The sequence below is a fragment of the Erinaceus europaeus genome, chromosome 2 (genome assembly GCF_950295315.1).
Source record: "Erinaceus europaeus chromosome 2, mEriEur2.1, whole genome shotgun sequence".
NCBI classification, from domain to species: domain Eukaryota; kingdom Metazoa; phylum Chordata; class Mammalia; order Eulipotyphla; family Erinaceidae; genus Erinaceus; species Erinaceus europaeus.
The window spans coordinates 9925865-9995613 of record NC_080163.1 but is presented as its reverse complement, the minus strand read 5'-3'; the positions used below and the strand labels follow the sequence as shown (position 1 = coordinate 9995613).

The following is a 69749-nucleotide window of genomic DNA, read 5'->3' as shown; positions in this document are numbered from 1 at the left end:
TGGGGAGCCAAGGAAGGCTTCAGAGCTGGAGAGGGGTAGGGACTTTAGGTACACCCTCATCTGGAGGGTGGATTCCAGGGTGGTGAGATGCCTGGGGACCCGGGAGCAAAGGAGGAGCCTGGATCTGGCCTGGACCCTGGGGGGGTTAGGGAGTACTGGTTGGAGTGCGATTTGAGAGGCCCGAATGGAACATTCAGAGGGGGAAGCTGCCAGCTTGGGGGCGGGGCAGGAAGCCGGGCTGGCAGTAAGGCTAGGGAGTTTGGGGTGGAGGAGCCCGAGGTGTTGGTTTAAGCTGCGGGAGAGGGGGTGAGTCAGAGCACCCCCACCCCAGGAATCCTAGGGAGGGAGCACCCTGCGTGCACTAGGGCAGCTGCTCCCCAAACCCCAGAAGCCACCTTTTTATCCTCTCATGCCCAGGCTGTGGTCAGTCAGTCTGTCTGTCTCCCAGGCCTGGTCCTTGTTCCCTTCAGGGACACTTCCCCCAGGGATACTACCCCACCCCACCCCACCCCACCCCCAAGTCCACTAGGACTCCAGGAGCGAAGGGTGGGGACGGACACCTGGAGCCCCCGCCAGGCAGGAGGCGACTCAGGAAACCCGGACAAACCCCGGAGTCCTGGCCCAGAGCCCCGGCCCAGCCCGGCCTCCCACCTTATCTCTTCCTGACACCTTCTCCCGCTTCCTTTCTGGAAAAGCCATCAGGCTCTGCCCTCCACTTGGTACCCTGCGGGTCGCCCCGGCCACACCCCTTTACCCTATTGGTCTTCTAACCCATTATATGGTCACGCCCCGATCCTTATTGGCTCCTTCAAAGCCGCAGACCACACCTTCTCCCCATCCATCCATCCCCATTGGTCTGCTCCCCAGGCCCCACCCACCGATATGGTCACGCCCTTGTCCCGATTGGCCTCTCCTCTCCTAGCATCCTTTCCAGGCTCCCCAGTGCCCCTCAAGACTCAGGGAGCCCTAGTGATCCCCCATCTTGCCCTCCCGGCCACGTATCTCTCCCCATCCTATTCCACACACGATCTAGTCATCAAACAACAGTTCACACCTCTGTCCCCCCCACCCCATGCTCTTCCCCCAATGGTACAAAGCCCATCTGGATTCTTTCTCTTTTCCATCTTTCTTTCTTTCTTTCTTTCTTTCTTTCTTTCTTTCTTTCTTTCTTTCTTTCTTTCTTTTAAATTTTTATTATCTTTATTTATTGGATAGAGACAGCCAAAAATTGAGATCAGGAAGATAGCGAGGGAAAGAGGCAGAAAGACGCCTGTAGACCTGCTTCACCACTTGCAAAGCTTTCCCCCCTGCAGGTGGGGAGGCTGGGGGCTCAAACCTGGGTCCTTGGGCACTATAACATGTGCACTCAATCAGGTGCGCCACCACTCGGTCCCCCATCTGGGTTCTTGATAATCAGTCTCTGCCTCAGTTTCTCTACCTGGACAAGTTAGGGTGTGGATACTCAGTGCCTCAGTTTCCCTGTCTGGCACAAGCAGGGAATGGGCAAGTCTTCTGGCTATGCCCTTTGGTTGAAGTGAGCACCCTTGGAACTACTCAGCTCAGGTTTTTGATAGAGTCAGGGATTGAACCTTCGGCCTCTGGGGCCTCAAGGATGCAAATGGTTGCTCTGAGAGACAGAGCTCTGTCTCCAGTCCAGGTCTCCTTTCTTGCAGAATTATTTTATTATTTATCTGTTTATTATTTATTTATTTTTGGTTGCTGTTGCTCTAGGCTGACTTTTTTTCAGATAGAAAGAGACAGAGATAAGAGGGAAAGACACCACAGCACCACCAAAGGTTCCTCCAGTGTAACGGGGGCTGGACTTGAACCTGGGCCACACACAAGGCAAAGCAGGCACACTATCTAGATGAGCTATTTTGCAGATTTTTTTTTTCTTTGCAGCCAGGGTTTTCTCTGGGGCTCCATGCCTATACAATTCCACTGCTCCTGATGGATTTTTAAAATTTATTTTGCCTCCAGTCACTGGGACTTCGTGCCTGCACTATGAATCCACTGCGCCTGGTGGCCATTCCCCCCCCCCATTTTTTATTCAATAAGACTGAGAGAAATTGAGAAGGGGGATGGGAGACAGAAAGGGAGAGAGAACTATAGACACCTGCACACCTGCTTCACCGCTCGTGAAGCATACCCTCTGCAGGTGGGGAGTGGGGGCTTCAACCCGGGCCCTTGCTCAGGTCCTTGAGCTTAGTACTGTGTGTGCTTAACTGGGTGTGCCACCATCTGGCTTTACTTATTCACTTATTTATTTATTTACTTACTTACTTACTTACCAGAGCTCAGCTCAGCTCAGCTCAGCTCTGGCTTATGGTGGTGCTGGGGATTGAACCTGGGACCTGGGAGCCTCAGGCATGAGTATCTCTTTGCATAACCATTATGCTATCTCCCTCCCCACCCGGATTTTATTTTATTTTATTTTTATGATAGGTCATCAGGGAGATGGAGACAGAGAAAGACACTCCCTCCCAGCACAACACCACCACTTATGAAGCTTTCTGGTCCTCCTGTGTGATGGTGGGGGGTACTGGAATCTGGGTCCTTGTATTTGGTAAAGTGTGTGCCCTACTCTACTGTAGTCCACTATCTAACCTCATAGAATGACTCAAAATACTTACTTTTATGAGAGAGGGGCGGGGATGGGGTGGGTGGGAAGCACATGAGCAGAGCTTGGCCCCAGCAAAGGCAGTGCCACGGAAGGAAGTCAGGCCCTTGTACAAGTACATCCTGCATCCAACACTCAACCACATCCCTAGCAGCTAGGATAAGTCTTTTCTTTCTTTTTCTTTTTCTTTCCTTTCCTTTCCTTTTTTTTTTTTTTTTTTTTTGCCAGAGACAAATAGAGAAGAGGGAGATAGAGAAAGAGACAGAAAGACTTCACCACTCCTGAAGCTCCACCCTTGCAGGTGGGGACCCAGGTCTTCACACAAGGTTATATGTATGCTCTACTGGGTGCACCACCACCTGACCCCTAGAATGACGTGTGTGTGAGCGTGCGCGTGCGCACGTGCGCGCGCGCATACACGCGCGCGCATGCTCTTGGGATCTCATGCGTTTCTCCTCTTCTGTGCCAACATTTATCATCCACGTAGGCAGAGAGGAGGAGAGACCAGAGCAGCGCCATGGACAGTGAAGCAGAGCTATGGTGTCTCTCTCTGTGTGTCTCCTTTTCATCTCTCGCAGGTGGTATTGGAGCTTGAACCTGAACCACAAGCATAGCAGGGCACACACTGTCCATGGTGGACTATTTCTTTGTTCTGTGAAATGACTTTTTATAAATCTTTTTAAAAGTGTTTATTTATTATTGAATAGAGACAGAGAGAAATTGACAAGGGGGAGATAGAGAGGAAGTAAGACATAGAGACACCTGCAGCTAATTCACCACTTGTGAAGCTTTCTTCCTGCAGGTGGGGACCAGGGGCTTGAACCTGGGTTCTTGTGCACCGTAATGTGTGTGCTTAGCCAGGTGCACCCCCACCTGGCCCCTAGAATAACTTTTTAATGGGGAAATGGCTACTGGGCAAATGAATATTAATATTTTCTTTTTTAAAAAAAGATTTTATTTATTTATTAATGAGAAAGGAGGAGAGAGAAAGAACCAGACATCACTCGGGCACATGTGCTGCCGGGGATTGATCCCAAGACCTCATGCTTGAGAGTCCAAAGCTTTATCACTATGCCACCTCCTGGACCACAGTGTTATTTTCTATATGATAAAGATAATGAGGGGGACAGGTGAGGGGCTGTTTTAGGAGTGTCACGGAAGGCTTCCTGAAGGAGGTGATATTTGATCTGAAGAGGAAAAGGGGTCAGCTGAGCAGAGCTCCAGGGCAGATCATACCAGTTTAAAGGAACAAGTGCAAAGGTCCTGGGGTGTGGTTATTGGGGTAGACAGAAGATGAGGGCTCCGAACCAGCCAACATTTAAAAAAATATTTATTTATTTATTCCCTTTTGTTGGCCTTTTTTTTAAAATTATAGTTATTGTTGTTGTTTTTGATGTCAGCGTTCTTGGATAGGACAGAGAGAAATGGAGAGAGGAGGGGAAGATAGAGAGGGGGAGAGAAAGATAGACACCTGCAGACCTGCTTCACTGCCTGTGAAGCGACCCCCCATGCAGGTGGGGAGCCAGGGTCTTGAACCAGCATCCTTATGCCAGTCCTTGTGCTTTGTGCCATGTGTGCTTAACCTGCTGCACTACCACCCGACTCCCTCCAGCCAACATTTTAAACACCTGGTCCATTAATAAAACTTAATTTTTAAAAAATTTATTGACTGATGAAAAAGAGAAAGACAGGGTTGGGAGGCGGTGCACCTGATTGCACACATGTTGCAGTGTGCAAGGACCTGGGTTCAAGCCCCTGGTCCCCACCTGCAGGGGGGAAGCTTCATGAGTGGTGAGGCAGGTCTGCAGGTGTCTCTCTGTTGCTGCCTCTCTTTTTAACTGAGCACTGACCAGCTCTGGCTTATGGTGGTGTGGAGGACTGAACCTGGGACTTTGGAGCCTCAACCATGACAGTCTTTTTGCATGATCATTATGCTATCTACCCCCCTTCCCTTTCTTTTCTTTTTTTTTTTTAACTTTAAAAAAAATTTATTTCTTTATTGGGGAATTAATGTTTTACATTCAACAGTAACCCCCTACCCTTTCTACCTCCCCCTTCCCTCTCAATTTCTGGCTGTGTTTATCCAATAAATAATAAAGAGAATAATTAGAAAGAGAGAGAGAGGGAGAGAGACAGACACCAGAACATCACTCTGGCAATTGTGATGCTGGGAATCATACCTGCAACTTCTTACATGCAAGTCCAGTGCTTTAGCCACCTCCAGGGTTACAAAAATAACTTCATGTCAGTTTTTTAAATGTCTTTATCTTACTTTTAAAAAAACCTGTATTTTATTTGCTAGAACAGAGAGAAATTGAGAGGGGGGAGGTAGAGAGGGTGAGAGAGAGAGAGAGAGAGAGAGAGAGACACTTGCAGCCTTACTTCACCATTTGTGAAGCTCCCCCCACTCCCCTGCAGGTGAGGAGCAGGGGCTTGAACTTGGGTCCTTGTGCATGGTAATATGTGCACTTAACCTGGTGTGCCACCACCCAGGCCCTAAAATGTATTTTTCTTAAGATAGCAACAGAGAAGATGGGCAGGGGTAGATAGCATAATGGTTATGCAAAGAGACTCTCATGCCTGAGGCTCCAAAGTCCCAGGTTCACTCCCCTGCACCACCATAAGCCAGAGCTGAGCAGTGCTCTGGTGTTTCTCTGTGTCTTTCTCTCTCTGCATCTCTCTCAAAAATAAAATAAATGAAATTTTAAAAAAATTAAAAAAAAAAAAAGAAAAAGAAAAGACATAGGAGAGAGAGGGAGAGGGGGGAGGAGGAGGAAGAGAGAGGCGGAGATCACAACACCAGAGCTTCCTTCAGTGTGGTGGGGGCTGGACTTGAACCTGGGACATGCGCATGGCAAAATAGCACACAATCCAAGTGAGCTATTTGCCCAGCCCAGGATTGTGTGTTTGTATGTTTCCTTTGACAGCAAGATAGGTGCATAATGCTGGCTGTAGTAGTGCTGGGAAAGAATTTAATTAAAATTACTTATTTTTTTAATTTTTAATTTTGTTTAACATTTCTTTCCTTTTCTTTTCTTTTTTTACTCCAGGGTTATTGCTGGGCCTCGGTGCCTGCATTATGAATCCACTGCTCCTGGAGGCCATTTTTTCTTTTGTTGCCCTTGTTGTTTATCATTGTTGTTATTATTGCTGTCGTTGGATAGGACAGAGGGAAATCAAGAGAGGAGGGGAAGACAGAGATGGGGAGAAAGAGAGACACCTGCAGACCTGCTTCACTGCTTGTGAAGTGACTCCCCTGCAGGTGGGAACCTTAAGCCGGTCCTTGCGCCATGTTTGCTTAACTCACTGTGCTACTGCCGGGCCCCCTACTTATTTGCTTATTAGTGAGAGAGAACACAAACACTGGAGCATCCCTTTGATATGTGCGATGCCAGGGACAAAACTCAGGACCTCATGCCTGAGAGGTCAATGCTATACCCATTACACCACTTCCTAGGGGGACACACTCCCTTCTAGGAACAAAAAAAAGGGAGAGAGAATAAGTTGAGCTGCGCGGCTGCTCAGTGGGATTGCACATACTTGAGGCCCTGAGGTCATTCCCAGCACCCTGTTAAAAATCATAGAAGAAGGGGAGCTGGGCAGTAGCACAGCGGGTTAAGCGCAGGTAGGGCGAAGTGCAAGGACCAGCATGAGTCCCAATTTGAGCCCCCAGCTCCCCACCTGCAGGGGGGTCACTTCATAGGCGGTGAAGCAGGTCTGCAGGTATCTGTCTTTCTCTCCCCCTCTGTCTCCCCTCCTCTCTCGATTTCTCTGTGTCCTATCCAACAACAACAGCAATGATAATAATAGTAATGACAACAACAAGAGTAACAACAAAAGCAACAAAATGGGAAAATGGCTTCCAGGAGCAGTGGATTGATAGTGAAGGCACCAAGCCCCAGCAACAACCCTGGAGACAAAAAAAAAAAAAAAAAAAAAAAGGAAAAGAAAAAGAAAAAATCCTAAAAAAAAAGTTTCCAGATTTCTGGCCTCAACTGAGGAGGGAGGGTCAGAGGGTTGCTGTTTCTGGAGGTGGGCATGGTTGGGTCCAGATCCCATGGAAGGAGGGTGTCCCCCTATGAAGCTGTCTAGGAATGTTGAGCCTCCTGAGTCTTGAGCTCCAGGGAGGGGCCTAGGCTGGTATGCAGACAGACTGGGAGAGGACCACACACTGCAGAGGGGAAGGCAGCTCAGGTCGGACCCAGAACTAGGGGTGTATTAGATGGTGGGTGTTGCCTTTGGCTAGCCTCCAGGGATTGGCTCACCTGTAGCTACAGGAATGTGGAGTCTCTGGGGCTGGGAGACAGCACACCTGGTAGAGCACACACTGCCCCATGTCGAGGTCCCAGGTTTGAGGCTACGGTTTCAGTGGGACCATGCTGTGGTGTCTCAGCCAGGGATGGAGCTCGGTGGGAGAGTGCAGGTTCCACATGTCTGAGGCCCTGGGTTCAAGCCCTAGCACCACAAGGGATCACCATGAATGCTGACGCAGAGCTGTGATGTATCTTATTCTGTGTCTCTCTCTTAACTTCTTTAGATGAGATAGATAGATAGACAGACAGACATACAGACAGACAGACGGGAAGGAGGGAGAGGTGGAGGGGCTAGCTGGTGGCAGATCCGGTAGAGCACACATATTACAATATACAAGGACCTGGGTTCAAGTTCCCAGTCACCACCCACAGGAGAGACGTTTCATGAGCGGTAAAGCAGTGCTGCAGGTGTCTCTCTTCTCTCCACTTCTTTCTTTCTCTCTCTTTTCTCTCTATCTCTCTTTGTCTCTCACCCTCTACTGACAAAAGAAAAGGAATAGCCTCCAGAAAGCAGTGATAGAGTGGTGATGGCACAGAGCCCCAGCAATCACCTTGGTTGCAAAATAATAAATAGAAAATAAATCATTGGACCTGGAGAGGCTGTTTAGTGATATTGCACATGTGCCCAACCCAGCACTCTATGAAAAAGCAATAACAGCAGGGCTGGAAAAATATCTCAGTTGGATAGTGCATTGCTTTAACCTGTGTGCTGCCCAGGTTCAAGCCCAGCCTCCACTGCATTGAAGGAAGTATCGTGCTGTGCTGTGCCTCTCTCTCTTTCCTATTAATATTTACTAATATTTTATTTATTTACTTATTTTGATAGGACAGAGAAAAACTGAGAGGGAAAGGAAGAGAAAGAGACAGACAGACAGACCTGTAGTACATCTTTACCATTTATGAAGCTTCCCCCCTGCAGGTGGGGGCTGGGGGCTTGAACCCCTGTCCTTCCATGGTAACATGTGCACTCAACAGGATGCATCACCACCTGGCCCCTCTTTACCTTTTTTGGTATCTATCTCTTAAAAAAGGAGGGAGGGAGTTGGGTGGTAGTGTAGTGGCTTAAGCACAAGGATCAGCATAAGGATCCCGGTTCGAGCCCCCGGCTCCCCACCTGCAGGGGCATTGCTTCACAGGCAGGTCTGCAGGTGTCTGCCTTTCTCTCCCCTTCTCTGTCTTCCCCTCCTCTCTCCATTTCTCTCTGTCCTATCCAACAATGATGACATCAATGACAACAGTAATAACCGTAATGATAAAAAACCAACAAGGCCAATAAAAGGGGAAAAAATAGCCTCCAGGAGCAGTGGATTCGTGGTGCAGGCACTGAGCCCCAGCAATAACCCTGGAGGGGAAAAAAAAAAAAAAGGAGGGAGGGAGTCGGGTGGTAGTAGCGCAGTGGGATAAGTGCAGGTGGCGCAAAGCACAAGAACTGGATTAAGGATCCTGGGTTCGAGCCCCAGCTTCCCCACCTGCAGGTGAGTCGCTTTACAGGCAGTGAAGCAGGTCTGCAGGTGTCTGTCTTTATCTCCCCCTCTCTGTCTTCCCCTCCCCTCTCCATTTCTCTCTGTCCTATCCAACAACGATGACATCAATAATAACTACAACAATAAAACAACAAGGGCAACAAAAGGGAATAAATAAATATTTTAAAAAGGAGGGGTGCCGGGTGGTGGTGCACCTGGTTAAGTGCACACATTACAGTGCACAAGGACCAGGGTTCAAGCCCCTCATCCCCACCTGCAGGGAGGAAGCTTCATGAGTGGTGAAGCAAGGCTACAGGTGTCTCTCTGCCTCTCTCCCTCTATATCCCCCTTCCTCTCGATTTCTGGTGGTCTCTATCAAATAAATAAAGAAAATTTTAAATATTTTATAAAAGAGGGCTGGGGAGACAGCATGATAGTTCTGCAAAAGACTTTCCTGCATGAGGTTCTGAGGTCTCGGGTCCAGTGCCTGCACCACCACCGGCCAGAGCTGAGCAGAGCTCTGGTCTCTATCTCAGGATGGTGCATAACTCAGTCTGAAGCCATATCCCTGGCCTGCCTCACTGGATGAGAAACTGGGGACAGGGCCCCCAGGTAACTGTGCTCCCGGGCCCACAGGTGCATGCCTACATCATCAGCTACCTGAAGAAAGAGATGCCGTCTGTATTTGGGAAGGAGAACAAGAAGAAACAGCTCATCCTCAAGCTGCCTGTAATCTTTGCCAAGATTCAGCTGGAGCATCACATCTCTCCTGGCGACTTTCCTGACTGCGAGAAGATGCAGGTGCGCGGGTCCTCTGTGGGTCATAGAGGTGGTGCTGGGGTTGGAACCTGGACCATACAGTAGTCTCCTCTCCTCTCCTCTCCTCTCCTCTCCTCTCCTCTCCTCTCCTCTCCTCTCCTCTCCTCTCCTCTCCTCTCCTCTCCTCTCCTCTCCTCCCCTCCCCTCCCCTCCCCTCCCCTCCCCTCCCCTCCCCTCCCCTCCCCTCCCCCCCTCTCCTCTCCTCTGCTGGGGTTGGAACCTGGACCATACAGTAGTCTCCTCTCCTCTCCTCTCCTCTCCCCTCCCCTCCCCTCCCCCTCCTTTTCTTCTCTTTATCTGGGTCATGCAATAGTCCTTTCCTTCTTTCCTTCCTTCCTTCCTTTTTTAAAAAAAATTATTTTTTTTAATGGCCACTAGGATTATCACTGGGGCTCGGTGCCTGCACTATGAGTCCACTGCTCTTGGTGGCCACTTTTCTTTCTTTTTTTCATTAGATAAGACACAGAGAAATCGAGGGGGAGAGATAGGTAGATAGGGAGAGAAGACACCTGCAAACCTGCTTCATTGCTAGTGAAGTGTTGCCCTTGCAAGAGGGGGACAGGGGCTTGAACCCTGGTCCTTGCACATGGTAACTGTGCACCACTTCTGGGCCCTCTCTTTTCTTCCTTCCTCTCTTTCTTTCTTCCTCCATCCCTCCCTCCCTTCCTTCCTTCTTCCTGGGCCATGTAATAGCTCTTCCTTCTCTTTCCTCCTCCTCCTCCTCCTCCTCCTCCTCCTCCTCCTCCTCTCTCTCTCTCTCCCTCCCTCCCTTCCTTTCTCTCTCTCTCTTTCCTTTTCTCTTTCTTCCTCCCTTTCTTGCCACCAGAGCTATCATTGGTCCTTGGTGACCAAACTACAAATCTCCTGCTCCCAGTGGCATTTTTCCTTTTTTTCTTTTTTAATTTATGTTCTTTATTACCTAGGACAGAGAGAAATTGAGAAGGGGGGGAAGGCCGAGAGGGAGAGAGAAAGAGATACACCTGCAGACCTGTTTCACTGTGAAACTTCCCCCCGAAGATGGGGACCTAGGGGCTCAAACTGGGGTCCTTTTGACACTGTGACATGTGCACTCAACCAAGTCCATCACCACCCGGCCCCCTACACAACAGTTCTTTCTGTTGCCTTTCTGAGCTGTCCTTGGGGTCCAGAGATTCTGAGGGTGCCCCTGGTTCGGGGGAAGGGGGAAGGGGCTTGGGCCTGCACATGCATTTCCAGGCACAGGTTGTTGAGACGCCCCTGAGTGGGGGCAATGGCAGACCCCACCCCCTGACTTCTGGGGTGACCCACAACCCTCTGCAGGAGCTGCTGATGGCTCACGACTTCACCAAGTTCCACTCGCTGAAGCCCAAGCTTCTGGAGGCACTGGACGACATGCTGACCCATGACATCGCCCAGCTGATGCCGCTGCTGCGCCAGGAGGAGCTGGGGAGCACGGAGGTGGGCGTGCAGGGCGGCGCCTTTGAGGGCACCCACATGGGCCCCTTTGTGGAGCGGGGTCCCGACGAGGCCCTGGAGGATGGCCAGGGGGGCTCCGACGACGACGAGGCCGAGTGGGTGGTGACCAAGGACAAATCCAAGTATGACGAGATCTTCTATAACCTGGCACCGGCCGACGGCAAGCTGAGCGGCTCCAAGGCCAAGACCTGGATGGTGGGGACCAAGCTGCCCAACTCCGTGCTTGGCCGCATCTGGAAGCTGAGCGACGTGGACCGGGATGGCATGCTGGACGACGAGGAGTTTGCGTTGGCCAGCCACCTAATAGAGGCCAAGCTGGAGGGCCATGGGCTGCCCACCAACCTGCCCCGCCGCCTGGTGCCACCCTCCAAGCGGCGCCACAAGGGCTCGGCTGAGTGACCTCCCCCCCGCCCTGCTGTGGCTCCCCGGTGCACGCTACCCCACCCCATACACACACATACACACATACACACACAGCCACATGCACCCTTCCTCCAGCCTTTCACCAGTGTATCGCCCCCCTGTATCGCCCCCTGCACGTTGGCACGTCTCACTGACCACTGACACACACAACCTTCCAGGTGCCTGGCATTCATTCATTCATTCCAGTATTTATTGAGCACTTACTATGTTCAGGGTCCTGTACTTGGCCCTGGAGGTTACAGCACATGACACACTGCGGCAAACACCGGCCTTCCTGCATCGATGGCTCCCAGGTGAGGACCCTTATGAACACGTGTACACACCTACAGACACATAGACAGACATACACATACATACATAAAGACAGACACACAGAGATACAGACATACACAGACACACAGGCAAGTTCCATCTGGCCCTAGAAACCAGTCTGCTCCCCCATTCCAGCAGCTCCCACCACCACCACCTGCTCCCCACCTGACCACTTAGTTCAGATGACTAATGGCCTCCTCTAGCCCTTCTATCTTCTGGCCCAGCCAAGTGAGGACCCCCTCACTCCCATCTGTCCTTACACTTTGGGGACCACTAGGGGTTCAGAGAGGAAACCCCTCCACCTCCTGCTTTACCCAGTGGACCCCTCTTTGGCCCCATCCCTCCAGTCCTGACCACACTTCTTTTTTTATCTCCCTGTTTTTTGTTTAATTTGCTCCCCCACCCAGGTTCAGGGCCCACTCTGAGTCAGTTCTGCCCTCCTCATCACTGTGGGGTTCCCCCCACCCCAAGCTGGTGGTCCAGGACCCATCTGTCCTCCATCTGTTTATATTTAAGTGACAATGCTTCTACAGTTGGAGAGACGGGGGGGGGGGGGGGGGGGGGAGAGGTGCTGTGTTTGAGTCTTTTTGTCAGGGCTGCCCTGGAGAGGGGAGTCTTGGTGCTACAGCCCTAAAGGGACTTCTCACACCCCCTTTCTCCTGCTCTGCTCCCATCTCAGTACTTAACCCCATGGTAGATGACATTATGAAAAAGATGGGGAGAGGGAAACGGGGGAGGAAGAGAGTGCTGCCTCCTCTAGGGAGCTCACCAAGATTTCCAGGGCCACCATCAATCCGTCCCCCAGACCCCCACCCCCCACCGCCAGGCTGGGGTGGGAGGTGCTGAAGCGCTCAGCGTCCCCACAGAGCGAATAAAGCCAAGGCTTCCTTCACCCTCGCTGTGGCTGTCTTGGGGAGGGGGCTGTGTGTATGTGTGTGTGTGGTCACCTCCTCTGCCCCCCCTGGGCAGGCCTTGAGGTGTATGTGTGTCTGGGGTGTTCCCTAAGCTGCTCTCAAGGGTGGGGGTGGAGGCCATGAGTCACTGCTGCTGGAGCCTGATGACTCAGACCTGGGCTGGGGGCCAGACCTGCATATTTTCCAAAGAAAAGTTACTTTGGGGCCCTCCCCCGGGGACACCCCTCCCGCCCACCCTCCCGCAGCGGGGGCCTGGGAACCAAGCCCTGGGACGTGGTGTGCGCATGCATGTGTGTGCATGCATGTCTGCGTGTCCAAGTGAAATCGGGGCGACCCCCTCCCACTTAGGCCCCCACAGCCTGAGTCCACAGCTCTTGACACGTCTTACCAGGGATCCACAGGCTCCACCAGGGGAGGAGGTGACAATGTCAACAGGGCCACCAAGCATGCACGGGCTCACAGCCCAGGGGACCGCGGTCCCCAATACCAGCTGCCTGGGACCACACCCCACGGCGCCCGCCTCCACGTGCAGGGTCCGCGGGCGCCCATCGCCCCCTGGTGGACACCCGGGGCGTAGCAGGCTATCCCTGGAGCCAGGTGGTGGGCGCTCTGTGGCCTGGGCTTGTCACCTCCCCTGTCCCCGGGGCGGGCGGTAAGAGTCCTGAGGTTCTCCCGCTGTACAAGTTCCTTTTCTCCGAGGACATCGGCCCTCAGGACACACTGGGTCTCCGTGGACGGTTGCCAGCGCCCAAGGCCTCCAGTTTCCTTGTATGCAGACAACGAAGATGGGCTGGTTCCCAAATAAAGTTGCGGGAGGTGGGGCAGGTCCATAAACACAAGTGACGTTTAAAAAATGCATTTATGTACTTTAATGAGAGAGAGGGACCGACCAGAGCACTGCTCTGGCTGATGGTGATGCTAGGAGTTGAACCTAGGATTTTAGAGCCTCAGGCACCAAAGTCCTTTTGCAGAACCATTATGCTGTCTCCCCAGACCAACATTTGTTTCTTTTAGATAGAGACAGAGAGGCAAAAAGTGAAAGAGACCACAGCACAGAAGCTTCCTCCAATGCAGTGGGGGATGGGCTTGAACCTGGGTCACATATGTGGCAAAGCAATACACAAGTGAGCTATTTTACTGACCCTTATTTTTTTTAATTTTTTTTTTTTTTAGATTTCTCTATTTTAATAGTGACAGAGAAAGAGAGGGAGGCCTGAATGCTGCTCAGCTCTGGCATATGCCTGGCTACTGGAATACCTATGCTCTAATGCACAGAACTATCTCCCCAGCCGGAATAGGTAGCTTTTAAGGGCTTGAGAAACAGCATAATGGTTCTGCAAAATGACTTTTGTACCTGAGGCTCCATGGTCCCAGGTTTAATCCCCAGCACCACCATAAGCCAGAACTGAGCAGTGCTCTGGTCTTTATATCTTTCTGTCTGTCTCTCTCTTAATTCTTGAGAGTCCAACACTTTATTCACTGTTTCACTTCATGGACTGCAAAACCGAGATTACCACTTAGCTCTGGTGGACAGTGGTGCCAAAGACTGAAAACATGGGGCTTAGCAGCCTCCAGCATGAAAGTCTATCTTCCCAGCCCACCCCAGCACACTTTTATCTTTATTCAGTGCCGGCATTGGGCCTAGGGCATGAGGTTTGCCACTGAGCCATACTGTGGGCCCAGAGGCATCATCATTTATTTTTATTTGGAGATAGAGAATATAATTGAATCAGTATCACACTGGCAAGTGTGGTGCTAGGAGTTGAACATGGGACCTTGCATTTGTCTGTTTTGTAGCTCTTCCTCAGAGCCACTTCCCCCATGCACAGGGCATTATATTAAATGGTCTATAGAAATATACCATCTCATGGGGCTGGGTGGTGGCACGCCTGGTTGAACACACACATTACGGTTGAGTGCACACATTACATTTCCACCTGCAGGGGGAAAGCTTCACAAGTGATGAAGCAGGGCTGCAGGTGTCTCTCTCTCTCTCTCCCTATCTATCCCTTCCTCTCAATTTCTGGCTGTCTCTATCCAATAAATAAATAAGGATAATAAAAAATTTTTAAAGAATTTATTTATTTATTCATGAGAAAGATAGGAGGAGAGAAAGAACCAGCCATCACTCTGGTACATGTGCTGCCGGGGATCAAACTCAGGACCTCATGCTTGACAGTCTAGTGCCTTAGCCACTGCTCCACCTCCTGGACCACAGGATAATAATAATAAAAAAAAACATTAAAAAAAGAAAAGAAATACACCATCTCGTTTAATCTTCAGGATAACCTATGAGGCAGCAGGGCCATGTTCATTGGCTTTTTACAGATGAAGAAACTGGTTGTGTGTAGTCTGCTCAATAGCTATGAACCAGAGTTCTAACAGTGTTTGTAGAGCCTCTTCCTCCTCTATCTGCCTCCTGCCCCTGCACATTACATCTGTGCTGCATCTGTGCTTCCAGCCTGGACTTTCTGGAAGGACTTTGGTTTCTAAACTTCTAGGGCTGGAACAGGGAGAAGCCAAACATTTCGGAGCAGAACAGAGTTTTTGCCACTGAAGGGTCTATAATCTATGGAACTAAGGGTCTATTGGTCTAAGATCTATAGAAAACTGGGTTTAAAGTGACACCAGAGGACTGGCAGAGCAGCTCACCTGTTCCAGCATTGAAGGACATTTTGGTACTGTGGTCTCTTTCACTCTCTCCTTTTCACTATTAGAAAAAAAAAAATCCCAGAGTGGTGAAGCTCCAGCGACAATCAATCAATCAAGTATTACCAGACAATAATAAAGCCACCAATAGTTAATTTCTCACAAAACTTTAGTGCATGGTGTGGTAACATACACTGACCATGAGGTCCTCAGTTCCATCCTGACATCACATGTGTCAGAGTGATGCTTTGTGGTTCTTTATCGACTCCTCTTTCTCGCTCTCAAAAATAAATATTAAAAGAAAGAAACCTTTTTTTTCCCCATTGGCACCAAGGTTATCACTGGCACTTTATTCCTGCATGACAAATCCACTGATTCTGCTAGCCATTTTTCTCTTTCATCCTTGATAAGAAACTGAGAGCGGAAAAGGAGACAAGGACACACACACACACACACACACACACGCAGACTTGCAGATCGGCTTCACTGCTCATGAAGCTTCCCTCCTGCAGGTGAGGGTTGGGGGGAATGGCTTGAACCCAGGCCCTTTTGCACCATAACAGGTGTATTCAACCAAGTGTGTCATCACCTGACCCTCAAGAAATCTATTTTTTATAGAGCTGCTAAATCATTCATAAAAAAGAAAACATATTTGTATATATTTTTAGAGATTATTTTTATTTACTAATAAGGAGAGGAACCAGAGCATCATCCTGGCACATGCGATACTGGGGACCAAACTCGGGACCTTATGCTTGAGTCCAACATGTCACCCACAACACTACCATCCAGTCGTGACATAATGGTAATTCTTTTTTTTTTTTTTTTTTTTTACAGACACTGCTATTTGCCCGCTCGTTCCCTGATTTATCTGGACAAGACTTTTAGCGGCAAAAGCCATGTTGATAGTTTTTACTGACTTGATTTTAAAGCCTGTAGTACATTCTTCTCTTTCAGTCTTTATGGGCTTTTATTTTTTATTATTATTTTTATTATTTTTTTTATTTAAGAAAGGATTAATTAACAAAACCATAGGGTAGGAGGGGTACAACTCCACACAAGGTAATTCTTTTTTATTATTCATTTTCCCTTTTGTTGGCCTTGTTCTTTTTTATATTGTTGTTTTAGTTATTATTGTTGTTGATGTTGTTGTTGTTGGCTAGGACAGAGAGAAATGGAGAGAGGAGGGGAAGACAGAGAAGGGGAGAGAAAGACATACCTGCAGACCTGCTTTACTGCTTGTGAATCGACCCCCCCCCACCCCCGCAGGTGGGGAGACGGGGGCTCAAATGGGGATTCTTATGCCTGTCCTTGCGCTTTGCGCCACGTGCACTTAACCTGCTGTGCTACCAACTAACTGCCATTCTTTTTTTTTTTTTTAATTTCTTTATTGGGTGGAGGGTAGATAGCATAATGGTTATGCAAACAGCTCTCATGCCTCAGGCTCCAAAGTCCCAGGTTCAATCCCCCGCACCACCACTGTCAGAGCTGAACAGTGCTCTGGTTAAAAAATTAAAAAAAAAAAAATCTTTATTGGGGATTAATGGTTTACAGTTGACAGTAAAATACAATAGTTTGTATAGGCATAACATTTCCAGATAACAATACAACCCCCACAAGGTCCTCCTCTGCCATCATGTTCCAAGACCTGAACCCTCCTCCCCATCCACCCCAGAGTCTTTTACTTGGGTGCAATACACCAACTCCAGCCCAAATTCTGCTTTATGTTTTCCCTTCTGATCTTGTTTTTCAACTTCTGTCTATGAGTGACATCATCCCATATTCATCCTTCTCTTTCTGACTTATCTCATTTAGCATGATTTCTTCAAGCTCCACCCAAGATGGGGTGAAGAAGGTAAATTCACCACTTTTAAGAGGTGAGTAGTATTGTATTGTGTATATAGACCACAACTTGCTGGGCCACTCGTGTTGTTGGACACCTGGGTTGCTTCCCAGTTTTGAGTATTTCAAATTGTGCTGCTATAAACATAGGTGTACACAAATCATTTTGGGTGGGTGTGTTGGGTTCCTTAGGATATATCCCCAGGAGAGGAATTGCAGGATCATAGGGTAGGTCCATTTCTAGCCTTCTGAGAGTTCTCCAGACTGTTCTCCACAGAGGTTGGACCAATTTACATTCCCACTGGCAGTGCAGGAGGGTTCCTTTGTCTCCACAACCTCTCCAGAGTTTGCTGCTGTTACCTTTTCTGATGTATGACATTCTCACAGGAGTGAAGTGGTATCTCATTGTTGTATGAACTGTCTGAACTGGAAGACACCTTGAAGAGGGTTAAACAGGGAACGGCTGCTGGCTATGATAACATCACCCCAGAACTCATTTTTAACTTGGGCCCCACGGCAAAGAAGTGGCTCACTACATTCCTGTCCCACATCTTGGAATCCGAATCTATGCACAAAATTTGGCGTTGTGCGAAGATAATAGCAGTTTTGAAACCAAAGAAAGACCCAACACTGGCCGCTAGCTATAGACCAATTTCTCTCCTCTCTGTGTGTTACAAAGTCCTTGAGAGGCTGCTTCTGTCACGTATTTCTCCTCTTACAGAGAAATTCCTATCACCCGCCCAAGCTGGTTTCCGCCCAGGAAGATCTACCTGCGAACAAGTCCTGGCCCTCTCAACTTACATTGAAAATGGATTCCAGAAGAATTTAAAGACGGGTGCTGTCTTTGTTGATCTCACAGCAGCCTATGACACTGTCTGGCACCGTGGTCTCCTAGTCAAGATCTCAAGATGCCTGTCTCCATGGGTGGCCAACACTATATCGTTTCTTCTCCAAAACAGAAGATTCCGGGTGCATCTGGGTGACAAGTCTAGCAGATTTGTCACCCAGTCTAGGAGACTTCTCTCAAGTGGCCTCCCCCAGGGCTCTGTTCTGGCTCCTATGCTATTCAATATTTACATCAATGACCTTCCAGAAACTTCTTCAAGGAAGTTCATCTACACTGATGACATCTGCTGTGCAACTCAGGCATCCAAGTTTGACATCCTCGAGGAAACACTCACGAAAGACATGTCTCTGTATCTGATTACTGTAAAAAATGGCGACTAATCCCTAGCACTGCAAAAACGGTATCATCTGTTTTCCATCTACACCATGCCTCGGCCTCGCGTGAGCTTAATGTACAGCTTGACGATACGAGAATCCGGCATGAAGCCCAGCCAGTCTATCTTGGCGTTACTCTCGATCGCACCCTGTCATTTCACGATCATCTCATAAAAACTGCAGCAAAGGTGGGCGCGAGGAATAACATCATTGCAAGACTGGCCAGCTCCTCATGGGGCATGAGCGCTTCCACACTACGATCATCATCTCTGGTATTATGCTATTCCACTGCAGAATACTGTGCCCCAGTATGGTTCCGTAGCCCCCATGTCTACTTGGTCGATTCCAAATTATATTCCTCCATGAGGATAATTTCTGGAACCATCCGTTCCACCCCGGTTCCATGGCTGCCAGTTCTTAGCAACATCGCCCCGCCAGATATTTGTCGGGATGCGGCATCATCTAAGTTCATTTCCCACGTCTACGCTCGACCGGAAGATATACGTGGATATCTTCGCCCACCCTGTTCAACGCTTGACGTCTCATCATCCAATCTGGTCTCCTACGCCTACACTAAACTTCTCTGTTACAGATTCTTGGAAACAGAGTTGGCAGTCAGCTGAGGTAAAGAACAAACACCTCATCACAGACCCCTGCAAGCGTCAACCTGGCTTTGACCTGGCACATTATGATTGGGTCCTCCTCAATCGCTATCGAATAGGCCATGGCTGGTGCGCCGCTATGTTCCATCGCTGGGGAGCCAGAGACGACCCGAACTGCCCCTGCAGCTACAGACAGACTATGACCCACAGTCAACGACTGCCACCTCTCCAGATTCAAAGGAGGTCTCGAAACTTTACATCAGGCTCAACCTGATGCTGTTGACTGACTACGGAAGAAGGGCAAACGCTAGAAGAAGAAGGAGAAGGAGAAGGAGAAGGAGAAGGAGAAGGAGAAGGAGAAGGAGAAGGAGAAGGAGAAGGAGAAGAAGAAGAAGAAGAAGAAGAAGATTGTTGTATATATTACCTTTGACAGGGTGGGGAAGATAGCATAATAGTTATACAGAGTCTCATGCCTGAGGCTCCAAAGTCCCAGGTTCAATCCCCCACACCACCACAAAACAGATCTGAGCAGTGCTCTGGTTTTTCTCTCTGTCTTCTGCATCTCTCTAAAAAATAAGTATGTATTGAGTTTTTTTTTTGTTTTTTTTTTTACCAGAGCACTGCTCAACTCTGGTTCAGGAGTTTGAACCTGGGACTTCAGAGCCTCAGGCATGAGATTCTCTTTACATAACCATTATGTTATCTACTCCTGCTTAGTGTTGTATAATAGTAATTCTTTAATATTCTGGAGTAGATTATATAATAGTTATGCCTGAGGTTCCAAGGTCCCACCATAAGCCGTAAGCCAGAGCTGAGCAGTGCTCTAGTTAAACACACACACACACGCACGCACGCACGCACGCACGCACGCACCGTAGCTACCAGGTTAAGTGTCCCCGGCTCCCCACCTGCAGGGAGGTTGCTTATAAATGGTGAAGCAGATCTGAGGTATCTATCTTTGTCTTCCCCTCCTCTCTCAATTTCTCTCTATCCTTAAAAAAGAAAATATATGGGGGTCAGGCAGTAGCATAGTGGGTTAAGTGCACGCGCAAAGCAGAAGGACTGGAGTAAGGATCCCAGTTCGAGCCCCCGGCTCCCCACCTGCAGGGGAGTCTCTTCACAGGCGGTGAAGCAGGTCTGTAGGTGTCTTTCTCTCCCCCTCTGTCTTCCCCTCCTCTCTCCGTTTCTCTCTGTCCTCTCCAACAACAACGACATCAAAAATAACAATAATAACCACAAGGCTACAACAACAAGGGCAACAAAGGGGGGGATGGCCTCCAGGAGCAGTGGATTTATGGTGAAGGCACTGAGCCCCAGGAGTAACACTGGAGGCAAAAAAATAAAATAAAATATATACATATATATATATATGTATATATATATATATATATATATATTCATTCTGGGTTTCTGGGAAAAGTGTTCTATTTTGAGACTTTATTTATTTTAATATTTATTTAGTTATTCCCCTTTGTTGCCCTTGTTGTTTTGTTGTTATTATTGTTGCTGCTGGATAGAACAGAGAGAAATGGAGAGAGGAGTGGAAGACAAGGAAGGGGAGAGAAAGACAGACACCTGCAGACCTGCTTCACCACTTGCAAAGCTTTCCCCCTGCAGGTGGGGACCGGGGCCTTGAACCTGGGTCCTTGTGCACTGTAATGTGTGCTCTCAATCAGGTGAGCCACCACCTGCCCCCGACTTTTTTTTTTCTTTTAAAAAAAATTGTCTTTATTGGAGACAGCCAGATATTGAGAAGGGGGAGACAGGGAGAGCGACACACACCCGCAGCCCTGCTTCACCACTTATGAAGCTTTCCCCTCTGCAGGTGGGGGTCGGGGGCTTGAACCTAGGTCCTTCCGCACTTTAATATGTGCCCTCAACCAGGTGCGCCATCACCCAGCTCCGAGGCTTTTTAAAAAAAATTTTATAATTTCTTTATTGGGGAATTAATGTTTTACATTCAACAGTAAATACAATAGTTTCTACATGCATAACATCCCCCAGTTTCCCATATAACAATACAACCCCCACTAGGTCCTCTGTCATCCTTCTTGGACCTGTGTTCTCCCCAGCCACCCACCCACCCACCCCAGAGTCTTTTACTTTGTTGCGATGCTCTGAGGCTTTTTAAAAAGACATTTCATTCATTTATTTTTACCAGAGCACTGCTCATCTCTGGCTTTTGGTGGTGCTGGGTAAACCTAGGAACTCTGGTGTCTCAGGCATGAAACCACCATGCTGTATACCCAGCCGTATACATTGAGACTTTACATAGGGAGGAGCCATGTTGATTTTACCAAAAGAGTGATCGGAAGTACGTCACTGGAGGGGTGGGAGCCCTGCGTGCGGCACGCCCTCAACCGGATGTCGAGGCGTCAGCGAGGTCGAAGTTTCCTTTGACAAGATGGCGGCGGGGAGGTCTGGCAGTGTCGTCAGGCGCCGCTCGAAAAGCGAGGCCGATTCCGGCTTTTTGGGGCTGCGGCCCACTTCAGTGGACCCGGCGCTGAGAAAGCGGAGGCGGGGCCCGAGAAATAAGAAACGGGGCTGGCGGAGGCTTGCGGAGGAGCCACTGGGCCTAGAGCTCGACCAGTTTCTAGAGGATGTGCGGCTACAGGAGCGCACGAGCGGGTGCGTGAGGCGGGATTTCCGGTCTCTGGGCGGCCTCCCTGGGAGGACTTCCGGGGAGGCGGGGAAACTTCTTAATCTTTCAGGGCGCGACGGGACTGGGTTGCTGGGTACTGCGGGTCGGGAGCTTGGAGGGGGCTTGATATGGTGATCAGACTTAGCAAAACAAAAACGAACAAACAAGCAAGCAAAAAGCCGGGGCATTCAGTTAACTTGGCATTTCAAATGTGTTTTTTTTTCGGTGGCATCAAGTTCCACCCGCCGCCCCGACTTAGTACATTTCAAATCCTGGAAAGCACGGGGGAGATCTCAGCCTGGAGTCCTGTAGGGGGAGGAGAGTGTGTGCATTGTTATACTCATGCACAGAGGAATGCCAGAGGAATAGCTCACTTGGATGGTGTGCTGCTTTGCCATGTGCTTGACCCGGGTGTTCGAGCCCGGCCTCGGCTGCATTGAAAGAAGCTTTTGTGCTGTGGTCTCGTTCTCTGCCTGTTTCTATTTAAAAGAACGAGCAACTATATATTGGAAAACTGGGCTCTTAGGGCACTCCTCTGCACTCCCCCTCTCCCCCCATTTTGGTTGACCTGGGCTGACTGGGGCATTTATATCTTACAGGGGTTTGGTGTCAGAGGCCCCAGATGAAAAACTCTTCTTCGTGGACACCGGCCCCAAGGACAAAGGTGAGGAAGTGCTTTCCAGGTGATGGCGCACAAGGCACTGAATGACTGGTCCCTACACTCACTCCTTTCTCTGAGGGTTAGAAAATGTTAAGGGTTTGATGGGCTGGGGAGACAGCATAATGGTTCTGTGAAAAGACTTTCAGGCCTGAGGCTCTAAGGTCCCAAGTTCAGTCCCTAGCACCAACATAAGGCAGAGATGAGCAGTGCCCTGGTCTCTTATCTCATTAAAATGGACATTTTAAAAAAGAAAGAAAATGTGAAGGTCTGGTGCTCACAGAAGGCCAGTTAATCAAGAGCCAAGAGGTGGCGCAAGGAAAGCTTGGGAAACAAGATGGCAGACTTTTGTTTTGAATGGGTGGGGTGACGGAGGGTGGCTCATTTGGTAGAGAACACATGTCACAGGGGCTGGGTGGTGGCACACCTGGTTGAGAGCACCTGTTACAATGCTCAAGGACCTAGGTTCAAGCCTCTGATCCCCACCTGCAGGGGGAAAGTTTCAGGAATGGTGAAGCAAGACTACAGGTGTCTCTCTGTCGTTCTCCCTCTCTAAATTCCCCTTCCCTCTCAATTTCTGTCTATCCAATGAATAAGTAAATAATCAAAAAGAGAGAGAGCACATTACCACTTGACCTTTGGTCAAGTCCTTGATCCCCACCCGTGGGGGAAGGGTTGCTTCATGGGCTGTTGTAATAAAAAAAATTCTGTAATATAGCTTAAGAGTAACCAAAGAACGAGACCTGAGGCCACATGGAGGGTAGGGAATTACATTTATTTTACCATAACCAGTTACAGGCTGATTCCTGTCAGTCCTGCATAGCTTGTGCTGCAGCACCCAGCTTTTATCAGTTTCAAACTGCATGTCACACGCTGATTGGTTAGAAACAAAGTCCATCAAGGTGCTGACAATAAAGGTGAGAGCGGGTTGGTTACCATCGGAGTTCACCATTGGGATGCTGGAATACAGAAGTGGCCGTCCACCAGGAGCCTATGGATTTTTCCTTTCACTGTGAAGCACTGCTGCAGATGTCTCTCTTGATCTCCCCTTCTCAATTTTTCTATCCAAAATAATTTTTTTAAGTGCCAAAGGTTAGGGGTTCAGGGTTTTTATTAAAGGGTCAGTGGGGAAAAGTTTTTTGGTGTTGATAATACTGCCTGGACTCTGTTGGGTGAGGCATGGTCACATGGAACAATTTACTGAGGCTGGTGGTCTGCTCCTTGTAAAATAAGAGAGCATCATTAAGCAACACCCTTCCCCCAGTTTGTCATTCCCTGGTGTCAGGAGACGAGGCAAAAGGGCAGGTAGGCATTGTTTTCTTTTTTCCGCCACCAGGGTTATTACTGGGTCCTGGTGCCTGCATTGTGACTCCACCATTCCCAGTGGCATTTTTATTTTTAGTATTATTTCCTTGATAAAGACAGGGAGAAAGACAACTACAGCGCTGTCTGACCACGTCTAGGAACTTGAACCGTGATCATGTTGCATGGTGATTTGTACACTAGGTGCACCACCTCCTGGCCCAAATACAAGTTAAAGGCCTTTCCTTGAAAGTGTTTTTGACTCCTAGGAAGTGCCAAGGATATAGGAAAATGTATGTTGGGTGGGAGAGATAGCACAGTGGTTATGTAAAAAACACTTGTGCCTGAGGCTTTAAAGTGCCAGATTCCGTCCCCATGACCACCATAAGCCAGAACTGTATATTGATGTCTGGAGGGCAGTGTGGATTCTATAAATATAAAGCTCACTATAAAGAGGTTGATGACGGGGGCCAGGTGGTGGTGCGCCTGGTTGAGCTCATGTATTACAATGAGCAAGGACCCAGGTTCAAGCTCCCGGTCCCCACCTACAGGAGGAAAGCTTTGCAAGAGGTGAAGTAGTGCTGCAGGTGTCTCTCTGTCTCCCTCTCTATCACCCTCTTGATTTTTGGCTGTCAGAGGTTGATGACAAAGCTTGAAAGAGAAAACAGCATTTATATTACAAGCAAGAGGTCCTTGATGCTAACAGAAAGCAAGTTTGACACTAACTTACGGAAGGCAGGTTTTGTTTTTCGGAGCTCCATGTCATAGAAGAGCCAGACAGGTTTCTGTCTTGATGAGGTGATTACACATGAATAAAATTTTTGCAAACACGGGGACCCTTCTGCAAGAAGTTACACATGTTTTAGTTAATAGTTAGCACTTTGATTAAAAGTAAGTGAGTCTCTCTAGAGAGAGAATGAGCTAGAACATCTTTCTGGTACATGTAACATTGGGGATCGAACCCAGCACCTGTCTGCCTGTCTTGGTCCGCTTTGCTCTTGCCTACTCACTAGATAGGCATTCCCCCTTAACCCCTTTGACTTTAATTTGGCAACATGCAGGGTCCAGATCTGCAGAAACCAGTAGAGAAGGGGAGTGAGTCAGGAGTTGTTCAGGTTGGTGTTAACATACAGAAAAGCCAACAGCATAAAGCTTGCTTTAGTGAGGGGGCTAGGAAACAAGCTGAAAACCAGTTTGAATGAAAAGGCTGATTGCTTTAAGGAGCAAAGTGATAAGCTGCTTAGCAACAGCTGGGGGCCTAGGGCCAGGGAAATAGAATAGCTCACTTGAATAGTGTGCTGCTTTGTCACGCACTTGGCTCAGGTTTGAGCCCAGTCCCCATCTCATTGAAGGGAGCTTAAGTGTTTTATTTATCATAAAGAGACAAATCAAAAGGGAAGGGGAACATGGGAGAGAGAAAGATATCTGCAGCACTGCTGGAGGACCCCCCCCCCACAAGTGGGGGCTGGGGACTTGAACCTAGGTCCTTAACTATAGAAATGTGAGCCACCGCCCAGGTGTATTTGTCTCCCCTTCATTTCTTCATTAAAAAAAAAAAAATTTTCTATTAGTGATTTAATAATGACTAACAAGATTGAAAGATAACAGGAGTATAATTTCACACAGTTCCCACCACTAGAGTTCTATGTCCCATCCGTTCCAATGGAAGCTTCCCTATTCTTTATCCCTCTGGGAGTCTGGACCAAAATTCTTTGAGGGTTAGGGTTAGATGATGTCTGGCTTCTTTTTCTTTATTAACAAAAGAACAGAGCATCACTTTGGCTCATGCAGTAATGACAGGGACCTCCAGCTCTTATGCCCAATGCTCTAGTCGTTTATTGCTTGACCTCCCAGGCCATAAGAAATTTATTTATTTATTTTTTTAACCAGAGCACTTCTCAGCTCTGGTTTATGGTGGTGCAGGGGATTGAACCTGGGACTTTGGAGCCTCAGGCCTGAGAGTCTCTTTGCATAACCATTATGCTATCTACTCCCACCCCAAGAAATTGATTTTTAAGAACTTCTCTGACTAGTGGGAAATCTCCCTAAGCAGTTTATAGGTTCTGTTTTAGTTTAAGGGGGTTAAAAAAAAAAAAAGAGTCTAGGTCAGGGAGAAGCTCAGCATACTAGAGCACAGGACTTGCATGCCTGAGACCTCAGAAGTCCCAGGTTCAGTCCTGGACACCCCCACCACCTTCTCCCAGAACTGAGTAAGGCTCAGCTGTTTCTTATTTCCACACTTAAAAAACAGAGTTAAGCGCAGGTGGCGCAAAGCACAAGGACCGGCATAAGGATCCCGGTTCGAACCCTGGCTCCCCACCTGCAGGGGAGTCGCTTCACAGGCGGTGAAGCAGGTCTGCAGGTGTCTGTCTTTCTCTCCTCCTCTCTGTCTTCCCCTCCTCTCTCCATTTCTCTCTGTCCTATCCAACGACAACAACAATAATAACTACAACAATGAAACAACAAGGACAACAAAAGGGAATAAATAAATAAAATAAATATTAAAAAAAAAAAGTGACTCACAGCTGCTCTGTGCCCCTCATAGTGCCTCCACACAGCCCCATGAGGTGGGCTATAGCGTCCTCCTCTGGGGGAGGGAAGGAGCAAGAGGGACAGAATGGCTCCTGGGACCCTACAGCTGATGTTGGAAGGATCCAGATCCGACCTCATCTGTTCTGCCCCAGAGTTCTTGCCATCAGCCATTCATTATCAGAAATAAAAGGCAGGGAATCCTGTTGTGCTGAGAACATCACCGTCTGTGGGTCCTCCTGGACCTCTGAGTCACCTGACTGCCGCTCTGCCTCAGTGTCAGTGGGTCTGGGGCCTTCCCTCCAGGCTGTGGCTGTAAGTCTGGTCCCTCCTGTGTCCCCAGCAGTGGGCCGTCTCCAGCTAGACCAGAAGTGGTGTGTGCGTGCATGTGTTGGGGGTTGGAGTTGGGAACTGTGGGCTTTGGGGGCCTCTTTTTTTCCTCAGGTCAGGGTCCTGGACCTCCATGAAAACCTTGTCTCCTCTCTCTCATCCCCAGAGCTGCCCAGGAAGAAGCCCAGACACCAGAAGAGGTCACTGCTTCTCAAGAAGCCCCTTCGAGCTGACCTCATCCTTGAGAACACATCCAAGGTCCCTGCCCCCAAAGAGTGAGTGTCACCCCCACACACATTTGACCCTTCTTCCTCCTGGTGTCTGGCCCTGTGCAGTTCCCTGCAGCAGCTCCCCCCGCCCCACAGTTCTGACCTAGAAGAACTGGGGCATAGAGGGAGGGCCTGTCCCTCAGTGCAGGGGTCAGTGAGGGGAGTTCAAGGACTGAGGCTGTGGGGGTGTGGCGGGGAGGGTGTTGAAATTGGAATGAGCAAGAAGGGCTCAGGAGAGAGGCCAGGGCAGAGATGGGGAGGGGTCTCTTGTGGTCTCTGCCTGGCCTCACCTGTTGGCCCCTGCCCTCTCCCGCACCAGCATCCTCGCCCACCAGGTCCCCAACGCCAAGAAGCTCAGGCGGAAGGAGCAGCTATGGGAGCGGCTGGCAAAGCAGGGCGAGCTCCCGCGGGACGTGCGCAAGGCCCAGGCGCGGCTGCTCAGCCCTCCTGCCCCCAGAGCCAAGCCTGGGCCCCAGGACACAGCTGAGCGGCCCTTCTATGACCTCTGGGCCAAAGACAGTGAGTGTTGTGTGTTCCCCTCCCCATTCCCCTGCCACTGGAGGTCAGGGCCTGATGGTCTCTTCCAGTGATGGCCTTCCCTGTTCCTGTGTCTTGGGTGGGGGACAGGGGAGGGTGGTGGTCTCTGTCTCCAGCTGGGGTCTGAAGCTTCAGGACCATCCTGCCAGGAGGAGGAGGGAAGGGAACCCCCAGGAGCCATCCCTCACTGCTCCCTCCCACCACCCCAGATCCTCTGGACAGACCGCTGGTTGGCCAGGACGAGTTTTTCCTGGAGCAGACCAAAAAGAAAGGAGTGAAGGTGAGGAAGTGGCAGGGTGCCCTGGGTGGAGGGTCTTGGAGCCCAGGAGCCGGAGCAGTGGCCTGGCTTCCTGTCTGCCCCTCGGTGAGTGTGGGGGCTCCCGGGTCCCCTCCTCCAGCATGTGGATGACGGCTTCACAAGGCTCCTAGGTAGGGCATTAGAACGGTCTCTGTGCAGGACCTGAAAAGTTCATGTTGGTATCAGACTATTTTAAAGGGGTTTTTCTCTTTGTGTATTGTTTCATTGTTTATTTTTAATAAGAGAGAGAGAGAGAAAAAAAAACAGAGCCCTGCTCAGCTCTGGCTGACGGTAGTGCTGAGGCTTAAACCTGGGACTTTAGAGCCTTGGTATGAAAGTTTTTTTTGCAAAACTATCCCCAGTCCTCTGCTTTTGTCTTTTTTCTTCTTAAGATAGAGACGGGGGGGGGGGGGGGGAGCAGGGTGGTGGCTCATGTGGCGCAAAGTGCAAGGACTGACATCAGGATCCTGGTTTGAGCCCCCGGCTCCCCACCTGCAGGAGGGTCGCTTCACAGGCGGTGAAGCAGGTCTGTAGGTGTCTTTCCCTCTCTGTCTTCCCCTCCTCTCTCCATTTCTCTCTGTCCAATCCAACAACAATGACAGCAATAACAATAACGATGATAAACAAGGGCAACAGAAGGGGAAAAAATGAATAAAGTTTAAAAAATTATATAAAAAGAGCCAGAGGAGGCCAGGCTGTAGCGTACCTGGTTAAGTGCACACATTACCGTGAGCGAGGACCTGGGCCCAAGCCCCTGGTCCCCAGCTGCAGAGAGAAAGCTTCACGAGTGGTGAAACAGGGCTGCAGGTATCTCTCTGTCTCCCCCACCCCTCTTGATTTCTCTCTGTCTTTATCCAATAATAAAATAAAGAGACAGCGATGGTGTAAGAGCCAGAGGAGGAGAGACCCTGCGGCTCCGTACTCCTTCTGTGGAGTTGCCCATGGCGCTCTCTCGCGCCGTGTTGGGCTCAGTCTGGGTCCTTGCAGGTGTAGCATGTGCCCTCTCAGGTGAGCTGTCTCCTGGCCCACATGCTGATTGGTTTTTTTTTTTTTTTTTTATGAGCTAGAGAAGCAAGAACACCAGTGAGCTCTGGCTGATGGGGATGCGGGAGATTGAACCTGGGCCCTTGGGCTCACCAGCCCCGTGCACTGCCCTGAGACCCTTCCCCTGCCCTGTAGCTTCTGCCTCCCTGAGTGGTCTGGTCAAGGCCCAGCCTCCTATACTTAGCAGGTCACAAGTGACCTCCCCTGCCAAGTGCCAGAACTGGAGGCTCATCCAGGCCCAGAAGCAGGTAGACCCAGCAGCCTGTCGGGAGTGGCTGGGCCGAGAGTTCAGGGCGGGGTCCCAGCCCCGAAGCTCAGAGACTTGAGTCACTGACCTCCCTTGTGTCCTTTGCAGCGGCCTCAGCGCCTTCACGTCAAGCCGTCCCCGGCTCCTGCTGTGGAGGTGATGCCCGCCGGAGCCTCCTACAACCCAACCTTTGAGGACCACCAGGTACGTGTCGTCTGTGTTCCTCTTTTGAATCAGTGTGATGCAGAAAGGGAGAGACACAGAGAGGAATGCATGCAGAATTTCTCTGCCATCTGTGAAGCTTCCCTCCTCCAGGTAGAGATGAGGGGCTTAAACCTAGGTCCTCGAGCATGGTAACACTTGTAGTCTACTGGGCAGGCCACCGTCCAGCCCTATATTTAAAGGTTGGGGGGGGGGGCGTTCTGAGAGGGGTCAGAGCACTGCTCTATTAATCCGCAATAACAGGGATGGATGCTGAGTTGCCAGACGCCTCCCTGTGCTCTGACTCCCCACCTGGCAGGGGGGCACGGCTCAGCAGGGCCTGAGTGTAGACAGCTGGATGGCTGTCCCTGCTGACCACTTCAAATAGCCTCAGGCTGGTGAAAGAGCTCCCTTGGATGGAGCACTGCTTTGCCATGTGTGTGCGCTCTGGGTCTGAGTCCAGCCCATACCTCATGAAGGAAGCTTGATTGCTTCGTCTGTTTGACTATCTTAAGAAAATAGTTGATTTTCTTTAAGGAAAAACAGCATTCTCATTAATTTTGGGTAGACAGAAACTGAGATGGAAGGAGGGGAGAAAGACTTGCAGCGCTGCTTCACAGCCCTGGAAGCTTTCCCCCTGCAGGTGGGGACTGCGGGCTTGAACCCAGATCCTAGTGCATTGTGAATTTATAGAATGGAAACATTGACAAGACTATAGGATAGGAGGAGTATAACGCCACACAGTTCCCACCACCAGAATGCCGTATCCCATCCCCTCCCCTGATAGCTTTCCTATTCTTTATCCCTCTGGGGGTATGGACACAGGGTCATTATAGGGTGCAGAAGGTGGAAGGTCTGGCTTCTGGAATTGCTTCCCTGCTGAACATGGACGTTGACAGATCGACCCATACTCCCAGCCTGTCTCCCTCTTTCCCTAGTGGGGCGGGGTTCTGGGGAAGTGGGGCTCCAGGACACATTGGTGGGGTCGTCTGTCCAGGGAAGTCCAGTTGGCATCATGGTAGCATCTGGAACTTGGTGGCTGAAAAAGAGTTAAGATCAAAAGCAGAACAAATTGTTGATTAATCATGAACCTAAAGGCTGGAATATTGCTAGTGAAGATTTGGGATCTCCGTTTTGGAAATAGCTAGTAGGTTTGTTTTAGGTATATTCCAAAGGGTCCATGACTTTACTAGTTTTTTCCTGAGCCTGACCTCTGATATGCAAGTTATTGTCTGGGGAAGTGATGTCATGGCTGGAAAAAGGGCTAGAAAGCTCAATCAGGGAAGAGAGTAGCTCCCAAATATGGGGAAAGTATATAAATGTTTTTAACTGTAAACCCCATCAATTTGATCTGGGGCCCACATTCAGCACAGGAGCCTATGTGACCTCTGCATCCCTGTAGGTCTGAGCTGGCATTCTGTGGTTACGGCTAGGAACATTCCAGGCTGTACCAATTTCAGGACCCATCTTCCTCGGGTTGTGGGTAGAGTATGTTGTCCAGCCTCCCTTTGGAGAACACAACATTCCCTACCATTGTTGATCCACATTGAGGGCAAGGTCCTATCCACCCCCTTTTTAAAGCACCCAGTGTGGGCCTTTGACTGATGACTTGCTGAGCCATTTAGAGAGGGCAGGGGACAGACACCTTTGGGGTAAATGGCAGCGTGTCGTGTTGTCCTGCTTCACTCAGTGGTATGGCAGGTTTGAGAAAGAGCAGCGAGATTTCATGCCTATCGGCCACCACCCCCTAATTGTCACCCCTGAGACTGTGTCTTCCCTGAGCTTAGGTGGCCTCACCTCTCCTTCCCGTCTCTTTGTAGTCTCTTCTGGGAGATGGAAGTGCTGGGGGTGGGGAGACAGCTGAGCCTGAGAGGAGAGTTTGGGCTGGGATAGCAGAGCCCATCCACTACCCGTAGGTCCAAAACCTGCCACTGTATGTGTCTATCCATCCTGGGCACCAGTGAGAGGAGGAGGGTTACTGGGTGGGGGCACAGGTAGGAAGTCAGAGGGCCAAGACCTGACTCACCCTCTCACCCCCCACAGACCCTGCTCTTGGCCGCCCATGAGGTAGAGCTGCAGCGGCAGAAGGAGGCGGAGAAGCTGGAGCGGCAGCTGGCCCTGCCCCCAGGGGAGCCGGTGGCCACGCAGGTGAGCCCGTCCCATCCTGCCCCATGCTGCCCTCCGGTCCCTTCGAGGGCCTGACCCCTTCTCCATCTCCTCCAGGAGTCTACCTTCCAGGAGATGTGCCAGGGGCTATTGGAGGAATCAGATGAGGAGGGCGAGCCTGACAGGGGCCAGGACCAAGGGGCCCAGCCCGGAGATGCTGCACCCTCATCCGCGCCCACTCGAGCAGCTGCCTCAGAGAAAAAGACAGAGCAGCAGCGGCGGCGGGAGAAGGCTGCTCGGACCCTGGTGAGCCCTGGGGATACCCTGTGCCATTTTCTGTCCTTAAGCCCTGCAGCCCACCGACTTGGGTCGCCTGGGGTCTCTCCGCTGCATTTGCCCAGTGGCCAGGCTGGCTGTGAACTTGGGGTCCACTCGGGAGCGTGTGGGGACAGGCTCTCACTGTCGAGGGGCCCTTTCATGAGATAGGGGGAGGGGGTGTTTCTGGAGCAGCTTGCGTGCGACCTGGGATGGTGCTGGGGAGGCCTCCCAGGGGCTTTGGTGTACCCCAGAAGGGACGGCACCGCCTGTGCCCCTCAGCCTCTCCCGTCCCTCCTCTCCCTCCCCCAGAGGGTGCAGCAGGCTGCGGTGCGGGCTGCCCGGCTGAGGCAGCAGGAGCTGTTCCGGCTGCGTGGGATCAAGGCACAGGTGGCACACAGGCTGGCTGAGTTGGCACGCAGGCGGGAGCGGCGGCAGGAGCAGCGCCTGGCCGAGGCCGACAAGCCCCGAAGGCTGGGCCGTCTCAAGTGAGAACCGGCGGTGGCACGTGCAGGGAGGCTGGCGGGCCCTGATCCCTCCCTAGACCACCTCTTGCGCCACCCCATCTCTGCCCCCCTGAGTGCCCCCCATCTTCTCCAGGTACCAAGCCCCCGACATTGATGTGCAGCTCAGCTCAGAGCTGTCCGACTCGCTCAGGACCCTGAAGGTGAGCACTACCTCTCTGGGGTGATGGGCCCTTGGGGGAACCCTCGTGCCCGGTGATGACACCCATCCTTGCTCCCCGTGCCCTCCCAGCAGGGCTTTGGGCGACATCCTGGCTGCCCCTGGGCAGGGCCGGTTGGGCTGATGCCTGGGGGCTGAGGGCACGAGGTCTCTGAGTAGTGCCAGGGGGTGGAGGGACGGGTTGTGGTCTGGAGACCCTCCTTCCCCTATGGCCCTGCTGTCTAGGCCCCGGGAGGAGGCCCAGCCCTGACCTGCCCTGGGGTCAGCCAGCTGGCCTTCCTGGGTGGCCTGACTACGCTCTGCTCCCTCTGACACTTGACCTTTGGCCCCCCTCCCATGCCCCTTTCCTTTGTGCACCAGCCCCCTTCCTGTGGGGTCCTCTAAGCCCACTCAGGCAGCCTGGGAGTGGAGGGTCATTCTCTTTTGAGTGGGGGCGGGGGAAGGTCATGAGCCCTTCTTGTGAGGCAAGAAGTGCAGGAGAGTCTTGACTGCTAGGGAGGCCAAGTCTGAAACACTCCCTGCCCCTAATGTCTCGCAGCCGGAGGGGAACATCCTGCGAGACCGCTTCAAGAGCTTCCAGAGGAGGAACATGATTGAGCCTCGAGAGAGAGCCAAGTGAGGGCGGGGACTGTAGGGGATGGGAGAGGGGGTGGGGCTCGAGGCCCAGGACCCCCACCACGCACGCACACGCGCACACACACACACACACACCATCTCTAACACACATGCACATGCACACCATCTCTAACACACACACACCATCTCAACACACATGCACACACACACCATTTCTAACACACACATACACACACCATCTCTAACACACACACACCATCTCTAACACACACACACCATCTCTAACACACACACACACCATCTCAACACACACACACACTATCTCTAACACACATGCACACACACACCATCTCTAACACACACACCATCTAACACACACACATACCATCTCTAACACGCACACACCATCTCTAACACACATGCACACACACACCATCTCTAACACACACACACGCCATCTCTAACACACAGACACACCATCTCTAACGCGTGCACGCACACATGCGCACGCACGCACGCGCACCCTCTCTCTACCTGTGGGCTTGCTGCTCCCTAACTGCTTGTTTGCTCCCCTCCCCCAGGTTCAAGCGAAAGTACAAAGTGAAGCTGGTAGAGAAGCGGGCCTTCCGAGAGATCCAGTGAGTGCTGCTCATGCCCTCCCAGAAACACGCCTCCCCCTGCTCAGCCTGAAGAAGCGGGGAGCCTTCCCCTATAACTGGCTGTTGATTGAGCAATACCCCCCAGGCCGGGCCTAGTGGAAGGCCAGCCCCTGTCCAGTGCACCTGAATACAGAGTCAGGGTGGTGGGGGGACAGAAAGGGAGGGAGGGAGGGAGGTTCACTGTCAACCCACCCATCTCCAGGTTGTAGCTGCCTTGCTGCTGCCGGAAAGAAGGAAGCCGGAGCCCTGTTCCTCAATAAAGCACCTTCTGACCATCTCCACCTTGGCCTCGAGTGTGGCTTGTCTGGCTCTCTCCACCCTCCAGCACTGCCTGGTGGAGCCCTGAAACTGGGGCAGGGCTGGGGGCACCCCCAGGAGCCCAGTTGGTTCAGGAGCTAGGGCGGGAACAGCCCTCCCCCACTTTTCTGCATCAAGTTTCTAAGAGGAACATACTTAAGCTAGAAGCAACAACTTCTGCTGTTGGCAGAGAGTGAGTGCTATTTTCTCTTAAGATTTATTTATGGATGGGCTGGGGAGACACCATCAAGGTTCTGCAGAAGATTTTCCTGCCTGATCCAAGATCCCAGGTTCAATCCCTAAGCACCACCATCAGCCAGAGCTGAGCAGGACTCTGGTCTTCCTGTATTTCTCATAAAAACAAATAAAATATTGTGGTCTGGGAGGTGTCGCAGTGCATAAAGCCTTGGACTCTCAAGCATGAGGTCCTGAGTTCAGTCCTCACCAGCACATATACCGGAGTCATGTCTTTTTTTTCTCTTCCTATCTTCATGAATAAAGTCTTTATATATTAATTTTAACAAAGCCTTAAAAAAGGTTTTATGAGAAGAGGAAGATAAAACCAAAGCATCACTGTGGCACATGTGGTGCCAGGAATCAAACTCCTGCCTATGAGTCGTAACACTCCACCCAGGCCAGGTGCTTTTTAAGCAGAGGGACTCCCCTCATTGAGCCTTCAGGACTTACTGAGGTCAAGGGGTGGGGGAAGGGACTAGTGTGATCCCTATATTACTAAAATGGAGAAAACTAAAACCCATTGTGGGGGCTAATCCCATGCACACACACACACATTGTTTAAAAATGACTTAAGGGGGTCGGGCAGTGGTGCAGTGGGTTAGGCGCACATGGCGCCAAAGCTCAAGGACCTGTGTGAGGATCCTGGGTTCGAGCCCTTGGCTCCCCACCTGCAGGGGAGTTGCTTCACGGGCTGTGAAGCAGGTCTGTAGGTGTCTATCTTTCCACCTCTCTGTCTTCCCCTCCTCTCTCCATTTCTCTCTGTCCTGTCCAACAATGAACAACATCAACAATGGTAATGATAATAACCACAACGAGGCTACAACAACAAGGGCAACAAAAGGGGGGGGGAATGGCCTCCAGGAGTGGTGGATTCATGGTGCAGGCACCGAGTCCAGCAATAACCCTGGAGGGAAAAAAAATGACAAAAGGCTTCATGAGGGTGGGTGTAGCTAGCATAATGGTTCTTCAAATAGACTCATTCCTAAGGCTCCAAAGTCCCAGGCTTAGTCCCCTTCTTCTAGCGTTTGCCCTTCTTCCGTAGCCAGTCAACAGCCCTGAACCACCATAAATCAGAGCTGAGCAGTGCTCTATTGAAAAAGCAAAAAATTCTTCATGATTGGGGAGCTAGAGGATAATTTGCCCAGTAGAGTACATGTGTCACCATGCTTGAAGACCCGGGTTTGAGCCCCTGGCTCCACCTGAAGCCATCATAGATGACACTGGCTTCTCCTGGGCTCTTTTTCTGTTTTGTGGACATGACTTCTTAGCAGAAGGGCTGGTAGCTTTCTCTTCACCACTGCTTTTTACCAGTCTTTGGGGAGGTTTTCTCTGGGAGAAGGATTTGATAAAAACAGATTTAGAGAAGAAATTAGGGTAGTGACACATCCGGCTGTGTGCACATATGTTCAAAGATCCAGGTTTGAGCCCCTGCTCCCCACCTGCAGAGGGGATGCTTCATGAGCGGTGAAGCAGGTCTGCAGGTGTCTCCCCTCTCAATTTCTATCCTGTCTTAAAACGCATGGAGCAGTGGATTTAATAGTGTCAGACCCAGTGAAAACCCTAGTAGCAAAAAACTTTTAAAATAGGGAAATTGGGAGTCGGGTGGTAGCACAGTGGGTTAAATGCAGGTGGCGCGAAGCACAAGGACCCAGCTAAGGATCCATCCGGGTTTGAGCCCCCAGTAACCCACCTGCAGGGGAGTCACTTCACAAGCAGTGAAGCAGGTGTCTATCTATCTCTGTCTTCCCCTCCTCTCTCCATTTCTCTCTGTCCTGTTCAACAACGCTGACTACAACAATAAAAAACAACAAAGGCAACAAAAGGGAAAATAAAGTATAAAAAAAATAGGGAAACTGATGTCAGCAGCCTTCCCTTGGCCCACACCCCATAAAACACTATGGCTCTGAGGAGCAGTTCCTTCCTCTTCCTCTCACCTTCAGCAGAAAAAGGGATCCCACCCTGGGGAGTGAGCCTAAAGAAGACAGGAAGCTGTTAATGCATAGCAATGGCCCTTGGAGACTGTCAGCTCCAGGGTTTCCCTCTAGGGAATGGGATGGTTCAAGGGCCAAGCCGGGACATGAGCATCCTCAGGAAGCCTCAGGTGTTTCTCGGCAGGGTGGGCGATGGGGGGCGGGAGGGGGGGGGGATGTGTCCTTGCCAAGGCTTTATTTGCTTTACTGCAGGTAAATTAGTTGTTCACAGCTGAATTTCACATCAGATGGGAAAATAACAACTCCAGGGCTCTGGTGAACAGATTTGGAAGCAGCAGTACACACTCAGGTTCACAACTTCCTTTAAAACACAAAACAATAAAGTGGTTTGCAGAGGCAGGGGCCCTCACCAAGTTCGAGGTACTGGAAAGGGTCTGGGTGGGCAAGAGGTCTGCTGTTTGAAACTTGGGAATCCGGTGATGACTTAGTGGGGTGTTGGGCCCCATCAAGCTGCTCTGGTACCTTCCAAGGCCCTGCAATGCCTTTGGAATTTGTGGCTTATTTTTCCTCCTAGAGCTGCCCCCCCACACACACACACTGAAATTGTCAAAGCTTCAGGCGCCATAAAAATCTAGGTAGTGGTTAAACATTTTTTTAATTTTTTTTTATTGCCACCAGCGTTAACTGCTGGGGCATAGTGCCAGCACTACAAATCCTCTGCTCTTAGGGAGTCGGGCGGTAGTGCAGCGGGTTAAGCGCAAGTGGCGCAAAGCTCAAGGACCGGCGTAAGGATCCCGGTTCAAGCCCCCAGCTCCCCACCTGCAGGGGAGTCGCTTCACAAAAGGTGCAGCAGGTCTGCAGGTGTCTATCCTTCTCTCCCCCTCTCTGTCTTCCCCTCCTCTCTCCATTTCTCTGTCCTGTCCAACAACAACGACATCAATAACAACAACAATAATAACTACAACAATAAAACAAGGGCAACAAAGGGAATAAGTAAATAAATATAAAAAAAAATTAAAAAGAAAAAAAATCCTCTGCTCTTGGCAGCCATTTTTTCCTTTCTGTCTTTAATTTGATAGGACAGAGAAATTGAGAGGGGAAGGGAAGATAAGGAGAAAGACACCTGCAGACCTGCTTCACTGCTTGTGAAGTGTGCCCTTCCTGCAGATGGGGAGCAGGGGCTTGAACCCCAGATCTGTTTAACTGGGTGTGACACTGCCCAGCCCCAGTCTGGCTATGATGTGAAAGAATTGGATTGGATCAGGTGATAGAAGAAAAAGTGATGGGATGGATGCCTGGTGGGAAGGGTGCCTGCCCTGCCATGTATCTAACCCAGGTTGGAGACCTGGTGCCACGTGGAGGTGTCACAACCTGGGCAAACTCTGGTGTCTCCCTTTCTGTCTATCTGAATGCTGAAGGCAGCCTGGGAGTGGTGAAATTGCACAGGTGTTAGGCCCCAGCTCAACAAACAAGCATGGCTTGAGAAGTGGCATTGTGGATTAAGTAATGGACTCCCAAGCATGAGGTCCTGAATTTGATCTCTGGCATTGCATGTGCCAGAGTAACACCTTAGTTCTTTTTCTTTCTTCTCAGAAATCTTTTAAAATTTTTTTTATTTTTTGCTTCCAGGGTTATCACTGGGGCTCCGTGCCAGCACTGCAAATCTACTGCTCCTGGAGGCTATTTTTCCTGTTTTGTTGCCCTTGTGGTTGTTACTGTTGTTGTATAGCCTTTGTTGTTGTTGGTTAGGACAGAAAGAAATAGAGAAAAGAGGGGAAGACAGAGAAGGGGAGGGAAAGATAGACACCTGCAGACCTGCTTCACCACCTGTGAAGTGACCCCCCTGCAGGTGGGGAGCTGGGGGCTCAAACCTGGATTCTTATGCCTGTCCTTGGGCTTTGCGCAATGTGCACTTGAAAAAAAAATTTTATTGTTGGATACAGACAGAAAATTTGAGGTAGATGGGGAAGATAGAGAAAGAGACAGACACCTACAGCCCTGCTTTACTACTCGTGAAGCTTTCCCCCTGCAGGTGGGGTCCAGGGGTTTGAACCTGGGTCCTTGTGCACCATGGTATGTGTGCACTTAAACCAGGTGTGCCATTGGCTGGCCCCTTCCCCTCATAAGTCTTTAAGTAAGTAAATAAAGGTGGGGGTAGATGGGTGGGCACTGGTGTACCTGGTTGAGTGCACAAAGACTCTAATGCGTCTCCCTTTTTCCTTCTCAATTTATCTCTGTCTCTATCCAAAATAAATAAAGAATATTTTTTTTTTGAAAAAAAATGCCACCAGGGCTGTGGAGACAGCATAGTGGCTATACAAAAGACTCATCCCTGAGGCTCCAGAGTTCTTGGTTGAATCTCCAGTACCATCATAAGCCAGAGCTGAGCAGAGAGGTTGACTAAAAAATTGAAGAAGGGGAATTGGGCAGTAGTGCAGCGGGTTAAGTGGAGGTGGTGCAAAGCTCAAGGACTGACATTAAGGATCCCGGTTGGAGCCCCTGGCTCTCCCCCCCACCCCCGCAGGGGGAGTTGCTTTATAAGCAGTGAAGCAGGTCTGCAGGTGTCTATCTTTCTCTCCCCTTCTCTGTCTTCCCTCCTCTTTCCATTTCTCCCTATCCTGTCTAACAACGATGACATCAATAACAGCAATAATAACTACGACAACAATAAAAAACAACAAAGGCAACAAAAGAGAATAAATATTTTTAAAAGATTTTAAAAAATTGAAGAAGGAAAAAAAAGCTACCAAGGCATTAATAAAGTAAGAGGTCCTGTAGCCCAGGAATTGCCACAGTGGATAAGGTTGGACCCACAGGCCTGACTTCTCCAGTTAAACCTCTGGCAGTATATGTACCAGAGTGGTTCTTCTTTCTCTTATTTATTACTTATTATTATTACATATTTATTTATTTTACTGTAGGACTACTCAGCTCTGGCTGATGGTTGTCCTTGGGATTGAACCTGGAAGCTCAGAGCCACAGGCATGAAAGCCTTTTACTTATTTACTTATTTGATAGGACAGAGAGAAATTGAAAGAGGAAAGGGAGTTGTTGTTAAAATTCGGCGGGCTCTGGCTGGCCGGGCTAGCTTCACGGCGGGTAACAGAGACGCGGAGACAACGGCTGGGCAGGGAAGCTGTATTTCTTTATTCAGGAACAACGATTCACAAACTAAGACACACTAATCACCAAACAGAACTCTGCTGTCTCTTTGCGGCGGCACAAACACTCTCTCTTACTCTTGAACTCAGGAACTCTCCAACTCTGGAACTCTCGTACTGGGGAACCCTCTGAAACTCTTCCACTGTGGAACTCTCTTACTCTGTAACTCTCAAACTCTTGAACTCTCTGTCGGGGTTCTTTTGGGGCGGGGCCAAGCGGGCCCGCGAAATTAACAGGACTGATGCAATTCTCTTGGCGGGGGAGAACTAGAACCCAATGTAAAGCATACAACAGGGAGTCGTCTGAGAGGTGGCATAGAGGATAAAGCACTGGACTCTCAAGCATGAAGGTCCTGAGTTTGATCCCTGGCAACACATGTACTTGAGTGATGTCTGCTTCTCTCTCTCTCTCCTCCTATCATCTTCCTTAATAAATAACTAAGGCCCTTGAAAGAGAGATACCTGTAACACTGCTTCACTGCTCCTGAAGCTTCCTTGCTACAGGTGGAGCCTGGGGGGCTTGATCCAGATCCTCATGCAGTTTAACGTGCACTCTACCAGCTGCACCATGTCTGGCTCCATGAAAGCCTCTTTGCATGGCCATTGTGCTATCTCCCCAGACCTCTCTCATGAATCTTTAAAACCATAAATGGAGCCTGGGTACCACAACAAAGTGTCACAACACAACAGGAGATCTCTTCCAGCACTTGGCTAAATGGTTGAATAAATAAGGCAGTCCCTGTATGCCGGGATAGCCTGAGGGTGCTTCTTCCCGAGCTAGTGCTCTCTGGGTTGGAGAGAACTCAACTGGAGCCGATCTAGGCTGCTGCGTGGGAGAGGGATCAGGAACTCGTGCCGCACTAACTTCACAGGAGATACGTTCTGGAACTCTCGGAGCCGGAAAGCAATTTCCAAGTGTCTTTAATCAGAAGAGCAGCTGTTTTTATACTCTCCAAGTAGGGTGGAAACAGGATGTGATATAGAGAGGGTGAAGAGAAAAGTGACTGGTGAAAATCAGAGTGTGACAAGGAGGGGTTGGAACAGGCGAGAATCCTATCACTGAACCCCAATGCCCTGGAGGGAGTGCTTTATGTAAATGTAAAAGTGATTTATGTAAATAGACCAAAGCTTTGAATGGGATCAATAAATCCCTATATAGGCATATGGTTAAGCAGAAGCCAGGGGGAACTGGCATACTATCCAACACCTGTACACTGCAGAAAGAGCAGGACTTAGCTGTAGGCAGCGGCCTGGAATTGTGGTGAGAAGTCCTGATTTCAGAGCTCCCTTCAACCACATGCTAACTTTGTGGCCTTGTTTAGGCCACTCTACCTCTTCCTGCAAAGCAGAAAAAGTGTCTGTCCATCCCACCTTCCCTTGGGATTTTATTACCTGGATCAAGTGATTCTGTACAAGAAACTGTCAGGACCAGGCCTGGCCCCCAGATGAGCCTCTGTTAGCTATGACTAATCAACAAGGTCAGGGGAACACATTAGTTCAAAGGAAAAAGGAAAAGGGAAAAGGGAAAAAAAAAAGGTGGAAATTCACGGTCCGTGCCAAAGACTTCCACACAAGCACGCTCACCTCCTGACCCCCTAATTGCACTCCTGGGGACCCAAGCAAAGGAAGTGGCTGGAAATGGTGTGTGTGTGTGTCTGTGTGTCTGTGTGTGTTTGTAGGTGTAGCATCAAGGCAAAGCTTGGGGCAGAATGGAAGGAAGCTAGGTAATGGCCCCAGAGAGGGGTCCCTGAGGTGTGGGGTCGGAAGTGTGTGTAAGAACCAGGAAGCTGCTGTATTCCGAAGTTGGTGGGATAAAAAAAAAAAAAAAAAGAAAAGAAAAAGAAAACAGAATCTGTGACAGCACTGTGGGCTTCATCAAATATATCCCATGCCCCACTAGGGGCATTTCAGTGGGTGCCTTTCTTTTATTATTGGTCCCAATTAAAAAATTTAATGTATTTTAATAAGATAGATGGACTGGGAAGATAACATAATGGTTACACAAAAGGCCTTTCATGCCTGAGGCACCAAAGGTCCCAAGTTCAATTCCCAGCACTGTCATAAGCCAGAGCTGAGCAGTGCTCTAGTTAAAAAAGAAAAATCAAGGTAGACCAGAGCCTTGCACAGCTCTGGCTTATAGTGGTGCTGGGGATTGAATCTGGGAATCTCAGAGCCTCAGGTATGGAAGTCTTTTTCAGAACCATTATGCTATATCCCCAGCCCCTGGTCCCACATTTTTATAATGGAGGGAGAGAGAGAGGGGGAGGGATGGGGGGTAGAGGGGGGGAGAGAAAGAGAAAGATATGGTGGGTGTGCGCACTGCTGCACCTGACTGAGCACACACATTTCCATGCACAAGGACCTGGGTATTGCCGTCCAAACCCTTGCCCTCCTTCAAGTATCATAAAAACCCTGCTCTGGGGAGTCGGGTGGTAGCACAGCGGGTTAGGCGCACGTGACGGTTCAATGTGCAAGGACCAGCGGTTCGAGCCCCGGCTCCCCACCTGCAGGGGAGTCACTTCACAGGCGGTGAAGCAGGTCTGCAGGTGTCTGTCTTTCTCTCCCCCTCTATGTCTTCCCCTCCTCTCTCCATTTCTCTCTGTCTTATCCAACAACAACGACATCAACAACAATAATAACTACAAGAACAATGGAAACAACAAGGGCAACAAAAAGGAAGTAAATTAATAATAAGAAAATCTAAAAAAAAACCCAACCCTGCTCTGAAGCATTTATTAGCCAGATGCGCCACGACCTGGCCCTGCTCCGAAGCATTTTAAGTCTGAAGCCCTGCAGTCTGGGAAGTGGCACAGTGGCTCAATCATTGTTTTGTCAAGTATGAGGTTCTGAGTTAGATCCCAAAGTGATGCTCTAGTTCTCTCTCATAAATAAATCATTATTGATAACATAAAACCTGAAACCTGCCTTTTCGGAGGATACAAACTCACTTTTAAAAAAATGATTTATTTATTTTGAATAAAGATAAAAAGAAATGGAAAGAGGAGATAGAAAGGCACAGAGGGGGCCGGATGGTAGTGCACCTGGTTAATCACACATAGTGTGAAACACAAGGACCCACACAAGGATCCCGGTTCGAGCCCTCTTCCCTACCTGCCTCGAGGGTCACCTCACAAGCGGTGAAGCAGGTCTGAAGGTGTCTATCTTTTATTCCTCCTCTCTGTCTTCCCCTCCTCTCGATTTCTTTCTGGCCTATCCAACAACAATAACAACAACAATGGATAAAAGATGGCTGCCAGGAATGGATCTGTGTAGGCACTGAGCCCCAGCAAAAACTCTACAGGCAAAAAAAAAAAAAGAAGAAGAAGAAGAAAGAAAGAAAGAAGAGAGACACCTATAACCCTACTTCACCACTTGCAAAGCTTCCCCCCCCCCGCACCTGCAGATGGGGACCAGGGGCTTGAACCTGGTTCTTGTGTGTTGTAACACCTGCACTAACCCAGCTTTCTGCAAACTCGCTTCATATTAACTGAGGGCTGTGAAACCCAGTCCACCCTACACAGCTCCCTTGAATTCTAAACTGCCTCTGCTTGCTTGGAAAGAGATTAGGGCTATCACAGAAAGAGGGAGATAAGAATTGTTCCTGCTACGAATAAGTAACTTAGCTTTCCTGTTTCTCATACAGTTTTTTTCCACAATCGACTTGTTTCCAGTGTTTGCGACCATTCAAATAAATGACACGATTGTTTTAATTGTGATTGTAAACTGATGGTGTTCACAATAGTCCGTGTTCACAGAAGTGACTCTACAGTGAGATTGCTAATTTTCTTGGTGGGTGTTTTGCTGAGATGCAGTTACTGAGTGCCCCTGGGCAGGGTGGGGTGGGGGGAGGGCATGGCTCAATGACAGAGTTCAGGACGCCCAAGTTCTGGGGCATTGAGCCTCGGACACTGCATATGTTTGAGTGGCATTCTGATCTCTCTCCTCTCTCTCTCTCTCTCTCTCTCTCTCTCTCTCTCTCTCTCTCTCTCACACACACACACACACACACACACACAATAGCAATGGGCCAGGGAAATTGCTCAGCCTGTTAGAGCACCAGTTTGCAGGCCTGAGGCCCCAGAGGCCCTAAATTCAATCCCTGGCACCATTTTATACCAGAGCTGAGCAAGGTTCTGGCCTCAGATAAGGGAGACAGTGGAAGTATTCTGCGGGACACCTATCTTAGCGAGGGGAAGATTAGTAATCATACTCATGTGTTGACAACTGTACTGTATATCATTAACCCTCCTTCCCAAATACGATGATAGAGACAGAGACAGAAGGAAAGACACCACAGCATCAAAGCTTCCCCTAGAGCTGTGGAAAATTGAGAGAGAAAGGCAGAGATAGAAAGGGAGAGAATTCCGGGAGGTATGGCCATGGAGTGAGCAGAACCGATCTTCACCAAGACAACAGATACCTACAACAGTTGAACTTAACAAAACTCACCAGCTACAATTGAGACATCTGAAGAAACATCACATCCTCAGTCACCAAGTCGCAGATGCTACCATGACGCCATCCTGACTTTCCTGAGCAGATGACCTCATCAATGTGTCCTGAAGTCTTACCTCACCAGGCCCCTACCCCACTAGGAAAGATAGAGACAGACTGGGGGTATGGATCAACTTGTCAGACCTCCCACCTTCTGCACCTCATAAAGAATTTTGGCCTATACTCCCAGAGGAATAAAGAATAGGGAAGCTTCCCATGGAGGCAATGGGACTTGGAAGTCTGGTGGTGGGAACTGTACCACTACTATCTTACGAGACTGTTAATCATTATTCAATCACTAATAAAGAGAGAGACCTACAGCACTGCTTCACCCCTCATGAAGCTTTCCTCCCTGCAAGTGGCGACTGGGGGCTTGAACCCAGGTTCTTGTGCGTTGTAACACATGCACTCACCAGGTGTGCATACAATACTCAAGGACCCAGGTTCAAGCCCCCAGTCCCCACCTGCAGGGGGGAAGTTTCACAAGCGGTGAAGTAGGTCTGCAGGTGTCTCTCTGCCTCTCTCCCCCTCTGTTTTCTCCTTCTCAATTTCTTTCTGTCTCTATCATAAATAGATAAAACATACAAAGGAAGTTGATTCAGGTAAAAACATGAAAAATAATTTAAAAAAACAGTAAAAGTAAATAAATAATGAGAAATAGTAAGGCACTTCAGCTAGCGAGGGTGAGGTGAGGGTGTGTGCAGTGGTGCTGGTGCTGGTGGTGGATGGTATTTCCTTTCTAGTCCTCAGTAGTTTCAGATGTTTCCCAGACAGGTATGAGTCACACTGGTGGGGATGGGGCGCCACCTCGTGGCTACACGAGGAACAGCTGCGGGAGAATTGGGGTGGGGCTTTGGGCTGATTCCTTCCTGGAGCAGTAACCTGGACGCCTAGTCCTCTGGCTCTCTCAAGTCCAGCCTTCCTGCACCTTTGGAATTTTGAGGGACCCTTCCCAGACGGCCCATCTTTCTCCATGTGTCCACAGGAAGGAGAATCAACACACTTATCCCTGCTCTGTGCTTGTGTGACCTGATTGCCCTTCTGAAAATGGGGCCATCTTTTTTTCCCCAAAAAACTTAAAACCTGCCCACTCCATGTCACCCTTCCTGGATGTTGCCGTGGCTCCCTCCTGCTTATTAGTATTATTATTGTTTTATTTTTCTCCCTTAAAATTTTTTTTATTATCTTTACTTATTGGATAGAGACAGCCAGAAATTGAGAGGGTAGGGGGAGATATGGAGAGAGAAAGCAAGACACCTGATAGGACAGAGAGAAATTGAGCAGGCAGGGGGAGGGGCCAGGCAGTGGCTCACTTGGCTAAACTTAGCACAAGGACCCAGGTTCAAGTCCCTAGACTCTACCTGCAAGGAGAAAGCTTCATGAGTGGTGAAGCAGAGGTGCAGGTGTTTCTCTGTCTTTCTCCCTCTCTGTTTCTACCCCTCCCATTCTCAATTTCTCTCTGTCTCTATTCAGTAATAAAAAATTATTTAGGTGGGGGAGTTGGACAGTAGTGCATCAGAATAAGTGTAGGTGGCACGTAAGAATCCCGGTTCGAGCCCCTGGTTCCCCACTTGCAGGAGAATCACTTCACAAGCAGTGAAGCAGGTCTTCAGGTGTCTTTCTCTCCCCCTCTCTGTCTTCCCCTCCTCTCTCCATTCCTCTCTGTCCTCTCCAACAACAACAACAACAACTACAACAATAAAACAAGGGCAACGAAAGGGAATAAATAAATAAATATATTTTAAAAAATAGAGAGGACAGGGGGGTGTAAAGAGGTGAGGCACATGGGTGGGGTAGATAGCATAATGGTTATGCAAACAGACTCTCAAGCCTGAGACTCCATCAAGTCCCAGGTTCAATTCCCCGCACCACCATAAGCCAGAGCTGAGCAGTGCTCTGGTAAAAAAAAAAAAAAAAAAAAAAAGAGGTGAGACACAGCTGCAGCCCTGCTTCACCTCATGTGAAGGCTCCCCCCTGGGAATTGGGCCCTTGAACTTGGGTCCTCCAGCATGGTAATATATGCACCACCACCTGCCCCCGTCTCTGTCTTTCTATCTGAAAAAGAGGTCAGTTTGGTGGAGTGAAGCCCCAGGGATGACAGAAACAAATAAACAAACAAACAAAAGAAACCAAGCAGAGAGCCTTCTCCTGACCATGCAGAAGTGAGAGTCACAATCTGCATGGCTTGTCAAACGCCCACTCTGGCATTTTGTTGTGACAATTTAGACTTGAGGAGACAGGGCTGTTCCTCTTCCTGATGGGATTCATCCACATGTGTGTTGACAAGGATCATTCCTCCACCACAGGTCTCCTCCAGTTCACTGAAAAACACACCCCAGAGGGCCAGAGGACTCCCAGTAAAGTCAGGACGGCTTGAGTTTGACCTACTCCAAATTTCTACACTGTGGTCCTAACTTCCCAGACCTCAGGGTGTGTGACCTCTTTGGACAAGAGCCCCTTGCAGATGTCACTAGTTTAGCTCGGGTCTCCTGGAAGGAAGTTGTTTGGGCCCTTAATCCAACTGGGACTGGTGTGTACATATCACAGGAGTGGGGTGACTCTCTAACTGGGCCGTCATCTGTGCTTCCCCTAGGAGTCAGAGCCCAAGCGGGTGCCTCCCTTTCTTTTTTTTTTTTTTTTCATCTTTTCTTTTATCATGCTTTTCTTATTTATTTTATTTGAGAGGACAGAGAGAAATTGAGAGGGAAGAGGGAGATAGAGAGACAGAGAGACACTTGCAGCCTTGCTTCACCGGTCCTGAAACTTTCCACTTGCAGATGGGACCTGGGACTTGAACCCAGGTCCTTGCACATAGTAACTTGTGCACTTAACTACGTGTGCCATCACCTGGCGCATGCCCTGGCTGCCCTCCCACTTATTTTTTTCTTTTTGCCTCCAGGGTTTTGCTAGTGGTTGGTGTCCACTTCAAGTCCATTCTTCCTAGAAATCATGTTTTTCTTTTTCTATTTTATTGGATAGGATGGAAGCAAACAAACTGTCTCAGATTTTCTGAGAACTGGGCATAATGATGATGCAGAAGACTCTCATGCCCGAGGCTCTGAGGCCCCAGGTTTAATCTGCAGTTTCACTTCAGTCAGAGAGAGCTGAGCAGAGCTCTGGTCTGTCTTTGTCTCATTAGAACAAAACATATTAAAATAATAATAATAATAATAATAAGGAGCAGGGCGGTAGCACAGTGGGTTAAGTGCACATGGCGCAAAGCCCATAGACTGGCTTAAGGATGTGGGTTCGAGGGGCTTGAACCCACCTGCAGGCGGGTTACTTCACAAGTAGTGAAGCAGGTCTGCAGGTGTCTATCTTTCTCTCCCCCTCTCCATTCTCCCCTCCTCTCTTGATTTCTCTCTGTTCTATCCAACAACAAGGATAGCAATAACTCCAATAATAACAACAACAATGATAAACAACAAGGGCAACAAAAGGGAAAAGATAGCCTCCAGGAGCAGAGGATTCATAGTGCAGGCACTGAGCTCCAGTGGTAACCCTAGAGACAAAATAATAATAATAATAATAATTTATTTTTATGTTTTTCCCTTTTGTTGCCCTTGTTTCATTTTTGTTGTAGTTATTGTTGGTGTTGTTATTGATGTCATCGTTGTTGGATAGGACAGAGAGAAATGGGGACGACAGAGAGGGGGAGAGAAAGACTCCTGCAGACCTGCTTCACTGCCTGTGAAGTGACTCCCCTGCAGGTGGGGAGCCGGGACCTTGGACCAGAATCCTTACTTGGGTCCTTGCGCTTCGTGCCACATGTGTTTAACCCACTGCGTTACCACCCAACTCCATCATCATCATTAATCATCATCATCGGAGTCCGGCAGTAGCGCAGCGGGTTAAGCACAAAGCACTGGTGTAAGGATCCCGGTTCGAGCCCCCAGCTCCCCATCTGCAGGGGAGTCGCTTCACAGGCGGTGAAGCAGGTCTGCAGGTGTTTGTCTTTCTCTCCCCCTCTGTCTTCCCTTCCTCTTTCCATTTCTCTCTGTCCTATCTAACAATGACGACATCAACAACAATAATAATTACAAAGACAATGAAAAACAACAAGGGCAACAAAAAGGGAAAATAAATAAATATAAAAACAATCATCATCATCAATCTCAACTCTTACCGTATTTTGCAACATGGCTGGGTTAAACTGAGGATAGTGTTTGTAGTTCCTGCTGTATTTTCATTGGGAGACACATCTCTGAATTCCCAGGGCTCTGCTCCTGGAGAGGGAAGTACCCCAGCTCTTCCCTATGCCCCCCTTACAACTGTCCACAGCACTTCTGGAAGACTGTGGAGTTCCTGCCAACACGACTCCTCAAATCTCAGAACACCTTTGCTTTAGGCCCAGTCTTTTATTACTTACTTACTTACTTACTTACTTATTTACTTACTTATTACTTCCAGGGTTGTTGCTGGGGCTTGATGTCTGTTCTACGAACCCATTGTTCCTGGAAGCTATCCCCCCCCATTTTATTGGGTAGCATAGAAAGAAATTGAGAGAGAAGGAAGAGATAGAGAGGGAGAGAGAAAGATAGACATCTGCAGACCTGCTTCGCTGCTTGTGAAGCATACCCCTTGCACATGGGAAGCAGGGGCTTGAGCCCAGATCCTTGTGCGGATCCTTAAGCTTAGCACTACTGCCCAGCCTCCTCCACTCTTATTTTAATTTTATATTTTTAAATTATTTAAAAAAAATCTTTTTATTTAGTATTGGATAGAGACAGAGAGAAATTGAGAGGGGAGGGGACGATACAGAGGGAGAGAGAGAGAGACAGAGAAACCTGCAGCTCTGCTTCACCATTTGTGAAGCTTTTCATCTGCAGGTGGGGACCAGGGGCTTGAACCCAGGGCCTTGTACTTTGTGGTGTGCTTAACCATGTTGCCACCTCATGGCCCCTCCAGTCTTATTATTATACTTTAAAATAGGTTTCTTTTTTTTTTTTTGACTTTTTTTTTATTGGGGAATTAATGTTTTACATTCAACAGTAAGTACAATGGTTTGTACATGCATAACATTCCCCAGTTTCCCATATAACAATACATCCCCCACTAGGTCCTCTGAATCCTTCTTGGACCTGTAAAATAGGTTTCTTTTATTGCTTTACATTGAGTTCTTCAGCAAAGAAAATTATTACAATGATCTCAAAAATTAATTCTTGTATTCAATAAATATTCTTTACACACCCAGTCAGTCTCAAGAAATGTATGTAGACATTAAATCAGGTAACAAGCAAACTAAGTCAGCAAAATAAGTTATGTAAACACTAAGTCCAGGGGCGGGAGCATGCATGATCAGTTAAGTCGCTTTGCCACCATATTTTTTGTCAGAGACATGATTCACGGGCAGGGGAGATAGCATAATGGTTATGCAAACAGACTCTCATGCCTGAGGCTCCTGAGTCCCAGGTTCAAACCCCACACCACCATAAGCCAGAGCTGAGCAGTGCTCTGGTGTTTCTCTGTGTGTGTTTCTCTTTCTGAATCTCTCTCAAAATTAAAATGATAAAAAAAGAGACATGTGGGAGTCGGGCGGTAGCGCAGCAGGTTAAACTCACATGGCGCAAAGCTCAAAGACCTAAGGAAGGATCCTGGTTCGAGCCCCGACTCCCCACCTGCAGGGGGGTCACTTCACAGGCGGTGAAGCAGGTCTGCAGGTGTCTATCTTTCTCTCCCCTTCTCTGTCTTCCCCTCCTCTCTCCATTTCTCTCTGTCCTATCCAACAACGACGACATCAACAAGAACAATAATAACTACAACCATAAAAAAAAAAAAAAAAAAAAAAAGAGACATGATTCACATTTGTTTCAGTCACAAATACATCCATTACAAGAGATAAATCAGACTACTGATGCTAAGACCTTAAAGACTAGGATCTTGGGAGTCAGGCAGTAGCGCAGCGGCTTAAGCGCACGTGGTGCAAAGTGCAAGGACCAGAGGAAGGATCCCTATTTGAGGCCCCAGCTCCCTACCTACAGGAAAGTCGCTTCACAAGCGGTGAAGCAGGTCTGCAGGTGTCTGTCTTTCTCTCTCCCTGTCTGTCTTCCCCTCCTCTCTCCATTTCTCTCTGTCCTATCCAACAATGATGACATCAATAACAACAATAATAACTACAACAAGGGCACCAAAAGGGAATAAATAAATAAATAAATAGGCTAGGATCTTGGTTACTGCAAGGGGAAAATCAGTTTAGTACAAAGAAGGTAATTTCAGAACCCTTGATCAGAAGCTTTCAAAACACTTTCTACTTTCATGCATGGAGAGGCTGAAGTAAGGCTGAGAGGGCTTCTTTTTTTTCCTGTTGAAGATTGACTCAAGAACAGGAAGACTAGGCATTTTATATGCCAGCTAGCTGTCCAGGTTACCAGCAAGGGCTCCTGATGTTAGTAGCTAACCACACTGAACACGCCTAAGCCTGTATGAAAAAAAAAAAAAAAAGCCTTCTAGGATAAGCATTTGGGAGGCAGGAGCACACTTGTATAATTAATCAGTGAGACTCTAATTCCTTTCTCGCATGAGGAGCCGCAGGCACATGTGTGATGATCTACTGATTCACTTTCTTGAAGTATTTTTTGGAAGCCATTGGATGCGGCTTGATTGTGGGAGAATCTGGCTTCCAGTTGGCCGGTCAGACCTCTCCATGGGCTTCCACCAACTGGAAGGCCTCGACCAGGCAGAGAGTCTCCTTCACACTGTGGCCCACCGCCAGGTCACTGACACTTCATATGCTTGTGGACTCCATTGGAGTCGATTATGAAGAGGCCTCTCAGGGTGAGACCTCAAGTAGCAAGCACACCGTAGTCCCGGGAGATCTATTTCATCAAATCTTACAGGAGCGGGATGTTCATGTGGCCCAGACCACTGTCCTTCCTCGGCGTGTTTATCCAGGCGAGGTGGCAGAAGTGGGAATCCACAGACACGGCGACGACCTCACAGTTCACATCATGAAACTCATTGGCTTTGTCACTGAAAGCGACGATCTTTGTAGGAGATATGAAGGTAAAATCCAAAGGGTAGAAGAAAATCGCCAAGTGCTTCCCCTTGAAGTCATCAAGGCTCAGTTCCTTGAACTCCCTATTGACAACAGCTGTGCCCTTGAAATGGAGCGCAGCTCTGCGATGACGGGTGCCTGGAGCGAGGAACTGGTGCTAAAGGCGAGTCCGGCCTACCTGGAAGCTGCCCACAATCCATTTGTCCATCGGGATACAGTAGGTCTTAGGGCTGCTGAGGTGGAAGTGTGGCAAACGCTAGAAGAAGAAGAAGGTGGAAGTGCCCCAAGGAATGGCCCTTGCACGCTGGGTTAGCACGGTAGCCAGTAACCATCCCGAGGAGGCCACCATCTTCAGTCTTAAAATTTGTTTTTATTATCTTTATTTATTGGATAGAGACAGGCAGAAATTGAGAGGGTAGGAGAGATAGAGAAAAAGAGAGATACCACTTGCAAAGCTTTCCCCCTGCAGGTGGGGGACCGGGGGCTTGAACCCAGGTCCTTGAGTACTGTAACATGTGCACTCAACCATGTGTGCCACCACCTGGTCCCTCCAGTCTTATTCATTTAAAAAATTTTTTTTTAAATTTATTATTTATTCCCTTTTGTTGCCCTTGTTGTTTTATTGATGTCGTTCTTGTTGGATAGGACAGAGAGAAATGGAGAGAGGAGGGGAAGACAGAGAGTGGAAGAGAAAGACAGACACCTGCAGACCTGCTTCACCACCTGTGAAGTGACTCCCCTGCAGGTGGGGAGCCGGGGGCTCGAACCGGGATCCTTATGCCGGTCCTTGTGCTTTGTGCCACCTGCGCTTAACCCGCTGCGCTACCGCCCGACTCCCCAGTCTTATTCTTATATGAGAGAGTTAGATATAGAGATGAGAGAGAGATGAAAGAGAGGGAGAGAGGGAGAGAGAGAGAGAGAGAGACTCCAAAACCAGAGTACGCCTCAGTTTTGACTTATAGGGGTGCTGGTGACTGAACCTGGGACCTTGGAGCTTCAGGCATTAAAATATTTTTGACAACCATTATGATTTCTCCCCAGCTATGACCCAGTTTTTTAAAATTTAATTTATTCACATCTGAAAGGGAGAGAACCAGAGCATCATTTTGACTTATGGGATGCTAGACCCCACCTACCCTAGACCTTCACCTCATCCTGATGCTTTGGGCAGGTGGCCTCATTGTCCTTAGGGTCCTCTTTGTGCCATTGCAGAGCTGAGTGTCTGGGAAACCCTTGGGGACACAGAGTGGCTTCACAGAAAGGTGGCCTTGGGGCCTGCCCTCGGGCCTTCTGGGTGAGGCTGGGAGCCAGGCCCAGAACTGGGCTCAGGAGGAGCTGAAGACTGGGTGAGGCCCAAGGAAGAGCTGGAGTAGCTTGGCCTTTTTCATACAGTGAAGTGGTGTAGCTTCTCCTGGGGCTATGTCTCATGAAGCAGAAAGCAGCCAGAGGGGCTAGGTTGTGGTGCACCTGGTTGAGCACACATTACAGTGCGCAAGGATCTGGGTTCAAGCCCCCAGTTCCCACCTGCATGGGGGAAGCTGTGCAAGCAGTGAAGCAGTGCTGCATTTTGTCTCCTTCTCTATCTCCCCCTTCCTCTTTTTCTGGCTGTCCTTATCTAATAAAAGAGAGAGAGAGAAGAGCAGCCTGGGTGAAGCATGGGATTCACAGGTCCAGGTCTGATGGCCCGAGTTCCATTGCAGGTAGTGCCTGTGCCAGCGTGGTGATCTGGGTTTCTCTCACCGATAAACATATGGTATATATGTATATACTATATATATAGTATTTTTTACACCAGAACACTGCTCAGTTCTGGCTTACGATAGGGTTGGGGATTGAACCTGGGACCTCAGAGCCTCAGGCTTGAAAGACTTTTGCATAACCAGTATGCTTTCTCCTCAGCCCCTATTTATTATTATTATTATTATTATTATTATTATTATTATTATTATTATTATTAACCAGAGCACTATTCAGCTGTGGCTTATGGTGGTGCTGGGGTTTGAACCTGGGAACTTGGAGCCTCAGTCATGAAGATTATTTGCATAACCACTATGTTGTCTCCCCAGCCCAATAAATTAAAAATAGAAACAGTAACCCAGGAGGTGACGAGTGGTGAAGTGGCTGGAGAGCCTGACGCACAGGTATGAGGCTCTAAGTTTTATCCCGGCATTGCACATGCCAGAGTGATATCAGCTCTCTGGTTCTCTGGCTTTTGAGCTCATTATCTCTCTCTCTCTCTCATAAATAAATAAATAAATACAGCTTTAAACATTTTTCTACTTTTTTATATTTGTTTTTTTACAGTTATCTTTCTTCTTCCCTAGTATTTTTTATTTAAGAATTTTTATTTATTTATTATTGGATAGAGACAGAAATTGAGAGGGAAGGAGGAGATAGAGATAGACACCTGCAGCCCTGCTTTATCACTTGTGAACCTTTCCCCCTGAAGGTGGGGACCAGGGCCTTGAACCTGGGTCCTTGTGCACTGTAATGTGAGCACTCAACCACATGTGCCACCACCTGGCCCCTCTAATTTTTTTTTAAGGAGAAACAGAAGCCCAGGAGGTTTCTCAGTGGTTAGAGCATTGTATTTACACACATGAGGTCCTGAGTTCAATCCCTGGCATCACATATGCCAGAGTATCACTCTGCTCTCTCTGTCTCTATCTTTTCTTAAAAGAATATTTTTATTTATTTATTTTTATTATTGGATAGAGACAGAGAGAAATTGAGAAAGGAAGGGGAAGACAGAAGGAGAGAGACACCTGCAGCTCTGCTTCGCCCCTTGTGAAGCTTTCCCCCTGCAGGTGAGGACCAGGGGCTTGAACCGGAGTCCTTATGCACTGTAATGTGTGCACTTAACCAGGTGCGCCACCATCTGCCCTCCTCCTTCCTCCGCTATCTCATGAAATAAATTAAAAAATCTTTAAAAATATAAAAGAGATCTATTCATAGAGATAATTTACATATTATGAGAGAGAATCAAGGCAAAGACGCCAGAGCACTGCTCAGCTCTGGCATAAGGTGGCGCTAGGGATTGAACCTGGGACTCTGGCTTCAGGAATGTGTGTTTGTCTCTTAACAGGTTGAGCCAGTTCCTGGCAAACAGAGTTATCCTCATGGGTCTGCTGCTGTTCCAGATCTTTCCTTGGATGAACTTGTTACCTGTTCACGTCACCCCCACATGGGAAATAATATTTTCATGCTGCTGCTTCTGTCCCTTGTCCCTAAGGAAAGGGACTTCTCTCCTCCTTCTGCTCTTAAGACTCCTCCTCCTCCTGGTCCTTCTCTTCTTTTAAAAAATCAGAATCCTCAGGATTTAGGACACCATGCTTTCTGAAGTAATTTATTTTATTTTTTTAATATTTACTTATTTATTCCCTTTTGTTGTCCTTGTTTTACTGTTGTAGTTATTGATGTCGTTGTTGGATAGGACAGAGAGAAATAGAGAGAGGAGGGGAAGACGGAGAGGGGGAGAGAAAGATAGACACCTGCAGACCCACTTCACTCCTTGTGAAGTGACTCCCCTGCAGGTGGGAAGGGGAGAGGGGGGGAGGGGCTTGAACCGGGATCCTTACACGGGTCCTTGCGCTTTGCGCCACGTGCGCTTAACCAGCTGCGCTACCGCCCGACTCCCTCTTAATTTTTCCTTCCTTCCTTCCTTCCTTCCTTCCTTCCTTCCTTCCTTCCTTCCTTCCTTCCTTCCTTCCTTCCTGTTTTATTTTAATTGATTTTAATTAATTTATTTTTTCCCTTTTGTTGCCCTTGTTGTTTATTGTTGTTAATATTATTATTGTTATTATTGCTGCTGCTGTTGTTGGATCAGAGAGAAAGCGAGAGAGGAGGGGAAGACAGAGAGGTGAGTGAAAGATAGACACCTACAGATCTGCTTCACTGCCTGTGAAGCAACTCCCTTGCAGGTGCAGAGCCGGGGCCTCCAACTGGGATTCTTATTCCGGTCCTTGCTCTTCGCACCATGTGTGCTTAACCCGCTGTGCAACCTCCCGGCTCCCCCTTCCTGTTTTTTAATAGTTTCACTACAGTTTCTTTTCTTTCTCTTCTTTGTTGATTTAACATTGGTTTACAGTACTATGCAAATTTAGTATCGGTTCACACCGGCACGTATTCTATATATGCATAGACAACTCTTGCCATGCCCCACTAAACTCCAGAACGATGGGTCCGACAGGGTCAGCACCCAGGAAAACTCTCTTCAAGGAAGAAGAATTCTGGGAGTGGGTCTTGGCATCCTGAGCAGATCTAAATTGAAAACTCTGATTATTGTTTTCATTATGTACATGGTAATGATGCTGTGTAATCGGGGACAAACAGCCCCTGTTCCCAGATTAGATACAGATGAACAGGCAATGAGGTGGACAAAGTTATGGGTCATCAAATACATAAAGTTTTAGGAAAAATTCTTAATAATACTTACCTCCTCTTATGAAATATGTTAAAAACTCTAAGTAAAATACTATCTGCTAAGCCTGTTACTCAGAAATGCATCACCCCATGAAGTACGACATTACTGTGTAAAACTGCAAGGCCATCTAATCAAGAAATGAGCTTTGTTCCAGATATTGTTTATGTAAGACTGAAGGATATATAAACTCTCACTTGCTAAATAAAACTAGAGTTCAGATTTACCCTCCAACAGAGTGTGGTGTATTCTGTTCTCCCCTGCGCTGACTCCTGACCCCCCCACCAGTCTCTTTGGGAACTCTGCTCCTTCCTGATGCTCCTCTGCCTGAGCGGTCCATCGCAAACTCTGAAATAGGCTTTTGCTACGTGTGTAGATATTCTCCTGTAGTCAGTTACCATATTACCATTATTATTAATCGTCATCAGCATTGCTATTATATTAGAGCTCTGCTCAGCTCTGGCTTAAGGTGGTGCAGGTTTGAGCCTGTGACCTTGGAGCCTCAGGCAAGAGAACGTTGTTGTGTCATCATTATGCATCATCTTTATTTATTTACTTTTAATTATTTTATTCATTTATTACTTTTCCCCCCTGTGCTGCCATTATCTTTGAAACAGCTTTTTATGAAAAAGAGAGAGAGAGAGAGACAAACGGAGTCTGAACATCTCCTGACATATGCAAGACCCGGGAGTGAACCTGGGACCTCAAGTACGCAAGTCGGAAGCACTACTAGCTGCGTGCCACCTGCCCTTTTCCCGGGAGCCCCTCATTTTGCAAATGGAGGCTCAGAGAGAGGCTTCTGCACCCTGGTCTCCTTCACTCGCCGCCGCTTCCAACACTTTCCACGAGCCCCGGGAGAGGCTGGAAGGCACAGAAAGAGGGGCGACCAGGCCTTAGTTTGGGGAACACGCTAAAAACCTGCTTCCAGGGTGCGCCCCGTCCTATGCAGCCCAAATCCTCTAGGTCTGGGCCCTGAGTGGGGCAGGAATCACGATGGGTGGGGCCGGGGTGGGGGGGGGGCTGTAGCACACTGACGCCCCCTGGCTGGCAGTTCCACCTCCGGGAGTGGGGGGGGCGCACCCGTTCCTGACACCCCCCCCAGGCTGTACCAAGATGGTTTGAAGGGGGGATCCGGGAGGGCCGGGCTGAGTTATCTTGGGGAGATACCCTCTGCCCAGACTGGGGCACACAAGGAAAGCTTGCATTGGAGGCACGAAAAGTGCGGGGTTGCAGGGTCCCCCTCCACCCCCGGGTTCCCTTTCTTTTTTTTGGGGGGGTGAGGGCTTTTCGCAATGCGCACCCCCAAGTTGGTTCGCGCTCTGGAAGGCGGAGCGGCAGCCTTTGTGCTGCGTCCGGGTGTCGCCGAGTTCTGCGTCCCAGCGGTCGGGGTGCGCGCCGCGAGTTTGGGGTGCACCAGCTCGGGTGGGCTTCGCGCCGTGTGCATGCTGCGATCCAGGGCCATGGCCCTCGCCGTGCGAGTCGTTTATTGGTGAGCGCGGCGACCGGAGACACCCCCTCCCCAAACCTTGCCTTCCACCCTGCGGAGCTGGGGGACCCCAAGAAATAGAGCACCCCGAACGGGCCAGGGGAGGTGGCGAGGACTAAGGGGACAGTTGGTAGCGATCTAGACCGCTTTCATGAGAAACGGCGCCGGGCACCTGTGTCCATTTGACCCTCCGCCCGCCCCTACCCCAATTCGATGCCCTCTCCTCCGCCCCACCTGGACTCCCGGGAGCGGTTTGGGAAGCGTGTGTGTGTGTGTGTGTGTGTGTGGGGGGGGGTGGTCTGTGGGGAAGCCCCTACCCTCCGCCCTGGGGTTCCGGGTCCCTCCCCCCGTTATGTCGAGCGGGTGGGGGAGGGTGAGAGTGGAGAAGGTTCTGGAAGGTCTTTGCAACCATTTGGGGAGTTCTTGGAGAGACTGCATTTTCCTACTTCTGCCTCTGGCCTCAGTTTTTCCATCCTTGTAAGCAGTTAGAGAAACATTTTTTAGAGGTATATTTTATTTTGGTAGGATAGAGAAAATTTAGAAGGAAGTGGAGATAGAAAGGGAGAAAGAGATCAGCAGCACCTCCTGGATCCCTTAAAAAAAATTTTTTTTTTGGTTAAGCGCACGTGCCGTAAAGCGCGGGGACAGACATAAGCATCCCGGTTCTAGCCCCCGGCTCCGCACCTGCAGAGGAGTCGCTTCACAGGCGGTGAAGCGGGTCTGCAGGTGTCTACCTTTCTCTCCCACTCTGTCTTCCCCTTCTCTCTCCATTTCTCTCTGTCCTATCCAACAACGATGACATCAACAACAACAATAATAACTACAACAACAATAAAAAACAACGGCAACAAAAGGGAAAATAAATAACCAAAAATATAAAAAAAAGTTAAAAAAATTCTCTAAAAATGTTATTATTATTTTTGACCAGTGTCAGCTCTGGCTTATGTTGGTGCTTGGCATTGAACCAGGTAACTCGGAGCCTCAGGCCTGAAATTCCATTATGTAAACTGTAGTGCTATCTCCCTACTTCTCCCCACCCCCCTATTTAAAAAAAAAAAAATCGAGCCAGGGAGGCCAGCTCTGGTATACGGAGGTGCTGGGGATTTGAACCTGTGACCTTGGCCATGCAAAGCTTGTGCTGTTGTGCTTAGTGTTCCCTGAGGTTACAGAAACCCAGGGTGGGTGGGGATTGCAGTTCCATCTTACAGGTGAGGGAACAGAGTAAGAGAGTGGGGCGTGGGCAGGTTAGGAGGCTCAGCCCTCCTCTCTGGGGTTGTGAAGGGGCAGTTTGCCTGGGTCACCTGTTCCAGGGCTGTAGGCCTTGATTTTGAAAGGCTCAGCTGTGGCACTCCGGGAGTGGGACGCTGGCATTTGGAGGTGGCCACATAGTCCCTGGAGCCTGCTGTCAGTCCTGAAATAGCCCTGGATAGAATTCTGGTTCTGCTCTGGGACCTCAGGGTGGGGTGGGGGAGGCTTGGCACTCCAGGAGTTAAGTGTGTGGGGGAGCTGATTCTGCAGTTCCAGCTCTTACTCAGGTCTCTGCTTCCCCACCCGCTCCTGGCCTCCATCTTCTCTCTCTTCTCTCAGACTGCTTCTGTCTGTTTCTGTGTGGGATTTCTTTTTTTGGGGTGCCCTCCTTCCTGTGATGAACCTCCACCTTTTTTTTATTATTATTAGTTTGTTATATATTTTATTCCTTGTTTTTTTTTTTTTTTTTTTTTTGTCTCCAGGGTTATTGCTGGGGCTCAGCGCCTGTACCACAAATCCACTGCTCCTGGAGGCTATTTTTTTTCCCTTTTAGTTGCCCTTGTTGTTTTATTGTTGTTGTGGTTATTATTGTTGTTGTTGGATAGGACAGAGAGAAATGGAGAGAAGAGGGGAAGACAGAGAGGGGGAGAGAAAGATAGACATCTGCAGACCTGCTTTACTGCTTCTGAAGCAGCTCCCCTGCAGGTGGGGAGCCGGGGGCTCATGCCGGTCCTTACGCTTTGGGCCATGTGCGCTTAACCCGATGTTTTACCTCCTGACCCCCCCCCCCACTTTTTTTTTCTAATGAGTGCTTCCTTCCCTTCTATTATTGCCTGCCCCTCTCCTCCCATGTACACCCATCTCCCTCCCACCAAAAAAGTAAATAAATAAAAAAACCCAAACAAATAACATCTCTCTCTTTCTGATTCATTAACTAGTGGCGCTTGAGGCTACAAGTCCAAGGTAAGCAGAGTGGCTGTCCAAGGGGAAGGGGCCCTCAAGTGTCCCTCCCTTCCCGCCCAGCCCACTCCTGACCCCCTCCCCCACCACCTTTTCAGTATCTTCAACTCAAGAAGAAGTTGGAAGATGAGTTCCCTGGCTGCCTGGACATCGTGAGTCTTGGGCAGGCAGGGTGGGGTCTGTTTGGGGGGGGTGCAGACCAGAAGTGGGGGTTCGGTTTGTCTGCCCTCCAGGCTCCTGATGGCAAATAGTGGTGGTCTGGGGGTTCCCCCCATGCCCTCCACTCTTTGGGGGAAGGGGCAGGTGACCTTGAAAAGGTCTCCTGAGGGAAGTTCTTCAGTGTCTCTCCTTTCCTTTAGTGTGGCGAGGGGACCCCCCAGGCCACCGGGTTCTTTGAAGTCTTGGTAGCTGGGAAGTTGGTTCACTCCAAGAAGGTACATCTGCCTGTGTGTCTGGGCACCCTGAGTGTGGGAGCTGGGGCGGTGAGGGAGGCCGGCATTGGTGTCCCTGTCCCAGCTGACCCCTCCCTCCCTTCATCCTCTCCCCAGAAAGGCGATGGCTATGTGGACACAGAAACCAAGTTTCTGAAGCTGGTGACTGCCATCAAAGCCGCCCTGGCTCAGGGCTGATGTTCCCGGAAGCAGAGGTGAGATTGGGGAGGGAGGCTGGAGTCCTGAAGTTGGGACCCACTGCCAACTCCCAGGACCTATCAGCTGTGTGCTTCTGGGGCTGCAGACCCAAGTGCAGTGATGTCCTGGAGATCAGGGATCTGGGTTCTAGTTCCCTGGGTACCATGTAAGAGCACCAGTAGCACATGTACCAGAGTGATGTCTAGTTCTTTCTCTCCTATTTTTCTCTTTGATAAATAAATAAAATCTTAAAAAAAAAAAAAAAAAAAGTAGTATTGCACCAAAGTAAAGACTCTGGGGTGGGGAGGGAGGATTCAGGTTCTTGAACATGATGGCAGAGGACGATTTAGTGGGGTTGAATTATGTGGAAAACTGGGAGATATTATGCATGTATAAACTGTTGTATTTTACTGTCAACTGTAAACCTTTAATCCCCCAGTAAAGAAGTTAAAATAAAAATAAGTAAATAAAAAAACAGTCCTTCTGTAGCAAGTATGATGCCCCTGTGTAAAAATGTATGAGCAGGGTGGAGGTAGATAGCATAATTGTTATGCAAAGAGACTCTGAAGTCACAGGTTCAATCCCCTGCACCATGACAAGCCAGAGCTGAGTAGATTTGGTTGGTTAAAAAAAACAGACAACTAACAAACCAAACAAATAACCAACCAAACAAACAAACCAAAAACAAAACAAAAAAAAAAAAAAAGAAGAGTGATTGATAGCTTAGTAGTTTATTTAACAGACTTTCTTGCCTAAGGCTCTGAGATTTCAGGTTCAGTCCTCTGCACCTTAGTCAGCCAGAGCTGAGCAGTACTCTGGTTAAAATAATAACAATCAACAGAAAAAAACAGGTTAAGGAAACAACCTTGAACTCAATGTTTATAACATTTGTTTTTTGCCTCCAGGGTTATTAATGGGGTTTTGCACCAGTATGAACCCCACCTCCTTCACTGAACTTTTTACTTTTTATTATTTTTTATTACCACCACAGTTCTCGCTGGGACTCTGTGGAGCACTATGAATCCACCACCATTGGTGGCCTTTTTTTTTTGTTGTTGTTCAATTTTATTGGATAGGACAGAGAAAAATGGAGAGAGAAGAGGGAGAAAGTGAGACACCTGTAGACCTGCTTTACCACTCATGAAGTGGCCTCCCCTGCAGGTGGGGAGTGGGGGTTCGAACCCAGGGAACTTTTTTTTTTTAAAGATAGTGAAAGACTGGAGAGACTACTGCAACACTGCTCCACTGTTCATGAAACTTCTCCCACACAGGTGCTTTCATGTGGTGGCCGGGGGTTCAAACCTGAGTGAAGTGTATGTTTAACTAGTGAGCTACCTGCCAACCCTGCCTTTAAATATATATATAAATTTAACTTTTAATTAATTTTAACGATTGTTACTTTTGCTACCAGGGTTATTGCTGGTGCCTGCAATACTCCGGCACTCCTGATGGCCTTTTACTTATTTATTTTTGGATAGCGAGACAGACAGACATAGGGAGTGAGGGTGATAGACAGAGAAACACCTGCTGCACTGCTCCACCGCTTGTGAGGCTTTCCCCCTGCCGTGGGCACTCCCTCTGTCCATGTGCATTAGGTAATGTGTGTGCTCTATTGGGGGAGCTCCCAGTCTCTTATACCCCCTTCCCTTTTTTTTTTTTTTTTTGCCACCAGGGCTATTGCTAAACTCCATGCCTGCAGGTATCCCCCCTTTTAATCTTTATTTATTTGTTGAATAGAGACAGTCAAAGAGACAGCCTGAGACAGAGAAATTGAGAGGGAAGGGGGAGATAGAGAGGGGCCAGGCAGTGGTGCACCTGGTTAAAGGCACACACTACATTGTGCGAGGACCCGGGTTCAAAACCTTGGTCTCTACCTTCATGAGTGGTGAAGCAGAGCTGCAGGTGTCTCTCTGCCTCCCCCTCCCCTCAATTTTCTGTCTCTAGCCAATAATAAATAAATAAAAGAGGGTGGGGGTAGAGCATAATGGTTATGCAAAGAGACTTTCATGCCTGAGGCTCTCAAGTCCCAGGTTCAGTCCCCCATACCGCCATAAGCCAGAGCTGAGCAGTGCTCTGGTTAAACATAATAAATAAATAAAATAAAAGAGAGAGACAGATATCTGTAGTCCTGCTTCACCATTTGCAAAGCTTTCCCCCAGTAGGTGGGGACTGGGAGCTCAAATTGGGGTCCTTGTGCACTGACATGTGCGCTCAATCAGGTGCACCAACACCTGGCACCCACCTCTTTTTTTTTTTTTGCCTCCAGGGTTATCAGTGGGGCTCGGTGTCTGCACTATGAATCCACTGCTCCTGGAGGCTATTTTTTCCCTTTTAGTTGTCCTTGTTTTTTGTCGTTGCTGTTGTTATTATTATTGTTGTTACTGCTGTCAGATAGGACAGAGAAATTGAGAAAGGAGTGGAGGGCAGGGGGAGAGAAAGATAGATACCTGCAGATCTGCTTCACTGCTTGTGAAGTGACCCCCCCCTGCAGGTGGGGAGCTGGGGGTTCAAACCGGGAGCCTTAAGCTGGTCCTTGAGCTTCACGCCATGTGCGCTTAACCCATGACGCCACCGCCGAGCCTCCCCCACTTCTCTTTTTAATGCTCAGTTGTGGAATCAACCTCCCAGCTTAATTATTATTTTTAATAATTTTGTAACCTTAGAGAAAGTGGGGGAACTTCTGGCACGAATGATGCCAGGGATCAAACTTGGGATATTATGCTTTGAAACTCCAATGTCTTATCTACTGAGCCACTTCCCAGGCTGCTCAGCTCCAGCTTATGGTACTGGGGATGGAACTGGGATTGGTACTTTGGAGCCCCAGGCATGCTAGTCTTTGTATAACTATTAAGCTATCTCCCCCACCCTTTTAAAAATAATAATTGTATTTATTTAGATAAGTGACAGAAACTGAGAGGGAAGAGAAGATAGGGAGAGATACCTGCAGTACTGCTTCACCACCTGGAAAGCTTCTGTCCTGCAGGTGGGGACCAGGGACTTGAACCTGGGTTCTTGTGCATGGTAACATACAGGTGCACCACTACCTTATTATTACTATTTTTAAAGTTTTTTTTAACTTTATTCCCTTTTGTTGCCCTTGTTGTTTTATTGTTGTAGTTATTAATTGTTGTTATTGATGCCATCATTGTTGGATAGGACAGAGAAATGCAGAGAGGAGGGGAAGACAGAGAGGGGGAGAGAAAGATAGACACCTACAGACCTGCTTCACCGCCTGTGAAGAGACTCCTCTGCAGGTGGGGAGCCTGGGGCTCGAACTGGGCTCTTTAACGCCAGCCAGCCCTTCTGCTTTGCGCCACGTGCGCTTAACCCGCTGCTACCTCATGACTCCCCCACCGCCTTATTTTATTTTATTTTATTTTATTTATATCTTTAAGAAGAGATATTCTCATGTTGTGTTTTATCTTTATCTCTGCCAAGTTCTTTTTTTAATTTTTTTTTTTTTATTTAAGAAAGGATTAATTAACAAAACCATAGGGTAGGAGGGGTACAACTCCACACAATTCCCACCACCCAATCTCCATATCCCACCCCCTCCCCAGTAGCTTTCCCATTCTCTATCCCTCTGGGAGCATGGACCCAGGGTCATTGAGGGTTGCAGAAGGTAGAAGGTCTGGCTTCTGTAATTGCTTCCCCACTGAACATGGGCGTTGACTGGTCGGTCCATACTCCCAGTCTGCCTCTCTCTTTCCCTAGTAGGGTGGGTCTCTGGGGAAGCTGAGCTCCAGGACACATTGGTGGGGTCTTCAATCCAGGGAAGCCTGGCTAGCATCCTGATGGCATCTGGAACCTCCCACCGCCTTATTTTAATGAGAGACACCAGGACACTGCTCAGCTCTGTATTATGGTGGTGTAGGGGATTGAACCTGGGATCTCAACAAGTCCTGTCCTCTAATAGGTTGAACTATCTCCCCCTGGTCTCTCCCATATGTCTGCAAGCTGACCCCCATCCTCCTCTTTCCTACGCAGCTTGGTGCCTGGGCCCAGCCCCTCTCTGCAGACGCTTCATGATGGGAAGGACTGAAATGTCCCTGGACGCCTGGTCTTTCCCTGATGTTCTTGCAGCTGCTGAGCAGGGAGCAGAGCTCGGAGCCCCTGGGCCCTGCTGTGTGTGTGTGTGAGTGTGTCCTGGGCATCCAGCTCAGGGACTAGCCCTGCCCCCTGCAATGTTTGGGGGTGACCCTGCCCAAACCTTCCTGCTCAAGGGGGACTCCAACCCCAAGAGAGCTGTCAGGATGAGTGAGTCTTGAATGCCAGTAATATGTACAACGGTTCCCACTCAATAAACACAGATGAGCTGGAGGAGCCGGGCTGTGTCTGTTTCTGTGTCTCCGTTTTCCTCCACGGCCTTCATCCACCCCACCCCACTCTCCAGGTGTGGCCCCATCTGAGCCAAGTACTTTGCTTGATAGAAAAGGACTTAGCTGTGGTCCAGGAGGTGGGGCAGTGATAAAGCTTTGGACTCTCAAGCATGAGGTCCTGAGTTCAATCCCCGGCAGCACATGTGCCAGAGTGACGTCTGGTTCTTTCTCTCTCCTCCTATCTTTCTCATTAGTAAATAAGTAAAATCTGTGGGGAGAATACAGGTCCATGAAGGATGATAAATGACATAGTGGGGGTTGTATTGTTAAATGGGAAACTGGGGAATGTTATGCATGTACAAACTATTGTATTTACTGTTGAATGTAAAACATTAATTCCCCAATAAAGAAATAAATTTAAAAAAAGTAAATAAATAAAATCTTTAAAAAAAAGAAAGAAAGAAAAAGACTTAGCTTTCCACCCCGGCAGCTGGAGCTGAGTGGCAGCCATGGCCGTGCACTACCCGATGGCTGTCGGCCTCCACAAGGGCCATAAGGTGACCAAGAACGTGAGCCAGCCGAGGCACAGCCACCACCACGGTCCCCTCACCCAGCACACCAAGTTTGTGCGGGACATGATTCGTGAGGTGTGTGGCTCCACCCCATACAAGCGCTGCGCCATGGAACTGTTCAAGGTCTCTAAGGACAAGCGTGTGCTCGAGTTCATCATCAAGAAGCGGGTGGGGACCCACATCTGCGCCAAGAGGAAGCGAGAGTAGCTGAGCCACATGCTGGCTGCCATGTGCAAGGCTGCGGCCAAGAAAGACTGAGCCCCACCAGCCCCCCGCCCCCCCAATGCGCTGCCGGAGCCTCTGCCATTAAAAAAAAAAAGGGGAGTCGGGCTGTAGTGCAGCGGGTTAAGCGCAGGTGGCGCAAAGCACAAGGACTGGCATAAGGATCCCGGTTCGAACCCCGGCTCCCCACCTGCAGGGGAGTTGCTTCACAGGCGGTGAAGCAGGTCTGCAGGTGTCTATCTTTCTCTCCCCCTCTCTGTCTTCCCCTCCTCTCTCCGTTTCTCTCTGTCCTATCCAACAACAACGACAACAACAATAATAACTACAACAATAAAACAACAGAGGCAGCAAAAGGCAACAAATAAATAAAATAAAATATTTAATTAAAAAAAAAAGTACTTAGCAGCACTCGTGTAGTGAGGAAGCCTCAGATCTACCACTAGTTTAAATCAGGACCCAAATTCCAGATCCTCTGTGTATTGATTTTATTTGATGGTACAGGGAGAAATTGAGAGGTGGGGCGGGGGAGGGAGAGACAGACACCTGAAGACCTACTTCACCACTTGTAAAGCTTCCTCCCTTAGGTGGGGAGCAGAGGCTCGAACCCAGGTCCTCGGGCATGGTAACGAGTGCTCAAGTGAGTGTTCCACCGCTCGCTTGTGCATTGTTTTTAACTTAATTTATTGTTGTCAGTGGGGCATCACTGAGCCAAACTGACTTTGTCAGATAGACACCATAACACTTGAAATTTCCTCCAGTGAATTGGGTGGTGGTGGACCCCAAGATGGGTCTTTCCATGGCAAAGCAGGTACACTAACCAGGTGAGCTAACTTGTCAGCCCCTATTGCTCCAACCACCCACCTCTACTCAATCCTCTTTAGGGGGAGATTTGACACTTAATTTTTTTTTTACCAGATCACTGTTCAGTTCTGGCTTATGGTGGTGTGGGGGATTGAACCTGGGACTTTGGAGCCTCAGGCATGAGAATCTTTGCATAACCATCATGTTGTCTCTCCCTTTTTGAAAATCATCTTCATTGTATGGAGACAGAAATCAAGAGGGAACAGGGAGATAGAGACAACTGCAGACTTGCTTCACCACTCATGAAGCTTTCCCCCAACAAGTGGGGACTGGGGGCTTGAACCTGGGTCCTTGTGTATTGTAACTTGTACACTCAACTAGGTGCGCCACCACTGGATCCCAGATTTGGCCCTTCTTACCAAGTGTGATTTCTTTAAAACTATTAACACCAGAGAGACAAAAGTGTTAGAAACCAGAGCGTCACTCTGACACATGTGATGCCAAGGCTCAAACCTTGTCTAGGGCAATATGCACTCAGGCCTGCTGGTGTGACAGCCCCCATCATGTGCACACTGGCTGAGGCTTTCTGCTCAGAAGATTCTGGAAAAGCAGACTGCTGTGACTGAACTTCAGACATGGGATTATGCTGCTGCCTTAACTCTTAATTTTTATTACTTAAAAAAAATTATATTTAGTATTGTCTACAGGGTTACCACTAGGGCTCAGTGCCAGCTCTAGGAATCCTTTGCTCCTGGTGGTCATTCCCCATTTTTTTATTTGATAGGACAGAGAGAAAGGGGCGGGGGGGACATAGGGCGGGGGTAAATCACTTGCAGACCTGCTTCACTGTGAAGCAACCCTTTTGTAGGTGGGGAGCAGGGCCTCAAATCTGGATTCGTGCACGGGTCTTTGCACTTAGTCATGTGTGCTTAACCAGATGCACCACTGCCGGCTCCCGTTATCTTTTGGGTATCTGTTGGATAGAGACAGCCAGAAATTGAGAGGGTAGAGGGAGAGAGATAGCCACCCGCAGCACTGCTTCACCACTCGCAAGGATTTTCTGCAGGTGGGGGCTCGAACCTGGGTCTTTTCACATTGTAACGTGTGCTAATCAGGTGTGCCACCACCTGCCCCCGCTTTAATCTTTGTAAAAAAAAATTTATAAAATGGAAACATTGACAATACCATAGGATAAGAGTGGTACACAATTCCCATCACCAGAACTCCATATTCCATCCCTTCCTGATAGCTTTCCTAGTCTTTATCCCACTGGGAGTATGGACCCAGAGTCATTATGGGATGCAGAATGTGGAAGGCCTGGCTTCTGCAATTGCTTCCCCGCTGAACATGGGCATTGGCAGATTGATCCATACTCCAGCCTGTCTCTTTCCCTATGGGGCAGGGCTCTGGGGAAGCAGGGCTCCAGGACACATTGGTGGGCTTGTCTGCCCAGGGAAATCCTGTTGGCATCATGGTAGCATCTGGAACCTGGTGGCTGAAAAGAGTTAAGATCGAAAGCAGAACAAATTGTTGACTAATCATGAACCTAAAAGCTGGAATACTGCAGGTGAAGATTTGGGGTCTCTGTTTTGGAAATAGTAGGTCTATTTTAGGTATATTCCAAAGGGCCCATGACTTTACTAAATTTTTGCCTGATCCTGACCTCTGATATGCAGGTGGACCCAAGTTATTGTCTGGGGAGGAGATGTCATGGCTGGATAAAGGGCTAGAAAGCTGGATCAGGGAAGAGAGTAGCCCCCAAATATGAGAAAATACATAAATATTGTTGATTGTAAACCCCATTGATTTGATCTGGGGCCCATATTCAGCACAGGAGCCTATGTGACCTCTGCATCCCTGTAGGTCTGAGCTCACATTCTGTGGTCAAGAGTAGAGACGTTTTAAGCTGCACCAATTTCAGGAGGAGAGAATCAACATTGTTGTGGCTCACTTGGGGGTGGGGGGTTGAATTCTGGACCTCACACATGCAAGCCTAGCACCACCCCCCTTCTGGCATTGCCTCCTCCAGTGACCTTTTGTAAAGATGTTGGGGCTCATATACCAGCTGTTACAGTGTCCAACAAGTAGCTCACTCACAATGAAGGTAGACAAGCAGCCAAGGAAAATCAGGACTGGGGAGCCATCCTCAGTGCAGTCAGAATGTGGGTCCTCATGGGTGCCCAGTGAAGGGTCCCCCATCGCTTGGCCTTAGGTTGAGAGCCCAGGCTCCCCTGTGAAGCCTCCCATGGGGCTGAGCAGAGGGGGGCTGTGGGCCCCGGGGCCAGCTGAGAAGGTGGTGTCCACAGGGGCTGGGACCAAAGCTGGGGTTCCGGGACAGTGGAGCCCCCAGGGCACCTAGGCTCAGCCGGTCTTCAAATGCCAAGATCTTGGCTTCCTGGATGATAGAAGCAAGTTGAGCTGCAATCTGGGGATTCTTATCAGAGGAGGAGAAGACGTCAGAGATAAACCTTTCAAGCAGGTTCATGCATTCGTGGAAGAAGGGCAGGTGCTCTGGGTATAAGCCGAGGTTTGAGGGGTCCACAGTGTAGGCGGGGGCTGGGGTCGCAGGGTGCACTGAGATCTCAGGTCCTCTAGGAGTGGGGCCTGGGGCTGGGGCTCTGTGGGGCCATGATCTCTCTAGGTTGGCTGGGCCTACTGGGGCAGGTGGGAGGGGCGAGGCCCCAGGGCTGCAGAAAGCAGGGACCACGGGGCCTGGCAGGGCCACAGGAGTTGAGGCCAAGGACAGGTGGATGGGCTGAGAACCCTGCACCCCCTGAAGTTGTCTTGGAGATTTGCTATTTGCAAAGCTGGAGAGCTTGGCCTGCTGGTTCTTATACCAAACCTACAGAGAAAGGACACAAGGACTGTGTGAGGGGCCTGAGCACTCTCCTCCACCCCAGGTCCCAGCCCATTTTAGAAAAGGATCCTGACTGAACCCCCTCCACTAGTGTGAAACTAGTGTGACTCCCCAGACTTAAGGGGCATAGAGTCAGACCCCAAGAGCCCTGCTTCACGAGGGTCTCCCAAGAGCCCCCTCCCGGGGCTGAGACTGAAGTCTGGGCTCAGAGACCATGTCTGTCTGGGCAGGTCGCCTGGTCTGGCTGTATCTAACCAGTGATGTTGGACTCGGGAGTCAAACTTGAGAGTACTGGGGAGAGGTTTCTGGGGCCACTTACCCTCATGGCATTCTCCTCCAGGGCCTGCTGCTCCCGGGCCTTTGGGTACTGGTTCTGCTCAGAGTACCTCCAGAGCTTCTGCTGCTCCTCTGTGAATACTCTGTCCTCCTGCTGCCTCTGATTCAGGGTGCTTGTACCACGTGGGGACCCTGGTGCAGAGAACCCCGGTCAACATGTCCTAACTTCTGTTCTGCCTTCCCAGTTGGCGTGGTGTGGACATAGCAGCAGACATCTTGCTCCTCCTGTGCTGGGACTTCACTTAGGCTCATCCCCAAGTCTGGCCTCTTTGCTACCTCCGTGCATCCCTGCCCCACCCTCTCTACCTGTGATCCCACCACCCGTGCACGCCTTCAGGATCCTGCTTCACTCTGTAGCACGGCCCACCCTAATCTTACCACTAATAGGTTAGAACAATTTGCCAGACTAGATAATCAAGCATTTGCTTTCAAAGATTTGCTGTTTACCACTAGTTGGTCTAAAATATAAATTGAGGGCAGGGGTAGATAGCATAATGGTTATGCAAAGAGACTGAGGCTCCAAAGTCCCAGGTTCAATCCCCTGCACTACCATAAGCCAGAGCTGAGCAGTACTCTGGCGTCTCTCTCTCTGCATTTCTCTCAAAAATAAAATAAAAATAAAACATTAAAAAATATAAATAGAAAAACATGAACAAATTGTATGTATGATGTTTAGAAATCCTGCAATTCCCATTGCTATTACATTTTTTTTTCCTCCAGGGTTATTGCTGGGCTCAGTGCCTCCACCGCTCCTGGAGGCCACTTTTCCCCCCTTTGTTGCCCTTGTTGTTGTAGCCTCGTTATGGTTATTATTACTGCCATTGTTGATGTCGTTTGTTGTTGGATAGGACAGAGAGAAATGGAGAGAGGAGGGGAAGACAGAGAGGCGGAGAGAAAGATAGACACCTGCAGACCTGCTTCACCGCCTGTGAAGGGACTCCCCTGCAGGTGGGGAGCCGGGGGCTCGAACTGGGATCCTTACGCCGGTCCCTGGCCTTTACGCCACGTGCGCTTAACCCACTGCACCACCGCCCGACACCCGCTATTACATTTTTAGCCTTATTAGTAGCAGTATTAATATTAACACTGCTCAGCTGTGGCTTTGATTGGTGTAAGGGACTGAATCTGGCAAAATTGGCCCCTGTGCAATATTTCTTATTGTATAACTATTAGAGTATCTCCATATATATATATATATATATATATACATATGTATTTATTTTATTTACTGGATAGAGACAGCCAGAAACTGAGAGAGAAGGGGGTGATAGGGAGAGACAGAGAGACACATGCAGCACTGCTTCACCACTTACAAAAGCATTCCCCCTGCAGGTGGGGACTGGGGGCTCGAACCCGGGTTCTAACACATTGTAACGTGCTTAACCAGGTGCGCTACTACCCAGCCCCTCTTTATATATTTTTAGTAAAGTATTTTTAAAAAAGATTTTATTTATTTATTTATTTATTAATGAGAAAGATAGGAGAAGTGGCCCAGGAGGTGGTACAGTGGATAAAGCATTGTATTCGCAAGCATGAGGTCCTGAGTTCAATCCCCAGCAGCACATGTACCTGTGTGATGTCTGGTTCTTTTTCTCTCTTCTCCTATCTTTCTCATGAATAAATAAATACAATATTTCACAAGTGGTGAAGCAGGGCTACAGGTTCTCTCTCTGTCTCTCAGGTTCCCTCTCTTCTCATTTCTCTCTGTAAAAAAATATATATATATATATTAAAAAAAAATCACTCTGGCACATAT

At 49.0% G+C, this 69749-nt stretch overlaps 4 protein-coding genes, 1 non-coding gene and 1 pseudogene across 6 annotated transcripts in view; 5 read left to right on the top strand and 1 right to left on the bottom strand.

Moving 5' to 3' along the window:
- The window catches only part of EHD2 (EH domain containing 2), a 23885-nt gene extending 12310 nt beyond the window's left edge, over positions 1-11575 (top strand). Inside the window, exons 4-5 of the mRNA XM_007535642.3 lie at positions 9033-9197; positions 10515-11575. Coding sequence (XP_007535704.1) covers positions 9033-9197; positions 10515-11069 — 720 coding nt within the window. The 3' untranslated portion in view covers positions 11070-11575. The remainder of the gene's footprint in view (positions 1-9032; positions 9198-10514) is intronic.
- A 9447-nt stretch (positions 11576-21022) lies between these two features.
- On the top strand, positions 21023-33310 carry NOP53 (NOP53 ribosome biogenesis factor). 2 transcript variants are annotated; one of them, XM_016193667.2, is made up of 13 exons: positions 21023-21261; positions 21874-21938; positions 26260-26368; positions 26682-26881; positions 27109-27179; positions 28597-28692; positions 30733-30837; positions 30913-31101; positions 31423-31598; positions 31711-31777; positions 32333-32409; positions 32952-33008; positions 33232-33310. In XM_016193667.2, the coding sequence occupies exons 1-13, from the start codon at positions 21038-21040 to the stop codon at positions 33236-33238; spliced, it is 1443 nt and encodes a 480-aa protein (XP_016049153.1). In that variant the 5' UTR covers positions 21023-21037; the 3' UTR covers positions 33239-33310. The 2 variants fall into 2 exon arrangements, with proteins under 2 accessions (XP_016049153.1, XP_007535703.1); XM_007535641.3 differs by having other exon boundaries at positions 32952-33310.
- LOC132537408 (small nucleolar RNA SNORD23) lies at positions 31824-31937 on the top strand. The gene has a single exon (XR_009548841.1). It is a non-coding gene; the product is annotated as a small nucleolar RNA SNORD23 (small nucleolar RNA).
- Positions 33311-49696: 16386 nt separating the features above from the next.
- LOC103124897 (thioredoxin-dependent peroxide reductase, mitochondrial-like) lies at positions 49697-56007 on the bottom strand (annotated as a pseudogene).
- SELENOW (selenoprotein W) lies at positions 55895-63206 on the top strand. The gene is made up of 6 exons (XM_007535640.3): positions 55895-56052; positions 58236-58260; positions 58356-58409; positions 58617-58691; positions 58806-58903; positions 62874-63206. The coding sequence occupies exons 1-5, from the start codon at positions 56006-56008 to the stop codon at positions 58884-58886; spliced, it is 282 nt and encodes a 93-aa protein (XP_007535702.2). The 5' UTR covers positions 55895-56005; the 3' UTR covers positions 58887-58903; positions 62874-63206.
- A 152-nt stretch (positions 63207-63358) lies between these two features.
- LOC103124881 (large ribosomal subunit protein eL36-like) lies at positions 63359-64089 on the top strand. Its single transcript, XM_060176508.1, has one exon. The coding sequence runs from the start codon at positions 63715-63717 to the stop codon at positions 63982-63984; it is 270 nt and encodes an 89-aa protein (XP_060032491.1). The 5' UTR covers positions 63359-63714; the 3' UTR covers positions 63985-64089.
- Positions 64090-69749: the final 5660 nt, after the last annotated feature.

Excerpts from the sequence above, each read along its gene's own strand:
- NOP53 (XM_016193667.2), top strand. The coding sequence starts at position 21,038 with ATGGCGGCGGGGAGGTCTGGCAGTGTCGTCAGGCGCCGCTCGAAAAGC. Across the intron at positions 31,102-31,422 it reads AGAAGGCTGCTCGGACCCTG|AGGGTGCAGCAGGCTGCGGT; the intron begins GTGAGCCCTGGG and ends TCCCTCCCCCAG. Across the intron at positions 31,778-32,332 it reads ACTCGCTCAGGACCCTGAAG|CCGGAGGGGAACATCCTGCG; the intron begins GTGAGCACTACC and ends AATGTCTCGCAG.
- LOC103124881 (XM_060176508.1), top strand. The coding sequence starts at position 63,715 with ATGGCCGTGCACTACCCGATGGCTGTCGGCCTCCACAAGGGCCATAAG.